This window comes from Gossypium raimondii, chromosome 10 (assembly GCF_025698545.1).
Source record: "Gossypium raimondii isolate GPD5lz chromosome 10, ASM2569854v1, whole genome shotgun sequence".
NCBI lineage: Eukaryota > Viridiplantae > Streptophyta > Magnoliopsida > Malvales > Malvaceae > Gossypium > Gossypium raimondii.
The window spans coordinates 6,949,479-7,021,567 of record NC_068574.1 but is presented as its reverse complement, the minus strand read 5'-3'; the positions used below and the strand labels follow the sequence as shown (position 1 = coordinate 7,021,567).

The window sequence follows — 72,089 nt, the reverse complement described above, 5'->3', positions numbered from 1 at the left end:
TTAACACTTTTAACATATAACTAATCAAAACATTTCTTAGCAATTTCAATCACTTACACATGCACAATCTTACCAATTCACTTACATATACATTTTCACACTTAACATTTATCACATATGCTCAATTCTTTCAATTGTACCTGCATACACACTTCATTTCATATTCACTTTAACCCATCATTAATCCCGTTGAACACTCGGAATATACACATATACGTAGAGATTTAGCACATAAGTGCAACACTGATATGTAGCCGAAGCTACCACGGTTATGTAGCCGAAGATACCACTGAAATGGAGCCAAAGCTACCACTGTTATGTAGCCGAAGCCACCACTGAAATGTAGCCAAAGCTACCACTGATCAATAAAACTGGAAATGTCCACGGGCCTGCTCCCACAAGCTGTCAGGTGTCTGCAACACATGCTAGATCACCCAGCACCCGGGACTCACTGTAACACTGATCTCTAGTGACATGTCACTTGTATCCACTTCTATTCCTAAGTTCAACGGGGAATTTACACTTAACACTTTATTTTCAACACTTTAACACTTGAATAATTCATGAATAATTTTCCTTCCACATTGAATATTAATTCACATATAAAATATAATTCCAATTTATAAAAATATAACTATTATTTACACGTAACTTACCTCGGATGCAAAACGACTATTTTTGTAATTTAGTCGATAACTTTCTCTTTTCCCCGATCACTTCCACTATTTCTTCTTTCTTGATCTATATTAACACAATTTAATACATTTTATCAATATTCTATTCAAATACATTTCATACACAACATTTTGGCAAATTTACATTTTTCCCCATAACTTTTCAAAAATTCCACTTTTGTCCCAAAGCTCGTAAAAATAAAATTCACTAAATTTTTAAATTTCAAACTTCACTAAATCATATTTCATGCACATAACAGCCCTCAATTTCACAAAATGACAACTTTATGCACACTTTACCATCTTTCACAATTTAGCCCATTTTCAACATTTTCATCAAAATTCATCTAGTAAAACTTGTAATTAACACTTCAAACCTTCATTATCTAACATCACTAATCAATTTACAATTATATCATGAATGATTCAATTTTTAAACTTTAATTTCATTTAAATTAAATAGTAGAAACATGAAATTCAAGCATCAATAAGCATAAAAATACGAAAATAATTAAAAACGGGGCAAGAAATCACTTACAATTGAGCTTAGGAAGATCAAGAACCCTAGCTATGGTGACATGATTTTTTTTGGCAGCAAACGTCTGATTTTGAAGAAGATGGACACTTATTTTCACTTTATTTTGTCTTTTATTCACTTTTGACAAAAATGCCCTTGACCCATTACTTAGATATTTTTCTAGAGTTACCCTTTTGAGTCCATAACACTAATTTATGGTCTAATTGCCACATAAACACTTCCAATTTCATACAATAATTCAATTAAGTCATTTAATCACTAATTAGACACACTTTGCAGTTTTCTCAATTTAGTCCAAAAAATTCAATTAGGCACTAAGTCATTAAAATTTCCTATCCATATCTTCACACAATATTTTAATCAATTAGTAATTAATAAAAATTTATAAAATTAAATTATTTCACTTCGGATTTGTGGTTACAAAACCACTATTCTGAATAGGCCCTATTTCGGGCTATCACACATCCAAAAGAGAACCTCTCTTCAACAAAATAGTCATACCTTTTTCCCTCCTATGACCAAGTTGCCTCCGCTCCAAACGAGTTGACTTCGACTCTGTAATGGATGAGGGACGTCTGATTTCACCGGTCACTGTAGAACCTTCCAGAATATAAAGATTGTTGGTTCTTTTACCTTTTAACCAAATGAGCTCCATGAGATACTTTAATGTCGCTCGAATCGATGTTGATTCTGTATCCTTTTAAGTCTAAAATACTCAAGGAGATGAGATTCTTTCATAAATTAGGTACATACCTGACATTTAAGAGTGTCCTAATCGTTCCATCGTGTATCCTAATTTTAACAGTACCAATACCAATTACCTTACTAAATGAATTGTTTCCCATGTGTACAACTCCACCTTCAACCAAACTGTATGTGAAGAACCATTCTCTATTGTGACACATGTGGAAAGAACATTCTGAATCTAGGATCCACTTGGATGTGAGCTTGGAATTATCGCTAGTTGACACTAACAAGAAATCATCACCGCTTTCATCGGCCAAATTAGCACTAGCTACATTTTCCTCGTTACTCTCAGCAGCTCTTTTATTTCGCAGTTTATAACAATCTGCTTTGACGTGACCTAACTTTTTACAATAGCGACACATTTTGTCTCGTTTCTCTGATTCTACCAAAACAGAAGCTTGCCTATCTGCCTTCCTATCCAAACCAAACTCATTGTTGAGTTTGTCTCTACTCAACAAATGACCATTTACATCTTCGAACGAGAGTTTTTCTCTGCCATAAATCAGGGTCTTCCTGAAAGACTTGTATGATTGGGGTAAAGAGCACAATAATAACATAGTTTAATCTTCAATGTCAATATGAACCTCAACGTTCTTTAAATCATTTAAAAGAGTAATGAATTGACTGATGAGATCTCTAAGAAGCTCATCTTCGTTCATGCGAAATGTAAATAGACGTTGTTTCAACACTAAACGGTTAGCCAAAGACTTAGTCGCATAAAGAGTTTCTAACCTTTTCCACAAGGCGGATGAGGTCTTCTCCATCAATACCTCCTGCAATACGGTATTTGCGAGGCACAACTGGATTGCAAACAAGGCCTTTTCATCAAGCTCTTCTTATTTTTTTGGTTTAGATTCTTAGGCTTTTTCCCGGTAACAACCTTTTTCAAGTCGGTTTGAACTAGAATTGCCATCATCCAAACTGCCATATCTGAATGGGCTGATATATGAAAATTGAACTAGCTCTGATATCACTTGTTAGGATCGACTCGGTTAAGCAACAAGTAAAAAAAATAGAGAAATAAATTGAGAAATTGAACACACAAATTTAACGTGGAAAAACTCCTCCAAAGAGGATAAAAAACCACGGGCAAAATAATTTTACTATAATGGCAAAAAAAAACAAAGATTACAAAATATAGAGATAAAAACTAAACCCCGAAAAATTGAAAATAAAGAACCCTCAAAACAACAGAAAATTCTCTAAATGTGTTATGAGTTCTAATCTCTAATAGGTGTATTTTCTAAGGTTGTAAAAGAACCTATTTATAGGCTAAATTAGTAAGTCAAATAAACTATGCTAATAAATGCTAAATATATTACACTAATAAATACTAAATCTTCTAGAAAGAAAATATATTTTGTTTAACTTGACTTGCAAACAATCTCTTAGAATTTGTGTCACACAACTCTCACAGTTTCAACAAAAGGGAAAAATAAAATAAGATTGCAAACTTATATTATGTAGGATCCAGATAGGAATTGGCATATTGGAGCAATGGCCACGTTGATTGACAACCTTGGATTTACTCAGTTGCTGACCATGTCAAATCCTCCATTGATTTCAATATCTCATTTCATTCAACAGCCAGGATTGAAGATAATCTTCGTATTTGATAAAATCTTAAAATCCCTTTCTTTTTCATTTTCTGGGTTTTGGTTTGAAGATAGGGTAAGTTTTAATGGTGCTTGCAGGAAAAAGTGGAGATAGAGGCAAAGGTGATAGCGGAGAAGGGAAAACTTTCACTGGTGGTGGTGGAAATTAGAAGAAAACGAAAGAGGGAGCTAGTTGCTTTGGGTAAACAATGGATGGCCACAACTAAAGATAGCATCAACGTAGCCTAACTAAGTAAGCTTTGAAACTTATGTTTATCTAAGCTGGATTTGAAATTTTTGTTCTTATGATCAAATGAAGGCATTCATATAGACAAATTGCTTGTCATTTGAAATGCTTTTTCTCGATTTTGAAGCTCTGATGAGACGTATTCTAATCGCTTCATTTTTAATTATAGGAGCAATTCAATAAGAAGCAATGCTATTTATCCATTCTAATATTAAAACTAACAAAAATAAACTTAAATATGCATGGTTAATCATGTTGAAAACTTAAGTTTCTTAGTCCAAAATTCGTATATCTTTCGACTCGATTATCCGTTTTCAATTTCGTCTTCACCAGAATGCTCACTACTTCACAAGCTACTATTTAACACTAATATTACACAAAGTGGCCAAGTTTCTCTACTTCCCCTTCACCATGGCCAAATGAACCAAGTAAACTTTTCATCCATTTTTATTTCTTTTTTTTTCACACTTCTAACAAGCTAGAATTCATCTCTTAATCATTTCCTATCTAAAAATATATCTACTTCACTTAAGTTTTCCAAGCTTCCATCAATGTCCTTTAATGACAACTTTCAAAATACTTAATAAAATAAAAAAACTATTGGTATATATATATGTAAAGCAAGCATTAAAAATTCAAAATCTAAAAATAATTTGAAGAAAAACCATACCTTATACTTGAACTTGAAGGAAAATAATTGAAGCAATTTTTCTCTTCCCCCTCCTTTTATGTGAAAAAGAGGAAAGATGAGTTCAATATTTCTCTCTTTCTCTTTTTATGTATTATAATATTAATTAATAAAATATTTTTGCTTATTAAAATATTTTTACTTAATAAAAATTATTTAAAAGCCATCATGGAACCATTTATTTTTTGTAATGGTAAAATTACCATTAAGTCCTTTCCATCAAAATGAAAATAGGATAATTGCACTTTAGTCTCTATACTTTTCTAACTTATTCAATTTAATCTCTAAACTCGATACAGATTTTTAACTTAATCACATGCTCCTACTAATAATCCTCTATGTTTTCATGTTTAACAGTTTCTTCTAAAAACGATCACAATTTCTTATACTACTATTTATTTATAGATCACTTATTCAAGGACTTCTACTATAAATATTCTTCTTCTCTCTGTCTCTCTTTTTTTTAAAAACGTGGGGATGTTACTGCTTGTGAGCTGCTCGAGTTAAGTATTACTAAGCTCAAATTTGACTTGACCGATAGCTCGAGCTCGACTCAATAATTACCAATTGAATTCAATTTTTTTTTGAGTTTAACTCAAGTAGTTTGTGAGCACCAGTGTCTCATTTCACCTCTACTTAGGGACGAAGCTAGAGGTGTATCTTTGGAAGGTGCAAAATTAAATTATAAAATTTTAAAGGGGTCAAAGTACAATTTTAGCTTTGTATATGCTTGCTATTTTAAAATTTTAAAGGTATTAAACTAAAAAAAGTTTCATCTTTGGGGAGTCAAAGTGTATTATTACTATTAACAGACTTATAATTTTAAAAGCTTCAAGAAACTAAAATGGTAGTTTTCAATGGGGGGCATAGGCCCTTGATTGCCCCCTTAATGCCATCCATGTAACTACTAGTTTGTACTATATGTATCAATTGTAGATTTAGTCTATACTCTCCAATTAGATCATTCTAAATCATTACTGTTCAATTTTTGAAATTTCAATCTTGACGCAAATGACAAGTGTTAATCCATTAATTGAAATTTTAATGAGTAATATGTCAAAATAACAAGTTGACATGATATTACACATATGATAATATGTTTGTCACATTAGAGTTTGGCAATAGCAAAACTTAACTTAATGAGTTTAGCAATTATCGTTTGATGGGGCTTGAAATTTTAAAATTTAAAAAGTACAAAGATTAAAAATGACTAAATTAAAGTATATAAATTAAATCAACAACTTCCACAAAATAAGGGACTAACAACATAGTTCAGGCTTTGTGAATTGATGAGACTAGTGTCACGGGCCGCAGTTTAAAGTTTGTGACCATCGCACACAATGCATCCCATGAAGGTCTATCATTGACATGGGGATCATTTGACCCACGAGAGCTGGCCCAATTCAAAGAGCTATTGGAGAAGCCTGTCAAATTGAAGCTTGTGTGGCCTAATGATATAGATATGGAAAGATAAACTACCTTGGTAACTAAGAAAACTAATCTTAGAAGATTGAGGGGAATTATATCTTATAAGAGTTGATTTGATTTGATTTGATTATGTAATCTTGTAAATCTCTTGATTTAAGGGATAGACTAATCTCGTCTGTCGATATAACTTGATCTAGATCTTCAATTTTGGGGGAGGGCAACTATAAATAGAGAGTTTCCCTTCACTTGTAACTCACTTAATTATTTCATTGTTTCTTGTATTCTTTGATAGAAAGTAATACAATATAGAGCATTTACTCAAACACCTCTCGTGCATAGTTTTTTGTGGCTTTTTGTTCCTTTGTGCCTTCTTTTGACTAGAGTTGCTTCCGTTATATAAATTGTACCTTGGAGGAATTTTTTGTGAATCCTCAATTATTTGGTAGTTAGGCTGACTTAGGCATGTTTGGAACGAAAGGATCGCCTAAGGCCGCACGGCTTACATGACTAAGTTCTAGCCTCATGACACTAGTAGCATGTCCACTTCTGCCTTCACTAAACTTCTTTTTATGAGAGAAAAAAAAAAACAAATGTAAATATTCTAATTGATTGGATTGGTAAAAGGCAGATAATATTGTATCTATCTTATAAATGATTGCATCTCTTGTGTTTTGTTTTGCTAATATCAATATGAGTTGTATGTTCCATTTTTCTAGAAAAAGAAAAGGTAAAAAGGTGTTATTAGGCCTTGTACTTCTATAAAGTTTGATATTTAGTCCATATACTTGTAAAAATTAAAAATTCAATCTGTTGCTTTTTCAATTTAAAAATCTTAGTTTAATCATTATCGTTATTGAAAGTTTCTATTAAAATTTTTAACTTAACATATTTATTTTCTATTACTCGTATGAGATGTCCTATGAGAGTAGCTTAATCAACATGCCAATTTGACAAATGTTAATAGAAAATACTTATAATTTTAATGATTGGACTTAATTTTAACTTTTTAAATATAGAGATTAAATTTTAAACTTTTTCGAAGTACAGGGACTAACATCATATTTTGACCAGAGAAAAACATTTTATTATAAAATTAAGTGGTGCCTGTGTCACCTGTTCTTTCAAGGGCCCAACCAAAGAGCGTTAATAATAGAAAGTCAACATATTTTGGATGCTGGGGGTCTGAAAATGGAAGAAGATGCTATCCTACAAAAATCCCTGAAATGGTTGCGAGATCTATCTAAAGGAAACATAAGCCACGAGCTGGAGGCACTCACTCTTGAAGGACTGCAGATTGTCCCTGCCCAAAAGGGTTCCATACACTGCAATTTCGTCGTTCCCACTCGTGCTTCAGTAACCAAAATCTCAATCTTCTTTTGACTTATGTATATTGCTGTTCTCTCATCATCTGTCTTAACGAGAGCTCAAAATCCGCAGGATCCAGATGGGAATTGGCATGTTGGAGCCATGGCCACGTTGATTGACGACGTTGCCGCGACGGCAATTTACTCCGTTGTCGACCATGTCAAACTCTCCCTTGATTTCAGCATTTCATTTTATTCAACGGCCAAGATTCAAGTTAGTCTTCTCATATCGTGAAATCTTAAGTTCCTTTTCCTGTGTTTTGGTTAGAAGATAAGGTTTAATGGGGGTATGATGCAGGAAGAAGTGGAGATAGAGGCAAAGGTGATAGGGGAGAAGGGAAGGCTTACACAGGTGGTAGTGGAGGTTACAAGGAAAGGAAACAGAGAGCTAATTGCTTTGGGTAAACAATGGATGGCCTCCGATAAAAAAGGAATGAAGCCATCCCAAGTGAGTAGTAAGCTTTGAAACTTTACTTTGCTCTGTTTTCCTGATGAACTGATGCCACTGCCCATTCTTCTATGAATACTGGTTTGGAAGGCTTTTTGCTCATTTCATCTCAGGGCATTCGAATACTACTCCCAATTGGGTTGCTTTTTCTGGGTCTTGGTTTAAATTGAAGAAAGCTTCGAATTAATAATTATGAAGAATTGAAAGAGACACATGGTTGCTGCTGGATTTCTCAGAAGTTGTCTTTTTATGTACATAATCTGTGTTTTATATTTCCATTGCATTCACACAACATTTAATCTCGGCTAATTTTTTCAATTCGGTTCCTTAATTTTTTTTCTTTTATACATTTGTTGACTTTTCTCAAGTTCACTATGATATTGTTTCATGTCTTCATTTAATTTTTTATTATAAAAAACTATAATTTTTTAGTTGATGAGTTCTTGTAATATCAGAGACTCACGTCATTGCATACACCAAAGTTACGAAAATTTCAAGTTTTAAAATTAAGATTAAGGTAAACAAGAGAAGTTCAAAAATTAAATTGAAAAAAATTATCAAGTTCCATTACATCCCATCAAAGTGCTTGAATCGTAGAATCTAACAAGAAGTTTGGTTTGTGACCGTGCCACGGCGTACGACCGTCGAGAAGAGAATTAGCAGAAAATATAATGATTTAAAAGCGGTTTTTATTGCAAGTGGGATATGTCAGTTGTAATATTTATAAGTGTTACAATGGAACACTTCGAGTATTCCAAGGATCGAACCCAAGGAATTGCCAAATTGATAAATGCATTTATCAAGTTAATTACAAGTTAAGCAATTATTAATCTATCGAGTCGGAAATTATTAGTGGAAATATAAATTTAAATTGTTAATAAACTAAATTTAAACTACCAATTAAACAAATTAAGCTAAACTTTCTTCCTATTGTTTTAAACAATGTAAATGATTAAAATAATGGCCGATTGATTCGTTAATCGTTAACTAAGCTAATAAACCTATACCGATTATATTATTTACCGCTCTTAGTTGGGAATCTCCTCTTGGTCTCATCTTAGACTAAAATATACTACCTAAGCTCTCCTCTCCGGTCTCACCTAGGCATGTAAATCTTCTCTCGATCTCACTATTCGGCACAATTATATCGAACTATCTAATGATAAACGATCTTTTCAATCTCTTTTATCTAGATTTTTCACTAGAGACGTCAATTCTAGCGTATGAAGTATTTTGATATAAAAGAATAACCAAGCAATGAAGCATAGACATTAACTTAATCTAACAATCAATTCATCAATTAACCAGCAAGCAATATCAACACATAAGAAAGCTTAACATCCAAATAGACATTCCATCGAATAGTTGATATGCATAATTTAAAGGTAAGGATAAAAAATGCCCATGAAGATGTGGAGTCATTTGCACCCAAAAGCTCGATCCATCTCCATCTAAAAAGTCTTTAACAAAAAATAGAATAAATCTATTCTAAAAAGAGAGAGTAAGTAATCAAAAATAAGAAGCGAAAAGAAAACAAAAGAAACCTAATCTAAATATGCTATTCTTTCAAGTACAATATGTTAATCTTATTTAACAATTTTGAAAGTAAATAAAAGACTAAAATTAATCATTAAACCAACCACTAGAGTGGGAGAAAATTGCAATTCAATAAATACAAACAATTATAGGAATCATAAGTAGAAAATAATAGTAGTATTTAAATTCTAAGAAATTATATCATATATATTACAAGATATATAAATAATTTCAAAATTAAACATATATTTTTTAAAATTTAATTGTTTTCATTTAGTTTTGAAATCAATCTTAATTTCCATAATAAATGAACTCCATTGGTTTCATAGATCTACAAAATTTTAAGGTTTTTATTTATTTATTAAAATTTGACCATAACCTGGCTAACATGCAATCATAAAAATGAATAATTGAGGTTTTACAGATTTCATAAGCTTTTGCAAACAAAACATATCGATTAAAATTACATTAATTGTCGATTGAGTTTTAACTCGATTGATATGGGCATTAATGTTAATATAGAAGGACGAGGATTTGAGTGCGCTAAAACGTATTATCCTCCTATTTATCGGTTGGGGAGAGGTTATGGGTAGTTTTAAGCATTGTATCAAAGAGGACAAATATGATCAAAACTTATAATGGGGTTGTTCAAAAAAAAAAAATCAAACGAATCACTTCATAAATGTTAATTAATTAGAATTATATAAACTTATAAGTGTTCATGGGCCGAGTCGGACCTAAGCATAATATGAACATACTTTATGTTTTTCTATGCTCAACTCGAAATATGGGCTTAAAATTTTGCCCAAACCTGCCCATATCTGCAAAAGACTAACCCAAGCTCATTTTAGGCTCGCCCATATTATATTTTAAAAAAATATTTATTTTATTTTAATATTTAATAATTTAATAATTTTTTATTTATTGAAAATTTTTATATAGTTATCTTAACATTATTTTAATGTTTACATTAGAGTAGTATTATATATTTAGTATAAGTTTATTTTTTTAATGTGTTCTAAATTACATAATATATAAAAATAGCATAATATAGAGTGTTATAAACTTAAAAATGGGTCGGGCTAGGTCAAGCTTGGGCCTTAAATGTTCAAGCCTAAGCCCGACCCATATTTTAAATAGGTCTAATTTTTTTTTACCCAAGCCCATTTTTCGGAATTAATATTTTTGCCCAAACTCTCTCAAATTTCAGATAAACCTTCGGACCTGAATGAATAACCCGACCCAAGAACAAATTTATTATAACTCAACTGCCCTTCTTTAGAATCATGACTATTCTAGAGTAATATTTTTAAATCCAACATGCTTATCGTATCTAACAATTTTAAATGCAAATCAAAGACTCAAATTAATCACTAGACCAACAATGATTTTACTGTAATATAAAATAGTGTGAAAATTTTAATTAGGAATGGCCTAAAAATCTAAAATCGTAAATTATTTAAATATTATTATTTAAATTGGATTTCAAATTAAATATTATTGTCCCTCAACTTTGCAAAAAAATGAAATTAAGATTTTAATTATCTGGTATCTAAATCCGCTAATTAAAAAAAACGTAGAATCAAAGAAATCATAATTAACGATATATAAGTGCAAAAATAATTTAACAAATATAGCTAAATAGAATTCCAAACAACTTAAACATATAATAATCCCAAACAACTTAAACAATTCAAAGATAGTTTCATAATATAAAAGCAAATCATATTACTTAATTCTACCAACTATGAAAAATCAATCTTCTTCCTATTATATAACAAAAGAAAATGGAAGAATGAAACTGATATTTGAAAGCAAACTTGAGTAGTATTAGAAGCCGTACTTAAGATTAGTGCCAATTACTTCAGGCACTGAGTATGAACAAGGCAGAAAAATAAAGAACACACGATATGTTTACCTAGTTCGATTTCCTTACATTTGGAGAGTCTTGCCCAGAGAGATAATTCACTATTTTAGCAACTCGTACAACAAATGATTTCAACCTCTAACACTCACTAGATTCAACTCATTTTTTTACCTAAGATCTAGACAACTCTCCTCTAAGTTTTCTCTCTGAGAAATACATCACTTTATTTTGCATTCATAAGAAACATTCCTTAATGAAGAAGAATAAGTGCTCTTAGATTAGTACATCACCTATACAAGTCTACTCAATTTATGAGAAATCAAACCTTGCTAACTTACTATATCAATTACAATCAATCTCCTCATAAAACTAGCAAAAAAAATAAGTATAACAAATATCTCCAATGAGCTTAGATAAGTCTTGAATCTTCAAGATATACTTTTTTTGTTTGTTTTACCTGATTTAATCCAATATAAAAAATTGAGCAGTTGATGTCTTTGAACCAAATCCAAACCAATTGATGCCTTTGATCCAAATCCAAACCAATCTCTAGGACATATTGTTATATGTAGTAGGTTTGCAATCATCCAAAGTATTAGTTAGAATCAAAGCCCAAAGATTTTTGTTTCCAAAATTTTCCAACATAAAAATAGCAATTTTCTGAGTTGAGCAATGCCAGATACTAATTGGCACTAGTCTTTAGCACTGCTCAAAAATTGCCTCAATAGGAAAAATAATAAGCATTACTTCAAATATTTATATATGAAATAATATATTTTACTTTTGAAAATAAATAAAAATATAATAAGAGCATTATTTACCTTATAATTCTTTCTTCAACCTATTTTATGAGCACATCGCCTCCAATGTGTCTAAATGGCACATATTTCAATGGTCACTCACCATGCTTTTACTTGTACTAAAGATTGACTTAGACACAATGGTTGAAATATGAATAGTTAGAAAGTTTTCATACTATATGGCTGAAGACAACACCTGGAGGGCTTGACTCACTTTGCGTTCATGCAAAATGTCGTTAGACTCACCTTGAGCTTCATCATTTGTGTGCACCCATAAATAGCATTGACTGTTGACAGTTGGTTAACTACCAAGAATTTCATCATTCCTATGAACATGTTTTTTCTTTCCTTAAGGGTAACTTGGAGTTTACTTGACCTTTTTACCTTGATAGGTTGATTATGAGGCTAGCTTTCCTCAATTGTTATTTCTTTAATCCCATATGTTGAAAGGCACCTCAATTGTTATCCATCAAAATCCTTTTCACCTTGTGGTTGGCAATAATGACCATTATCACCAAGGAATCATGATTACCATCATCATAAACCACTACCCCTCTCATCGCTCTCATATAAGCTTACTTTTGATCTATCTTCTTCCCTGGGCCTTTTGAGGGGAGCTTCTATAGACATTATGCTTCTAATATAGGTCTTCCTCCATGTGTTCAAGGTATCCCACTCTTTTTTAGCACTTGCTATCATAAATAGTTCCCTTCAATTACTCTCTATAACTTGTCTCTCTTCTCTTGGATATCTTTTCTTCTCGATATTCTTACTATCTAGGTTTCCTCTTTACAAGTTATCCTAGTAAGCCTTTTCTGATAAATCCTTCTACCCACTCTTTTTTAGCACTTACTATCATAAATAGTTCCCTTCAATTACTCTCTATAACTTGTCTCTCTTCTCTTGGATATCTTTTCTTCTCAATATTCTTACTATCTAGGTTTCCTCTTTACAAGTTATCCTAGTAAGCCTTTTCTGATAAATCCTTCTACCCACTCTTTTTTAGCACTTACTATCATAAATAGTTCCCTTCAATTACTCTTTATAACTTGTCTCTCTTCTCTTGGATATCTTTTCTTCTTGATATTCTTACTATCTAGGTTTCCTCTTTACAAGTTATCCTAGTAAGCCTTTTTTGATAAATCCTTCTATGGTGTCCATCAACATCATGAATTATTTTCATGTTATGCCCCACTTCCCTTAGATATTTGCATCTTTCCCCAATCACATCTAGGTAGGCTAGGGTTTCATTGGCTTGAAGGTTCCCAAGCTCCATTCTTGAGGTGACTTAGTTTAATATGTGTACACGAGAAGTATTTAGAGGAGTATATCCTTGAAGTATTTTGTATAATAGACCAATCTTTATGTGAACTTCATTGCTTCGCCCTAAAAATTGTTTTCTCACTTGAGATTTTCTTAAGAAGAGTTGCTCTAAGAAGGGTTATCCTCCAATATTAATTTTGAGGTAAGAGTTCCCTCTTTGATCTTCTGAGTGTACCCTAATAGATGCCTATGTTTTCGTATTATCAACTCCTGATTTTTTTTTCTTGTCTCAATTTTTGCAAATCCCTAGCTGAAGGAACTCAATTCTTTAGTTTTCACATAACGATACACCTTTTCATATAGGGTATGTAACACCCCATACATGACCCAATCGTCGAGTCAGAGCTACGACATGCTACAACTATTAATTTAGTAAATTTAAAACATTATACAACATTTAATCATTTAAATACGTAACTAAATAAAATTTGAGTACATAATGTATTACATAATCATTTTTGGGTCCTACATGAGCTTACAAAATCTCTTTTGTTAACCTGAGTTTGAATTAGGACCAATTTGTAAATTTTTAAAAATTTGAGGTCGATGTCTCAACCTAACAATCTCCACGTCGTGGCATCGCCAACTCAATCAGTCACATCACGACTTCAACCACACTGACGTTACGACATCACTCACTGTCGGCACTACGTTGCTATATTGGACGTTTGTGGTGGTGATGAGGTCCCTATTTTTGGCAAAAACACCATTTTTTTTCTCCATTTCAATATGTGCAATACTACCTATTTGATTTACACCACCTTATACCATCAAAACCAATTCAAATTCATATCATTTCATGTCAAACAAATCACCTAACTAATTCCAATCACAACCAACTCAAACATGAGCTCAACCTATTCAAAATTAATTAATTTTAATACATCCATCCTATGAATTTTCAATTTGCACAACGAGTCTATTTCAACACATTTCAAAATTTCAATTTCATTTATACCATTTCCCCCGGTGAACCCTAGTTAAACATACTTTGATACACGATTAAACTACACCACACCAGTTGCTCATCCGAGAAGAGTATAAATATATCAGGTTACCCGATAAATATATCAGGTTACCCGATAAATATATCAGGTTACCCGTCTGAGCTAAACATATATCTCGACACATCAAGTTACATGTTTGAGCTAAACTACACAATGATTTTAGCTTTTCCTCGATTAACTCCTCTTTAATCCAATTATTGATCTATATAATTATTTTATACAACCAATCAATATCAAACATTTTCATATTATGCCATGACATGAATAAACCTATATGAGCTCATTTTTCAATACCCCTAAAATTTTACATTTTATTCAATTTAGTCCCTAACTTCAAATTCCTAGCTTCAATTAAAATTTGATTTCATATATGTTCATTAGGGTCTTATACTTTCTCTTTATAACATAATTTTGTGATAGGTTTTACATTTATTCAATTTGGTCCCTAATGTACAAAGTTAACAATTAAGATAAATTAACTTTATAATCTAGTCCTTTTCATAATCTAAGCTTAAAATCTATAATTTCAAGCCTAATTCTTTAAGAAACCAACAATGACAACTTTCTAAAAATTTAATAGTTTTACAAATTGGTACATAGACTAGCTAAATCAAGCTCTCATGACTCTAAATTCATAAAAATTACAATAAAATGGCTTAAATTTACTTACTAATTGATGGTCACATATAGAAGCTAAAAAAGGTCTTTTTCCTTCCATGGACGGCATGAAAGAGCTAAAAGATGAAGATGGTATCTTTTTCTCTTTAATTTAACTTATATAGGTTGATGAAGACTTAGTTAACCTAATTTAGTTAACATAATTAAGGTTTAATTAACTTAATTTTAATCTAATCAACTTTAATGGATTCTACTATCACCGTCAACTTTCTCCTATTAAAAATCGTATAATTGTCATTTAAGACCTTTGGCTAATTGTTATTTTAATTTTAGACCTTTTGTCAATTAAAACTCTATAACAATTAGACTTTTACAATTTAGTCCCCGATCCTTAATTAACTATTAATTTAATATAATTAATCGACCAATTTTTAATATATTTTTATATTATCCTCATAAATATTCATATTTAATATTCACGGGCTCAGTTTACGAAAATGGGATTTTGAAATTGTATTTTTCAGCACCATTGAAAATAAAGTTGTTATAGGGTATATAGCTTTTTTAGGTTGATGCTCTACTAATGCTTACTTTAGATGCTCATAGGTTACTCCAGATATGAAAGCCTAGACCACCCAATGACCTGTTAATCCTTTAATTCCCTTCATGGCAATGCTAAATCATTGAATTTACTCTTGTAAACTTTCAGCTTCTTCTTGTTTTACATTGAACAAAGTTGTGGGGCTTTTTTACAGTGTATGTTAACCGAGTGTTGCCTTATAAATCGACGAGCTAGTTCATCAAAATTGCTTATAGACTTTGAAGAAAGTGTTAAATACCAAGTTTCGGCATGCACTTGTAGCGTTAAGGAAAACAACTTGTATTTGAGGGCATCGGAGGCACATATAAATCCCATATAACTTTTATACTAGTGTAGGTTCTCCCTCAGGTCTCTTGTTCCCTTATACATCCCTTTTAGTGGTATAAAAGGAAATGAGGCTAGCTCCAAGGTGTTTGGGAAGCCAACAAATCATTTGTATACTGGATTAATGAAGTCACTCTTGGTTTTGTCATTACGTTCAAAAGGTTCATTTCTCTCCTCAACGCATCTATTTTTCATTTAAGAATTAATGTAGTCGATGCCATACCCACCCCTTCTAGGTCGCGCCCTACTCACCTTTCTCTCATTCTGTTAGGGTAATCATTACAACTAGTTGTTGATGAGGCTGCATCCTTATGCCCTGGTGCTAAGTCCACAATTTCTAGATTGCTTGTTCCATCCTTAATTTATAAAAGATTTGATCATTCTATTGTATTCTTTTTCTTGTTATTGGTTTCATTTTTAATACAAGAGCTTAAGTTGCTCATGTAGTTTAATGTGTTGTTGTGAAAGTATTATTCTACACGATACGGTTCTTGACCTTTTAAAGCTATGCCTTCTATCTACTTTCGGATTATTTTAATAATATCTAGGTGATTGCTTTGCCTAAAGTTGTTGGTAGTATTCTCCTTGACCAAATGGTTGGGCATATTGATTATAAGCGGCATAAATTTAATATTTTGTCCCTAGTTGTTACTGATATTATTAACCTTGATCATAATTGTATTGTTAGTACTCCTCGTAAATATTTTTGGTTATCTCTGTATCCATACTAGTTATAATATTGGTTTTGGTATTGCTAGACACATTGCTTATAGTTGGGTCCATTTCCTTGCACTTCTTGATGTTTTGGGCTAATTGAACCACAACTTTTCATCTAGTTTCCCACAAGCGGTGTTAATTAAATAACAATTAAATTATACAAAGTGTTGATTGAGCCATAACTTTTCGTTTACTTATACACATTTTTAGAAAAACTTTTTGATGTGGAAGGTTTAATATTTTGACAAATGATGCATTCTATGATTGACAAATCGACACCCTACTACTATTGAAATTATGTTGGTCTCGTTTTTGTAATCATGATTTTTATCTGTTGATTTATAATTAGAGAATATTACATGATAAAATCATTTTTCACTTTTGAATTATATAATAATCTATTTTGTCATTTATTTTATTTTATTTTAAGTCATTACTATTTAATTTCATCTTTTGGCTCATTTTTAATTATCTTTTTTAATCCCATTTTAAAATATTACATAACTTATTTAAAATTTAAGTCTATTTACTATAAATTTTAAATTATTACTATTTTATTTCTCATATAATTTTTATTTTTAATATTTTACATGCTTACTCTTGTAAATTATTTACATACAACACATATCATAAGAATTATAATGTATCGATTCATTTATATAAAATTACAAAAAAGTGTGGAAATGTTGAAATAAATGATTTTGACAATGATAAATTAATTTTATGATTTAATTTTTAAATATATTATTTTTCAAATGTTACAATTTTTAAATATATGTTTAAAAATATTTCAATAGATAAATATAAAAAAAATTGTGCATCACACGAATATACAAATGAGTATAGTCAACCTTCTCTATAACAACCTCATTTGTCCGCCAAGATTTTGCATGCTGTAGAGAGGTGGTTGTTATACATCTATAACAACATGTTGCTATAAAGAGATAATTGTTTTAAACCTACAATAAATTCATATAATAAATTTCCATCAAATGAAGAAAGTGAGAATTATGTTAAAAAAAAAAGAAAGTATGAGTCAAATCAACAAATTTAAAAGGCATGTAGCAGGTGCATACATTATTGTTTTTATACATATTTTATTCTACATTCTTTCACATGACTAATCATGTAGTTCATAAATCTAACAAGTTCGACTAATTAGTCCGATTTATCAAATTAAATTAATTAGTTTATCATAAGTTATTAAATTCAAGCAATCAATTTATAAGTTTATGATGTTCCAAATTCATAGTAAAATATTTAATTAGGGAATTTAATAGTTTTTTTTGAATTGGTATATTTAATTACACTCATTAAGATTATTTCATTTAATAAAATACGATTAATTGATTTTTCATATGAAATTTTTAACATTTTATTGAAATAATATTTTAATTAAGATCATTTTATTTAATAAATTATAGTTAATGGGCTTGCTTATATGAAATAGGTATAATTTTACTTAAAATTTTGGACAATATGTTGTTATAGAGAACTAATTTAATTAAGAATGTACTTTACAACTATAAGCGATACTTTTATAAATGAAAAGTTGTTGTACGAATTAAATAAAATACATAAAAAGAAGATGATTCTACTAAAAATTTAACTATTATAAATAAAATATTATTTTAATAGATGACTGTATTATGACATTCTTTTCCAAACTTAAATTAATCATTTATCTTAAATCCAACATCAAACAAATAATCCAACCCTTAAATAAATCTAATTTGATTAGGGGTGAGCATTCGATCGAATCGAATCGAATCGAAAATTTTCGAGTTAATCAAGTTTTCGAATCTCATTTTGTCATCCTAACTTTATTTGAAGTTTTCTCGAATCGAGTCGAGTGAGATGGAATTCGAATCGAATCGAATCGAATATATTTGTTCGAGTTAAATTTTAAAAAATAATTTTGGGTCCCTGTAACCATTGTCACCCATCGTAATAAAAGTTGTCCACCTTAATCAATTTTTTTATTAACTTTCATCACTTCATAATTTATTTATTAATTTTTATATACTGGTTAGCTTCTTTGCTTGCTTAGTTGTTTCAATTATCTTGATTCTTGTCACTATGTATTTTAGAATTAAAAATATATTAAATGTAAAAATATGATTTTTTAATAAAAGTTATTTTAAAAATAAAATGTGAAATTGATACCAATATAAAATTTTAACACGAATATTTTATGGCATAATTAATAATTCAATTTTAATATAAATATTTAATATGAATAAACAATTGAATAATATAAATAATATAAAATGTGAAATTTAATTTAATAATATAAATAGTAGATATAAATAAAATTATTACTATTTATGTTTATTGATTTTTTTTGGATAATTTTGATTTTTTATTTGAGAGTAAAGGGTGAGGAGTAAAAGTTTAGGGGAAAAATAAAAAGTTTGGGGGAATAAAAGTTTGAGGGAAAGTAAATAGGGGGAGTAAAATTTTGGAGGGAAAATATTAAAAAAAAAATTGGAGGGGGTTTGGGATAGATGGGAGGTGGGATGGGAAGGGAATAAAAATTTTAGGGGAAAAGTGGGAGGGAGTAAAAACTTTGGGGGAGAAATAAAAGGTTTTGAGGGTTTTTGGGAGTAAAATTTTGAGAAAAAATAAATGGGAGAGTAAAATTTTGGTGGGAAATGAATTTTGGGTAGATTGGGGGGTTGGGAGGGGAGGGAAGGGGAGTAAAAGTTTTGGGGGGAAAGTGGGAAGGAGTAAAAGTTTTGAGGGAAAAGTAAAAAGGTTTGAGAGTTTGGGGTAAAAATGTAAAATATTATAGTTTGATATTCGAATTATTCGAATTCGAAAACTCAACTAGATTCGAACTTGAAATTCGAAAAAAAAATTCGAGTTGACTCGAATAACTCGATTAACTCGAATAACTCGATTCTTTTAACTCGAAATTTAAATTTTTTTCGATTTTTTCGAGTCGAATCAAATTTTGCTCACCCCTAAATTTGATTGCCATTGCAAGTTCCATAAGCTCATTTATAAAGTGTCAAAGATATAAATTAAATAAATCGAAGAACCCATTATAAAACTTGTTTAGGGCCTAGTGGCCCAGTTAAATTAGTTTCATTGTAATTCCTCCTCCCCTGATACTACTGACTGAAGTGGTTGAGCTGGACTGATGATGATGCAAGAAATAACGTCAGACTTACGAGGGCAGCAAAGGGGTGTCCCAGGGTCACAATTGAGTTGATTGAGTCAGTGTATGTAATCTAAAAAGGTAGTGTAGAAAGACCCGAAAGCCATGGGGTCCATTTTGGCATATTCTATCGGGTCAGGTGAGTGGTCTCTGCGTCTGCCACTCCCACTGTCATGAGCCATGAGCCTTTTCCCACCGCTTGCTCGTATTTCAAGTTACATTTGGCTAAGAAATATATAAGGATTTTGCCCCAAATAATAAATTTTTTTGTTAAAAATAATTAAAAAGTTAATCAATCAAAATTTGGGCTAAATTAGGTTTATATGTTGTTTTTTTTTCATTCACTTTTTAGGTTTTTTTAATTAAAAATTACTCATTTTTAAAGAGTGTGTGTAAAAGTGCGTCTAATTAGGTGCGCTTTCTGTACAGTTAGCTGAAAACATTTTCCTCCAATGATAATTTCCCCAACGATTTTTTGAACGTTGGTAATAGTAAGAATTTTTAAGGGCCAATGGTAAAATTTTTTCTTATAAATATCAAACTATTTTTCATTTTTTTCACTCAAATCCAACTATCTCTATTCTCTCAATTCTCTCAATTTTCTAAAATTTTGTTCTCCGTTTTCCGATACACTTGTTTAAAAATATTATAGTTTTATTTAATTATTTCGTATATTATTTGTTTCGATTAAATTTTCACGAATGATAAACTCTCTAATTCGTTTCGACGACAAACACATTTTCGTCGCTCAAGCGATAATGGTAAGACGAAATTTAAATTTTCGTTATTTTCAATTAAGTTAAATTTAAGGTTTTTTATTTTTAAAATATTTTAACTTAATTTATTTTGTCAATACAAATAGGTGGATAATCGTGTTTTGGAGGGATTCATATATAACTTGTCAAAGAGCCTAGACACCGAAATTCGTGGTTACTTGTAAGACACGGAATTCTTGCATGCAGCGAGTGTAAAATCACACTCGAGGACGTAGCTTTACAACTTGGTTTACAGGTGGATGTGTCAGTTGTCACGAGGTCAACGATCATTCCCAGTAAAGAGGATATTTGTGAGACATTTTTTGAGAAGGTGCCGAACAAGTTTCAAGGTGGCCGAATAGATATGAAGTGGTTGGAAACCAATTTCATATATCTTCCTTCAAATGTGCCTAACGTCGTCAAAGAACAATACTCCTGAACATTCATCCTGAGGTTAATCAATGGCATTTTAATACCCGATAAATCTTAAAATTTGGTACACATAAGGTGGCTACTATACCTACTCAACTTCAAAGAATGCAGACGACTAAGTTGGAGATTAGTCATCTTGGCCACGTTGTATCCCGAGTTTGACTTCTACTATGCTTGAACATCCACTCTCCATTTGAGAGCCATTTTGTGTCCACCTCGGTGTCAGCCTTCGAATGAGAATGAAAGGTTAAAGATATCAGTTGCCTGGAAATAGAGAAAAAAATTACGTTGATTACACCGGAAAAACCTTCATTTTCCCCTATGATTATGGCCTCAATCTTATGTATGGTGTATATAAGGCATTATTTGTGAGTATCCAAAAAGCTTGAACTCGTGATAGTATAACGACTATCAATTGGCCCCCAGTTATACTCGAACTGTGACTGCATCATGGCCGCCGACTAGGACCTCTACTTAGACTTCAACACGTGACCATATCAAACACTATCACCCCGAAACCTGACTTCCATAGTATGGGTTTCTAAGATAATTGTCCTATCCCAACATAACATATGAAATGTATGTGTTCTAAGACGCGTTATCGCATCTCGGCCCTTCAAATCTACCTATAAACTTTCGCGGTTTCACTCCTAAAATCCTAGTCCTAACAAAATTAAAAAAAAAAAGGCCGAAACCTACTTTCACACACTCTCCAAAATTGATTCCCCAATTGAAAAACGATCTAAAAATCCAATTAAAAAAACCCGACATATACAACTAATTTATCCCAAAATTTGTAGTATTTATATCTATATAAATAAAAGGTGATATACTGTAACGCTAATGTATAACTTTTTTTTTGTTTTTACTCTTTTCTCCCACAAAATCATTCATTCATGTTATAACATATAAATATAATTCAAACTATAAATGATGCATTACTCTAATTATATAATCATTACTACATCGTCTGTGAGATAAATTGATTTCATATCAGATAATGTCGATTGGTCAAAAAGTTTAATTTGGAAATCTTATAAGCAAAGGTTCACTCCTTTTATGAAATTATAGCAAAATTTATTCTTATCTTCATCAAGTGCTTTCTTTACTTTTCCTTTTAATGAAAACCCAAATCAAATCATAACCAATTTTTAAAAGCGAAAGAAATTAATTAAATGTGCCCCAATCATAATTTATTAAATTAAAAATATTCATGCACCATTTCTTTATAACAATTACTAGGATAATGTTTAACTGATTATAAAAACTGATATAGATAAAGATGCCTTATTTATTTTTAAATAAAAAGAAAAGACATAGCATGAATGGTACACATGGATTGTACTCTCATTGTCAAAGGCCTAATTATTGTGAATTATAAAGTTTGTTTTGAGTGTGTGGAATGGGTGATAGTTACTTAGCACCATCATTGCATTCTTAACATTACTTTCAAACTCTCAACATTATTGCTTTGGATATAGTTTTATGGGTGTAACTTATAAATCATTCCATATTTTAAAATTATATTATAAATACTAGAAATTCTGAATATATTTGAAAACTACGTCATGTTTAAAAACAACCTGCAATAAATAATAAAATGTCTTATTTAAAATTAATTAATAATACACATGCAATATATACAATATTAAAATGGAAAAATTAGATTGAATTGTGAGTACAATAAAATTTAAAGATATAAATACATCGAGTAAAAATATTAAATGCACTACAATTGTTTATCTTGGTATTGTCATCAATCTTGAGTTGATGTCGAGTTAATTCGTAACACCAACTCAAATAATAACATTATCAATATATATGACTGGAGGAGATAATAAAGTATGGATAGTAAAATTAAAATGTATAAAACATATTAGATTATTGAGAGGTAAGTTAAAATCTTGTTAACCTAAATATTGTGGTTTCAAATCTCATAATAAGTATTTTATTTTAAATACGAAAGGATATTTTCAAAGGTTTAATAATAGTATAAATAAATAATAATAAAATATTAATGATATGAAAAGATAAAAATAATAAAATAATATTGATATTTGACAAACTGAAAATGAAAAAGAAATGTATTGACAACATTCGCGAAAAGTGAAAAATATTTTTAAAAATTTGATGTGATGTGAGTAGTTTTTTTTTTAATTATATGCCAAGTGTATGGTTATTTTCATATATAGTAGTTTTAAAAACAAATGGTTAAGTTGTTTTTTTATTTAAAATATTATATAAAAATATTGAATGACATAATATTTTTTATATGATTAAGATATTTTTTATATTCATTTTATGATTTATAAAAATTAATCTTATCAAGACTCATGCTTGTCCCTCATAATAATATTGTTTCTAAAGTTCAAATCTGAATTCTCTTTGAGAGTTCAATGTACCTCACACGATAAAGGCTTCAACCTCAACAAGAAAAGAACAATATTACAATACATTGACAATCGATTTTATTACAACTCAAGCACGACATATCAGGGGTGATTGCAAGCACATATCGTGATAAAAGAACCAGTTACAGAGGGTCTAAAGTGGTGGGCAGAACCAACAAAAGAATCAAACATCAACTAAACTGGAGAGGACATTAACAAATCCATCCCTAAAAGCACTTGCAAAAACAAGACTAGAACTTGTACAAGACAAGACAAAAAAATTCCACACATTTCATAAGAAAAAATGAAAACTTATTAAACAATGAAAAACAACAAAAAAAACACATAAAACTTAAGACAACACGGGTCCAAATTGACTTATGAAGTCATTTATTATTCCTAAATACTCGCAAAATAGAAACATATCAAGAAGTCAACGACGGGCCATCATTCAAGTATCAACGACCAACCCACCTTACAAAAGAAACTACTGGTGGTCAGTGGAGGTTAAGTGACGGCGAGCACTGACTTTTATCCATCACAGCCCACGAAGACAATATAGATACTTACAAAATAAATTTACAAATTGAAAAGAAAGAATACATGTGGGATGAAAAAGGAGAAACAAAGAAGAGAGCATTGATAGGGAGAGAGGGGGAAAAGGGAAGACAAGACAGATGATAACACCATTAGACAAATCAAATGAGAAAAAGCAAACCACCCAAAGGAAAAAGGAAAAAATTTAGGTTAAGTATTGTTTGAAGAAAATGTACATTGACATCTAATGTTATACAAACCAAAAATAAAGCGGGTTTATTTATACTCCTAAACCGGTTAATATACTATTCAAAAGTGAGTAAAAATGAACAATAGCAATAAGCAATTAGGTCATGAGCAGCTTAGTCCCTTCCAGAATAAACAAGGCAATTGAACAAGTTATTTAAAAATAGTTGTAAAAATCATAGATGCTTCTCTTCCATTGGTTGAATTGTGGAAAATTTCAATAAAATTAAAAAATATTATATAAATATAAAAAGTTTGGAACATTTCTTTTCTAATTTTTAAAATTTTGTTATAATTTTTTGAAAATTTTAAAATATTTTGTTAATATTATATAATTTTTAAAATTTAATTTTTAATTTTTAATATATTTTTTGAATTTTATACTTTTAAAGAAATTAAATATATTTTTTTAAAATCGATTTTTGGAAATTTTTGAACTTTTATAAATATTATATTATATAATTTTGTTGATTTTTGTTGTTAAATTTTAAAAATTCAACCAATTTTTATTACATGTGACCATATTTTTCACAACCGCATTTGGTTAGATCAACTTTTATTAAATGAAAATGATTAATACGGCTTATTTTCTCAATTTATGCTTTGTTTATTTTGAGGGACTAAATTGCTCCTTATTAATAAAAATATTAACATGTCTTTAATTATCCTTATTTTCAAATTTTATTTTAAGGGACCATTTGAATATTTAATCCATATATATAAAAAAAAGAGAGATGGGATTCTTTCCTCAAGAAGAAAGAAAGGTGCTTCCCCAACAAGGTTTTCTTTTTTCTTTTCATTTTGAGAAGAACAAAAATAGAAACGAACTTCTTATATAGATGAAGCAATGTCATAGTTCAAAGGAAACTAAAGTACAAACTATCCTACATTAATAATAATAAGCAGAAGAAGAAGGAACAATTAATATAGGCACTTTTTGGAATGCAATAGCATCATGAGCAATCAGCCTTAAGATTCTCAGCAGAGTGACTGCTCATGATGTTATATCATTCAATTCCATCCCACTCAATGCATACTTTAAACCTTAGCTACCACATACATATAAAAATATATGTGTGTGCGCTTAATTAAAAGCCGCACCGAAAGCCGGCGACCAGTAGTCGGCACCATTGTCACTTCCGACTTGTTGGGTGCATGATACAGGAACCAAGCACAGCCCTCTACTCCTTAAGTCCTTTGACTTAGGCTCTTGCTTTTCCTGTTTTTATATATTATCAAATTAAAGTTATATAATAATAATAGCAGTGATGATGATGATGATCATGCAGGATTAATATGATAAATAATTACAGTATAAATGAACAATTAGTCAAATGAGAGAGAGGGGGGTATCATTATCATATCAAGAAAGGGCTCTTCTGGTTAAGGAGCCTTCCCTTTTGCTTTTCTCAACAGCTACCTTTAAAAACAATTAGATATGGAGAAGGCAAAGGAAAAAAGGCATTGGAACTGTGTCTATCTTCAACACTTTTTCTTGCTTTTTAAAAAAAAAAATTATTACATATACTTATGCAGTTCCAGAGATTATGCTTTTGATTAACTTTTATTCACTTAAATGTGTTGTTGTTAAAGCTGAGAACCTTGTTCTTTCAATGCCCTCCTTTATAGATAAAATAATAGTTAAAAAAAAAGTGCTTTCCCATCCATCCCATCCCATCCCATCCCCCTTTGCCTTTGTGAGTTGATTGATCCAATAAAGTTTACCTGTCCTTCATCTTCAGGAAATGCACAATTCCTTTCTCCTTGACCCTAATAAAGTTTACCCATCAATTAATTATATCATCATATACTATAATTGTATATATCTAATTGCATTGGGAAGTGGGTTTATGGATATGTATGGGTACTTACAGATTGTTGGTTTCTCATGTTTGGTGATGCAGTACCCAAGTAAGGGGAGCTAAGAGCCTGCATTTTAGATGGGGAAAAACAGAATAATGTATACATATATTGTTTTGATGACTTCCATAACTAATGGTCTAGAAAAAGAAAAAGCATGAATTATTGAAACTTTAAACGATACAAGTATAGATGCATGCTTGCTTTTCTCCTCACTGATTTCAATAAGCAGGCGTATAGGGCATGCAGAGAGTATAAAGATGAATGGGTAAGTGTTGAAGAAACATCACCTCAATTTGACTTTGAAGGAATCTGATATAACCAATAGCTTCTAACAACACAGATGCTGTGTCAGTCTGCAAAAAGAAAAACAAACCCAAATCATCTTTCTCAGATTTCCCTTTAATGTTAAAAGCCAACAAGCCAGAACGCAAAAAGAAATCTCTCTCTTTTTTTATATTAAATCATTTTATTTGTCTTTGAAGAAAATTTGTATTGATGAAAAAAATTATTAAAATTAGAAGTTTGGTTTCTACAGTGAACCACAATTTTTTAACGTTAAAAATTGTGCAAAAAAAATTTAAACAAACAAAGAAAATGGCATTGATCAGTGTACTGGACACAGTACATAAAAAAATAAAAGAAAGAAATCTACTTATGGGTTTTATCATAGAATAAAACTTGTTCTGTAAAATGTACTATATATTATTCTTTGTGTTGGTTTATTGAGTGTGGGTGTGTGTAGGTGATGAAGAAGGTTAAGGGGATTTTTGGATTACCTTTCCAAATGGGGAAACTAACTGGTGAAGTGCTGTTATTCTATCTCCAAGCTTCTCCTTTCTCACCTGGATTTATCATATACATAAGGGCATAAAATTCAGCGCACGCACACACACACTATTAATCAAAGTTGTTTTTTTTTTTTTTTGCTTTGTTTTGGACCCTCTTTTTAATTTATTATTTTTTATAAAATGGTAGCTGGTAATATTTTAAAAGAATAAGACATGCTTGAAAATGGACAATCAAGAACGACATATATATACAAGTAACATTCTAGGCAGACAAACACAAATGCACAAGCACCCAGAATTAAAAGAGAAAAAGAAAGAAAGATTCTTGTGTTTACTTTCAAAGGTGGTTGGCTTGAAGACGTCTGAACCCTAGCTTTCTTAAACACCCCACCACTGCCTTTGCTATTACACTGCCAAAACACAGATTAACCCAAATAAATGCAGGATTTTATCAAAACATTCTTTACGATTATTATTATATATAAGTAAAATCTTTGTTTACCTCAGAAGAATGGTCCACGGGTGGTTGAGTATTAGAGATAGACCCATCTGTGGCCTTGTTATAAGTGAAGTCTAACATATTACTGCTTGAAGTGGTGATACAGGACCTGGGGCTGGGGGATAAAACTGCAGTTCCCATGATTTGAGACCAAGCAGCTGGTGGAACTGGAAGCCTAGGTGCTTGAAATTCTTCACTGGCATGATGATGACCGTACAAGTTGCTATGTTGTTGAGTAACCTCTTGCTTTATAACTTCAACTACGGGAACCCTCAGAGATGGATTCAGGATTTGGTTTTCCCAATTTTCCAACTTTTTTGGCTGGAAATTACTTGGACATAACCTTTCTTCTTCACCGGAGAATCCACCCCTACCCACCACAACCACATAATTAACCTTTGTTAGAAAGATAAACCAAAACAACACATATAAAGATATAACAAGCATGAACAAAAAGTAGAGAAAAAAGAAAAGCTCACGAGAGTAGTTGGCTACATGACTGAGGAAGCTCTTGGTTATCAGGCAAAGAAGTAGCTGAATATTCAACAACATATTGAGGGAAGAGGGATGGGGATGGTGTGGTTAACAAAGTTGAAGGGTGTTGAGAAGGTGGATGCAAATGCATGCTCCACCAGCTAGGGTTTCCTGCCATCATTTGTTGCAAAAAAAAAAAAACCAACAAAAATTTAGTTCAATTTCATATGCCTCTGATCCTTCAAAAATAAGTTCCCCACACGCACAAGAAGAGAAAAAAAAAAGTTGCTTTCTCTCTTCTTTTCCTTTTGTTTTGAACCCTTTCACTTCGTTGAGTTTCCTTGTTTAAACACCCAACCAAAGAGGGGTTTGTCAAAAGCTTTACCAACAGTGCCTTGGTCCTTTTGTTTGCTTTCTCAGATGAGGGTGAAGAAACTTGGAAAGAATTTTTATATACAGGGTGGGGTTTGGGAGCTTTGCTTCCCTTTTCTTTCTTCTTTCATTTATTTAGTATTCTTTTTTATTCTTAGCTTTTGCTTTATTATAAAGTGGGGGGTGTAGTTAAAAAAAGAAGAAGCTAGTGGGCAGTATTTTCAGTCCTTAAACTATTAGGGCCTCTACCACCATAGTTCCTTGATTTGGGGTGTTTTCTACCTTGGGATTGTTTTAATTTTGTGTCTTTAATTAGCTGCTAGGGTTTAGGGTATATAATGTTGGGTTCCGTAATTTGTAAAAAAAATAATGTTTAAATCGGATTAAATTAATAAGTTTGATTAAAAATTAATTGGAGTATTGGTTTGGAGAGGGAAATTAGATTCGTTAATTCGCGAATCACTTTAAATAAATTGATGAATAAGGTTTTATTTTTTATTTTTATTTTTAATAATATATTTAATTAAATAAAGACTAATTTAACCATAATCTAATTCCGAAAAAGCTAATATGTAATAGATGGTATTTCTTAAAATATGTAAATTTGATTTCAGTTTCCATCCTAACATCATATTAAAATATAAAAATAAAATAATTTACTTCACCCTTAGTTCAGGGTTTCATACCTTGATATTAGTTACCATGATTTCTGAATTATTATGCAATCAATACATACGTACATATAGAGAGAGAAACTAAGTACCCCCAAACATTCTAAAACATTAATAATCTTATTAATGTATACATTGTCGGAACCGTCAAACATTATATGTTTTATCTTATTCTATATTTTGGGATTGCTAGCTACCACTTTATACACATGCTTCCAAATGATAGTGGGATTAATGGCATTTATAAAGTATCCATTTAATCAACAGATTTTCAACGTTTAACAATTTAGTCCTCACATGGTTAACTTTCCCATTTTTATTAAAAAATTGACCAAATACACTGAATTTTCACATACTAGATCTAGTTCGTTTAATCGATACATGAATTTGAAATTGAAAGTGTGCACACTGGAACATATAGCAAAAGCATGCAGAAAAGGAAGGGTCATCGATTTGATTGTTGATTTAATGTTCGAGACCATAAAAATCTTTAAAAGAGATGAAAGGAGACGAATTTCTTTGAATCAACTTATTTAATTTAAGATGGAAAGAAAGAAGTTATATATATATAGGCAACTGACAATCTTTTGAGTTTTGAGTAAAAGACAACATTTGCAATGCTTTAAACTGTACAAAAGAGATATTTCAGAACTGATCCAATATCAAGGAGGCCCGCCATTTCAAACCAAATTACTCAAAATAAAAGTATATACGTGTCGCCGATTGAGTCTTAACTCAATTAATGCAAGAGAATGTGGGCTTGAGTGCGTTGAAGCACATTATCCTCCTATTTATGGTTTGAAGAGAGACTCTAATTAATTCTTAGTATTATGTCAAAAAGAACATATATGAGCAGAACTTATAGTTAGATTATTCAAAAAATACATTTACACATGTGTATGTATATATATGATTGAGTTTAAAGTTTATAGGTCTCTTTGGTAAAAACAAAACAGGTATGTACTAACTGAATAGGTGTGGAATTTTGAAGAACCCCCCCCCCCCCCCAAACTTATAAAACCGTGAAAAATTGCGGGTGAGCAGGCTTGAATGATGAAGCAGCAGTGGCATGGGGTTTTTTTTTTCCTAGCAAAGAATTCTCAGTCATGTAATAATGTAAGTAAGCTAAAAACAGAAATAGTGCTTTTTCCCTTTACCCTTATGCTTCACTTTTCAATACTGTTTCCATAATTAAGGACGTGCAATCAGTTAGCAATTTTGAATATAAATAATTAATAATTGTAGTACTAGTACTAGTGCTAGATTCTTCATTATTTCTTGCTCTCACCTCGCTGAGCGCAACTCCCACGGGTGGCACCTTGCAACCATGATCTTTGTCAGCATACACATACTCGATACGTGGAGTGCTTTCAATTTATATTGTCAAAGATAAATGTTGAACCTCTTCTTTACATGAAGTAGATTCATTAATCCCATCATTGCTTTGCTAAGAAGGTTATCATGTTCCCTAGGAGATCGATCATGAGAAGACTAGCAAAGATATGTGTCAAGACTTAGTGCCAAGGAAGCAACCAACTTCACCTATAAATACTCTTTGGCCTAACCTCTCATCGTTATGCTTTTCCTTTCTCCAACCACCCTTCTCAACGACTATTGGCACACCTCAATTGTGTGAATAGCCATTCCCTTCCTTTGTTTTTTATCTAAAAGATTTGGTGCAATGAGCGTGGATGTCAAGGCCATCCTGAAGAGTGTATCCATAAAAATTCGATTTATTAGCTATCACCCAAGGATTATTGCCTTGATTTTTATCCTTCCTAAATTGTCTATGCGTTTTCCTAGCAACCACCATCCAAGGTCCAAATTTTTCCGTCACTACCATCTCATCTCCCTATTATTCCATTGACTCAATGACATCAATTGGGTTCTTTTCAGTATTAACACCACCAACCTTAGGACAAATTTCTCGTAGATAACCATAACATCCGCATTCAAAACAGATGTTAGGGATAGACTCATATTCCACACATTGAAATCGTCCATCAATTCTAACCGATACTATTAAGGGTTCGTTCAAATTAACGCTAACTGTCAAACGAGTAAAATAACCCCATGCACATTGATCAATATTATATTCAATCTTTATCGCTTTACCAATCATGTTACCAATAGCCGTTAGAATACTTTGTAGAAGATTGATTAATATTTGGAGAAATAAAACAAAGAAAATGATAAAGAATATAATGGAGAAGAGAAATAAATTTTGTATGGAAGAAATAAAATTCTTTCTAATAAACCTTTTTTCAAATCACACTAAAATCTTCATCACATACAACTCTTTATATAGGAGTTGTAAGTGACTATTCATCTATATCACTAAATGCTAGGAGTTGTGACTATTCATGCATGTGTGTAACCTTTCATATTCAAGTCTCTTCACTCTTCATAATGTGTGTAACTTTTCATCTTCAAGTCTCTTCACTCTTCATATTCAAGTCTCTTTACTCTTCTAACTTTTCATAATTTATTTGTGCAAGATTAATTTAATTATGTGCCAACAATGTCTCCCTTAAATTAAACTTGCTTTGAACTCCCAACCTTTCAACATTTTCTTGAAGACTTGTCCACTTAGCGGCTTTGTGAAGATATCAGCCATCTGATCTTCCGTCTTGCAATATTCAACTTGAACATCACCATTATTCACTAGTTCCCTCAAGAAGTGATATCGAATGCGAATGTGTTTTGTCCTTTTATGAAGAACTGGATCTTTTGTGACCGAAATAGTAGAACTATTGTCACAAAACAAAATTGTTGACTTGCTCTGCTTCTGCTTAAGACTCTCCAAAATTCCACGTAACCAAATCAATTGACATCCAGTATAAGATGCGTGATATATTCAAACACGTAGTCAAAAGCGCCACAACTGATTGTTTCTTTGAGCTCCATGAAACTGCACCACTACCAAGGTGAAAAACATAACCAGAAGTGCTTCTGTTATCATCAATGCTTCTTGCTAAATCACTATCCGTATAACCAATGAGATCAACTAATGTATTAGCTTTATAGAAAATTCCATAATCAATGGTTCCCTTCACATATCTCAATATTCTCTTGACAGCCTCCCAGTGATTGGAGTAAGGTTTCTCCATGAATCTACTCACCAAGTCGACAAAGATATACGATGTCAGGCCTTGTCGAAGTCAGATACATCAACTTTCCAACCAAACTTCTGAATATGGTGGAATTGGCTAGCTTTCCTTCACCCTCTTTAGATAACTTCAGACCTGTAATGCATGGAGTAGAGACTGGATTTGCATTTTCCATCTTGAACCTTTTTAGAACTTCCTTTGCGTAGCTCTCTTGTGAAATAAAAATTCCTTTCTCGGATTGATGAACTTCAATGCCAAGAAAATGATGAAGTTCTTCCAAATCTGTCATCTTAAATTCTGCCATCATTGAGTGCTGAAATTCTTTCAACATCTTCACATCATTTCCTGTGAAAATAAGATAATCAACGTTGAGACTTACAACCATGAATCTTCCTTGAGAATTGTCTTTGATGTAGAGAGTATGCTCATATGGACATTTCTGGAATCCACACTTCTGAAAATAAAAATCGATGCGGCTGTACCAAGCTCGGGGTGATTGCTTCAACCCGTACAAAGCTTTCTTCAACTTGTAAACTTTTTCTTCTTCTCCTTTTTTTGACAAACCCTGGTGGTTGATCAACATAGACTTCTTCTTTGAGAACACCATTCAAAAACGCAGATTTTACGTCCTTTTGGAACATTTTCCAATTGTTTTGGGCAGCAAGAGAAATAAGTAACTGAACTGTCTCAAGTCTTGAAACTGGAGCAAATACTTCTGTAAAATCTTCTCCTTCCTTTTGCTTGTATCCTTTTGCAACCAGTCTTGCCTTGTACTTGTTGATAGAGCCACTCGGATTCATCTTTGTCTTGTACACCCATTTGATTCCAATTGAATTCTTGTGCTGCGGCAAATCTGTGAGCTCCCATGTATCATTGTTTTCAATTGAGCAAATCTCTTCTTTCATGGCTTTCCTCCATATATCTTCTTGATATGCATCATCAAAAGAAATTGGATCTTCTCATGCAAAGAAGGAAAAGAATACAACATCATTTTGCACAACTTCCTCAGTTATATCATATAACTCTTAAATACTTCTCGTTTTTCGGATCGGGCTGGATGAAGAAGAATTTGGGGAAGAAAGAGGATTTCTTGCTTGAGCATCATCTTCAACATTCTCAATTACTACCTCTTCTTCTTTTTCTTCAAGTTCAAAAGGAAAAATTGGCAAATTTTCTTTTTCAACTTCCATATCTTCAAACATGGAATTTTCATCAAACCGAACATCTCGGCTTATCACAATCTTCTTTGTCACCAGATTGTACAACTTGTATGCCTTACTTCTTTCACTATAGCCAATGAAAATGCATTTCTCTGACTTATCATCCAACTTGCTTCTCATTGCATCTGGAGTATGAGAGTAAGCAACACTCCCAAATACTCTAAGATGACAAACACTAGGTTTTGTACCATACCACGCCTCATGTGGTGTGCAATTCTCCAAGCTTCTTATCGGCGATCTATTGATAAGATAAATTGCACAGGAAACAGCTTCAGCCCAAAATCTTCTTGATAACCTCTTCTTCTTAAGAAGACATCTAGCCATTTCCATAATTGTTCTATTCTTTCTTTCACACACACCATTTTTTGAGGTGTATGGCGGATTTGTCATTTCATCTTTGGATGCCACTATCTCAACAATATTTCTCAAATTCTTTTGAAAATATGCACCTCCACGATCTGTCCAGTAAGGTGTTAATTTTCACCAAGAAAGTTCTCCATACGCCTTGAAATCTTTGAATCTCTAAAAAGCCTCTGATTTTTATTTTACACAATACACCCATAACTTTCTTGAGTAATCATCAATGAAAGAGATAAAGTAACGATTACCTCCCAAAGATGAAACTGTCATTGGACCACAAAGATCCGAGTGAATAAGTTGCAATGGTCTTCTTGCTTTCCACGAGGATTGAGAAGGAAAAGTAATTTTGTGTTGCTTTCCAAGCTGACATGCTTCACAAACATCATCAAGCCAATCGATTTTTGGTAAACCTTTAACCATCATCTTCCTTGAAAGCATCTCCAAATTTCCATAGTTCAAATGTCCATATCTATCATGCCATAACTTTGAAACTCCTTTATGAGCACCAATAAAGGAAGACATATTCTGATTTTGAAGGGTGAGAGAGAAAAGATTATTTGATGCCACTCCAACTCTAGCAACAACCTGATTTTTTCTTGACAAATAGCAAGCCATGCCACAGATATGAATATCATACCCCTTCTTCAAGAGATGCCCAACGCTAAGCAGATTATTTTTAAGACCAGGAACAAAATAAACTTCAGACATTTTCTCTACACTTCCTTGCTTTGTTTTGAACTCCAACTCACCAACACCGCTAACTTTGTAAGCTTTGCCATCTCCTACTTTTACTTCTCCACAATCAGATTCAAAGAACTTCGAAAATAAATTTTTGTTAACTGTCATATGCTTGCTAGCACCACTGTCTATGTACCAGACATCATAAATCTCTCCACCATAAGATACGAGCAACAAAGTTTCTTGCTTTTGCTCTTGATTATTTTGTACTGTATTAGCTTCATTTTTCTCTTTTTTCTTATACCAGCATTCACTTGCCAAATGACCAGGTTTGCCACAATGATAACATTCAAAATAGCCACGACCTCTTTCTCTTTGATTTCCACGTCCACGTTCTCTTTGTGATCCTCTAAAATTCTGACTTTGGTTGGCTTCTTTCCATCCATTCTCCGTTCTTGCATCTTCACCTTTTTCACGAGTATTTGAGCCTCTTCCTCTAAAATTTCTTCCTCTTCCACGACCACGATCTCTCCCTCTTTGATTTTTAAAATCTCTCTTCTTCTCATTTAGAGACAACTTTGACTGGAGTGCTTGATCTAGATCTACTTCCTTCTTCTTGTTGTTTAATCTTTCTTCATGGGCTTGCAACGAACCTGTGAGTTCATCAATAGTCATGGTACTCAAGTCCTTTGATTCTTCAATGGCTACCACAATGTAGTCAAATATGGAATCCAAAGAACGGAGGATTTTTTCAACACCACGAATATCATCCATAGTTTCATCATTTCTTTTTAATTGGTTTACTATAGACAAAACCCGTAAACAGTAATCAGAAACTAATTTCGACTCTATTTTTTGCAATCTTTCAAACTCCCCTCGAAGAGTTTGCAATCGAACTCTTTTCACCTTTTCATCTCCTTTGAATGAATTTTGTAAAAACTCCCATGCTTGTTTTGCCGTGGTGGCACAAGCTATTTTTTCCCAAGCCGCTTCATATGATTGAACTCCTTGATATATCCAAAATAAGGCTTGTTGATTTTTCTTCCTTGATTTTCTTACTCTCTTTTTGAACTTGTGTTAATCATTCCTCCTCTTCAGCCTCAACTTCATTATAACCTTTTTCAACAATCTCCTAAACTTTTAAAGATCCAAGAAGAGCCTTCATTTGGATACTCCATTTGCCATAATTTTCTTTGGTTAATTGGGGAACGGAAGAAAGAGGAATAGAATTGTTCATTTCGATCGAACAAGGCTCTGATACCAATTTGTAGAAGATTGATTAATATTTGGAGAAATAAAACAAAGAAAATGATAAAGAATATAATGGAGAAGAGAAATAAATTTTGTATGGAAGAAATAAAATTCTTTCTAATAAACTTTTTTTTCAAATCACACTAAAAATCTTCATCACATACAATTCTTTATATAGGAGTTGTAAGTGACTATTCATCTATATCACTAAATGCTAGGAGTTGTGACTATTCATGCATGTGTGTAACCTTTCATATTCAAGTCTCTTCACTCTTCATAATGTGTGTAACTTTTCATCTTCAAGTCTCTTCACTCTTCATATTCAAGTCTCTTCACTCTTCTAACTTTTCATAATTTATTTGTGCAAGATTAATTTAATTATGTGCCAACATACTTCACTTATACATACCACCTAGTAGACTTGGAAGATGAATCCATGCGGTAACATTCCTAGGGAAAGCGATACTTAGACAAAATGAACTACTCCATGGTTGAACTGTAAGATAATATCCAAAAATCACCCAAGGACCTCTTGACAGAGCCTTCGCATAACCATTTCAATATCCACCAACTGAAAATTTTGAGACAGCTTCTAAAGCATAAGAAGTTTACTCATAAAAGCATTGAAACCAATTTTCCTTCCTAGAAGTTTCAAGATCATAATACTAGCCATACTCTTCTCAATGAATGAGCGTACTCGAACAAAAAAAGTTAATAGATGGGATTCTAACTCAATATCATCATCAAACCAAGAGGATCCTTTATCCCAGAGCCCTGACCACTGTTTAGAAGCGTATACTTGAAAGACGGCTAAGAAACACTTTGCGGACAATTCACCAATCATATCAAACTCCGCATCATCCTCCCTCATCCTACTCTTTTTAGCAACCTGACTAATCTCACCCGTCGTAGGCGGCTTCCCCATTTTGTCGGTACCTCCATCAGCAAAGGACATGAGAGAATCCATTTTTTATCACGTTATACTCTATGTTAGATCTCCTATAATTTAATATTATCAATTAAATTTGACAACTTGGTGTTGAAGATCTTGACCTGAGTGTGAAACCAAATAATCAAGTATATTGTACCGGAAGGGTAAAAAAGAGGGTGGGTGGGATGCTACACTTAATTTGACTTGAAGTACGTGATAGTTTACAAGGGAATAGAATAACAGAATTAGAGAAAAAAAATGCACATAAAACAAAGGATTAATGGACAAAATGTGAGTATATGAAGCTACCCAGCTAGCTGGCTGGGATGATTATTTTTGTCCATTTTGATAGATATATAGAAAGATAGGACCACCTATATCATTCTCTTCTTACCAACACTTTTTCTCTGTTCCTCCATTTTTCAAGTTTGTCTCAAAAACAGAACATGTTCACCTGTTTTTTTGCTATTTTGTAAGAATACATAATATCTCCATAATTCTGTTCCTTTCTGTTTTTCCGTAATTAAGCACTGTACATGTTTTGTTTTTGTTACTGATATTTCCTAATGAAATGATGGAAATGTCATCTTAAAGAACCGTGGTGGGTTTGAATTATGACTAGAAGACTAAAGTCGATACTTGTTGAATCAAACTTTATAATTGACCCATGAAGCAAAAGTCGGCCAAACTTTATTTTCATGGTATATAACTAAAAATAATAAAAAAATGGAAAATTAAGATTAAGAAAAGACCACCCTTCCAATTGGTTATGAATTTTTTTATTTAATTACTAGTAATTTAACTGGTTTACCAACAATGGGTGACATAAGAGAGGTCTCTGCCCCTTGAATGCAAATTTAGAGTAATAGGAAGAAGGGATCTAGGAGTGATTCAGATTGGTTCGTCTTTTTCTTATTTCTTTTTATTATTAAAAAGATTAATTATACTTTTTTAAAAATATTAAAATAAAAATTTGTCATTATATTAATTTATAAATTTTGTTATTTTTGGAAGAATCTAACTGCTGTTTTATTGTTTTGGTTGGGTCACTCAAAGCTTTTGCCTCTCCACAGACGAGAGAAAAGATAAAACTACTTAATTATACTTAAATCCTAGAAACTCGAAGTTCCAAGAAAAGCGGAAGACATTTCTGATCACAATACTAAAGAAAGAAAAATGAGCCAAGTGTTTAAACCAAAACCCAAAAGGAGTTAAATTTTATCAAATTTAAATCACTAAAAAAAAAAGAGATAATGACAAAAAATCTCCTCCACTTTAACAAAATTATATACTGCCACGTGGCGTTACTAAAAAGAACAATCAATCAACTCTAAGTACCTGAAAAGAGGATGAAAGAAAAATGAAATCAATAACTAGCTTTGTATTTAATTTAAATTTAAAAGGAAAGAACTTTTGGACTAATTGCTATGAGATCCTTCAGCTATAAGTCAAAAGCAGCTCATGATTTGACCTCGTATTAATAAACGAAATTAAAGTTCAGCTAAAGTACAGGATGTCATTATCCCTTAAAAAAAAGTTTTACCAGAACCACACAATTTGCCACTAAATATGGGCCCTGTTATGCTTGTGAGCCTTGACCTGTTATGTTCAACGGCAGCTACCACGCCCGCCTATGCCTTTTGCATGACAGTTCCTGGGCTACCTATATCCTCTACTACAACCTAACCTACTTTATATGTAAATAGATTTATCCATCTCAGCAACGACAATGGGGTTTTTACTCTCTTTAAATCTAATCAATTTTTAATGCAATTTGAATATGATATTCTTAACCAACATCAAAACGATGCTTTCAAAACACATTATGTATCATGAAAAAAGCCTCCCCCTTTTCCACTAGCTGCAAAAAATAACCTCCGTTATTAATGTCACAGTTGACAAAGAATCATTCATCCCCCCCCCCCCACTGAATTGGGGTACAATTTTTCTCTGGAAAAAACCTTCATTTCAAAAATGTTTTGTATGCCACATTGGGGCATTTTTGTTATACAGGTTTCTAAAAGGCACAGCGCTCTTATCCGCATTTTCCTATGTAAGTTACTGACTCTGAGTTTTATGTTCAACATCACTGCCATGCCGCTGCATCGCCACAACAGGCTTGCTGCATCTGGAACACTGGAATGAGGGAACCGCAGCACAGCGTGTTCTAAGGCAGTAATAGCAATACCTGTGAATATCATTTATAAGCAAGCCACGTACGAAAATCCAAATGTATTTCATGGAAACAGCTGTTACGAGTAGCATTCGATAAATTACCAAGATGCATCGTGACAGTATGCACATGGCATTCTTTTATGGAGCTCAAATTCATAAGACATATTTCAAGCCAGTTGTTCATAATTTAGGGCAATATGGAGCTTCATTTCTTTCAAAAATTAGGCCCCGTAAATAGACAGGATATGAAAAATCGGAACAAGGTTAAGTGTTGTTCACAGCATCACCCTGATATAACAACAAAAGAGCTAGAAGTGTATACGGGGATAGGAAAGAATTCAGTTAACTTACCGATGCTGACAAGGGAGAGCGAGATAAACAAGTGTTGGACTTGCCCAGCAAATGGGACAAATAGAGTCATCCTCTTTAGAACTCGAAGATTTGTCCTTTGAGAAAGGGTGAAGAAAACTTTTAACGGTTGATGAGTTAAGAAGAGGGAGAAGCAGCAACAACATCTCCTGTATAATGTAAGTATTATAGTTACATTCATTGCAGATGAGAAGAAATATTGTTGAGCAGACTCAAAATGGTAAACAATCGGGTTATGATCCTATAATATACAGGCATTGGAGCAAACAAACTCCATGAGCAAATTACAAGCCTTAGACATCTCCTTCACCGAATATGTTAATGACAGAGTGTTAACTTCTTTATTCGTAGTTAAACGGAGACATGATGGCAATACATGTGAAGTTTTTTAACCCCACTCTCAGAATAAAGCGTAGCCCTAAAAGATATTTTCCAATTTTCCTTATTTCTTTTGTTTCCAAGTCTGATGGAACTCAATATATATACTTATTTACCAGCAATAGAAACTCCCATCCCTTCCTAATCATTTTGTCGATTTCTCCACAATATACACCTCACTTGATGATATCTGTTACTCTGGTAAAGACTAGCCTATAGACAAATATTAATGTTCATCTTATAAATAAAGAGTACATATAAAAATCTAGAAACTGAACATTCAGATATACAAGAATTGAGATGCTGGCTTTAACAAGGATTACCGAGAACTCATTCCACACCAACTGACGATTCATGTACTCAAAACTAACAGCTCGATTCATATTAGGGCTTTCATAGACAAGCCTCGCTTGTAATGATCTTTCAATAAGGTTTCTATACCTGCATTAAAACCAGTGGAATTGGATCAACTCTGCTGAAGAGAATAACAAGGCTTCTCAAACCAGCTAAAAGTTCTCTAGCCATCAGGTTTCATGTTTGATAGAATAAGGTAATATTTACCAAACCAAGAACAAGACAACCAGATTAGTTTCACACAGTGATGATGGCAAATGGAAAACTTAAGATGAGTTTATTTTCCTACAGTATTAATGAAATTCGAATACGCATGTGCTTCAACATTTATAAGGCTACCTCTTATGAAAAACAACACTTTGAAACCTACCTTCCAGTATAAAGAAATATGAGTAGGTTGCCAAATGATGCAGCCTTGTAAAGCCCTTCAATACGTTGCATCAAACCCCAAGCTCGCCGTGCCAATGGCCTCTGAAGAAGAAAGGAAAAAACAGTGTTGAGTTTAAACAGTGTCCAAACTCTTCCTAGGGGAAGAACACAAAGAAGAAACCAGAACCTGCTCAGAATCACCCCATCTGCGAAAAGCAGATAATGACTGTAAACGAGCCCAGATGTACTGACCACCCACTGCAGCAACACAATACCACATCTTTTGAGCAAAAGTTAGCCCAGGTCCTTCCAAACCTGTTCTTACTGCAGAAAGATACGGAGAAAGACAAACTAAGGATGTAGGTAAGGCTGCATGAGAGAAAGGAGAGCTAAGAAAATTCTAACCAAGGTAAAGTGCTATGCAGATATTAGGATGAACTCTTCAAAACTGACAGTGTTAAATAAGGACAAATGCGGGATTATTTCAAAAAGGAATAGATGTAATTTTGATACAATAACTGATAATTCAGTCGCTGATAAAGCCAAGACCATAAATAAATAAAAAGGACGAGGTACAAGAGAATGATTTGTTTGGCCAACTAATGTGAGGCATATCATACATAAACCTCAATTGAAATAAAAGGAAAAGAAACAAATTCCTGCTATTACAAAAAACAATTAAATCCTCAATAGCAAACAAATCAGTTATCACAGCACATGAGTTATATGAAGACAAAGTGGTTAGTAACAATGCTTATACATGAGCAAGACACCTTTCTAGTGCCAAAATATAACATAAAAATTTCAAAGATATATCTATCTTCATCTATATGATAAACATAAGAGAAATCAAAGAATTGAAAGCCAATTCTTAAGTAGCAGAATAAGAAAGAGAAGTCCAGACCTTCTTACCTTTTCCTCTTAATGCCACGGCACGTTCATCTCTATACCTCAGATTCATAAGTGCAATTCCTGGAGTTGGCTTATCTACCCAAATTGAAAACCGCCAAATGAGAAACTCGAGGAATGCATCGAGTTCTGGTTCATATTGAAATAACATTCCTGGCTAACCCCCAAAAAAATAGAGAAACAAGATCAGAGAATTGCAAAGCGCAAGTTCATTTTCCATACACCACGAATGCCTTCAATAGCAAAAATACCTTCATCAAGGAGAAAACTTTAACCAGCTGTTCTTTTAACATGGCTGACAGCTCAATATCCAATCTAGCAGCATCAAATTGATTAACTCTAGATATTGATATCGGTATACTTGAATGCTGCAGTATAGCAGAAGTGTAAATAAAATAATCTACAAAGGTTCAAATAACAGCAGAATTAGATCAACAGGAAAAGAATTCCAGCTAGCAGTTGGATATTGATCTTTAACCTATTCACCATTAAGCATAAAGATCAAATCTTTTCTATTAAGCCTTCCATATGCATAAACAGAGAATTAAAAGTTCATATTAAAATTTTTACCATGACAATGCAATTCCATTCAGCTTTAGCAAATTTTATTCCTTGATACCCTTAAACTATTCCCCTTGCATAAAAAAGAAAATTCCCAGATACCATTTCAATAAAAACAAGTACACCCATGGATATTAAAGGGAAATTAGGGTACCCTAAAACATAATATTTTGAACTTTGAAGTTGTGCCAGGCAATTGTGTGATTAATCAAACAGATGAAAGGAAAATAAACAAAGGGTAATCAATTCTTCTGTTCAACTTCAATTAAAGTGTCACAAAAAGAAAATTACCTGATGAGAAAGAGAAACAGAGTGCCAGTGAGGAACTAGCCTTTGGTAAGAAGTAACCCAAGCATCTTCCTGTGGTGCTGGGGATGGATTGCTTCTTACACAAATCATTTGAAGAGATTACAAAATGGATTCTTTTTTGGGGGGGAATTTTATTTGATGAGATTTATGTGTTGCTGAGGTCTTGAAGATGTAATTTAATTCAATTTTTTTTTCTAGGCTGAAAATGCAGCTAAAAACCTTGAGACTTGAGAGGTGGATTAGTTTTGGCAAAATTCGATTGCATCCGAAAAAACTCGGAAAAAAATTGAATTTCTAAATGACTTAAAGTTTTTCGAGGTATTCAGGTCAATTCGAATAATTAATTTGGATTTGAGTTGAATTTTGTAATTTAAATATTTTGAATAATTCGAATAATAGATTGGTGTAAATATCTCTTTGTCATATCAATTTTGAACCTAACCAAAATTTTTAAAAATTAAAATAATTTTAAAATTTAAAATATTTATAAAAATTTTAAAATTTATATTTTAAAAGATTATGAAATTTTAAAAAAATTCAAAAGAATATTTTAAAAAGTTTATCATACTAAATTATTTTATTTATTATTATTTTCTCGACAAATTTTTAAATATATATGGTTTTAAATTTATATACTCTAATATGGAATTAGTTATACTATAGCAAAATTTTAATTTGATATATTTAATTTTTTAATTTAACTCAAACAATTTCACTCGATTTGACTCGGCTCAAATTTCATTTCACTCAATTTGATTCGAAAAAAAATTCAAATCCAATTAGAATAATAAAATAAAACTCATAAACTCGATTAATTCAAAAAAAAATTTACTCGATTCGATCGAACACTCACTGATAAATTGTGGACTTAGCTCACACATCCCCACCTTGATTTGTAAGATTTCTTTTGTTAGGTATAGAGGTTTTTTTTTTCAGTCAAATATTTTTAGATTATGTCACATTTCTTTTAATTTATTTGAAATGATTATAGGTGGAGTGATATAAAATTTATTGAATATATAAATATATGAAAAGATTAATTATCATTTAAAAGAAAAAGTAAATTATGTTTTATAATAATACGATAATACTCGTCTTATTCATGGATTTTATAATAAGTATGGATGACACATTTACAAATTAGAATGCACAAGTGGAAAAAATTATATAAGAAATATATTTATAAAAATTAATATAAAAGGGCAAATAAAGTTTTAGTTAAGATGCTAAATTTTAAAAAGTTTAAAAATGAGTTGGTTTAATTTTTAAATTTTATATAAAATTAGAAAAAGATGAAAATATTTATAGGATATATTTATTAAAAATTGTTTTTTAGTAATTTTGGAAGTTGAGCTTGAGACCCATCAGCCTGGAACTAATATTACGATTCAACAATTTTATTATTGAGATAATTTGTAAATGTTGAGAATTAATTTTTTATAATTATAATTAATTTGACAAAATATACAATCATTGAGGGCTAAATATGTTATTATTCCAATTTTAAAACTATCATATCTTTAATCTACCACAAAAGGACACTTGATTAAGAAGTACCAAAAGAAAACAAACCCGATTAATTAGTGTCCATTTTAAACTTTTTTGTTGGGTGACAAAAGAAATTTGACCATTGTTGGGTGATCATCAATGTAATTTCCTATAAATTATTAATATCTACTTCTTTACTAAAATTAAACCTGACCATTTCAGTTAGATAATAACAAAAATAACATTACTTTATAAAGTAAATTATATTATTTTAATGATTTTTTATCTTTTATATGGAAAAAATCATATAATAAAATTTGAACTTCTTTAAAATTTTTAACATTTGTGGAAGCCTATTAAACTCTTCAATCCTGGGTCAAGTTAGGGGCGAAGCTAGGAAAGAAATTTAGGAAGGCAAAATTAAATTGTCTATATCTTTATAGTTTTTAAATGATTAAATCAAAATTTTATCATTTTTAAGAGAGGTAAAGTACAATTTTACTTTCACTAATTTAATTTTTTTTAAATTTAAAAGGCCAAAATGATAAATTTTCCATTTTAGGGCACCTGTCGGCCCCTTAAATCCGCGGGTCAAGTATTTCTCACTCTCTTTACTGATGATCTTATGTTTTCTCACTGAAGCATTTATGGATCAAACGAGAGTTCCAAAACTGGTCCTTGAAGAGTTTTGTCACTATTCAAGCGATAACATTAGTGTGCAAAACATGAATACTTATTTTTCCAAGAACATTTCATCACAATTAAGGAGTACTATCAGCATGGAGTTGGGTTTTCTTTTGTTGATGATCTTGGGAAATATCTGGGCGTTTTGCTTCTTCACCGTAGGGTTACTAAGTCGACATTTCAATATACTATCTCCAATATGCGTCAAAAACTCGTTGGGTGGAAAGCTAAGACACTTTCGTTACCTAACAAATTAAACTTGCGAAAACGGTCCTGGTGGCCATCCCCATTTATACTATGCAATTTACTGTTGTTTCAAATGGTGTGTACTTGGAGATGGAAAATATTGTCCGTAACTTTGTTTGGGGGTATTCGGAGGATAAATGAAGTACTTCTCTTGTGAGATGGCAGGGTGCTTGCCAACCAGTTAGGGCTGGTGGTATTGGATTCAAAAACATGGGGAAACATAATGATGCTTTTCTAATGAAAGTAGGTTTCAATTAGATCTTTTGATCAAACCCGTTCTAGTTTCAGGTCCTCCAAGCAAAGTATTAATGGGAGGGTGTTTTTCCATGTTCCTTGTACACCACAAACTGTTCTCGGCTATGGAAGGGCATTAGCAAGATATGGGATAGAATACGTGTTAGATTTATTTGGAATATTGGTAATGGGTTCACACTAGACTTCTGACGAGATTGTTGGATTCTAGAATATGGCCCGCTCATTAAGTATTGTGTGAGCCTAGAGGTTATTCCCTTGAACTTTGTACCGGTTGCAACGATGACAAGTAGCAACGGAGATTGGGATTGGTGTCGTCTCCGAGGCTTGCTACCTGATGAGGCGGTTTGACGAATAGTAGGGACGAGTCCTTCGATTGGGTGGGAAATGGATGACTTCCATGGTTGGCGCTAGGAGAAGCATCATTAGTTTAGTATAAGGTCTGCTTATTATTACTTGGCTCCCCCCAACTCAAGTGGTTTGAGCAGTCAATTGATGCGAGTATGCCAGCTTGAGTGCCCCCAGCGTAGTATTCCTTTAGTTGGCAGCTCAAGACAAGTTGCTTATGAGTGAGGTTCATGTTCGCCGGTACATAGCAGTGGACTTTTGGTGCGTGGTGTGTGGTTTTCAGGTTGAGTCTCCGAATCACATCCTAAGGTTTTGTTTTCTGGCTATTATTATTTGGACACTTCTTATGCCAACGGGGCTAGGAATATGCAGTCTGAGGCCGCAGCTACTGGTAGTGTTGTGAAGGACCATACGGGTACTTGGTTAGCTGGTTTTTTGCGAAATATTGGGGATTGTTTGATCCTTGAGGATGAGATATGATGGGCGCATGATGGGCTATTATAGGCTCGAGAGTTGGGGGTTAGGAGAGTTATCCTAGAAATGGACAGTAAGGCAGCAGTTCAGTTGTTGCAAGGATCGCCAGCAAAAAAATTTGAGTATGGCTATTGTCTGAGAGATTCAACGCGTCTATAAGGAGGACAACAAGACAATGGATGCTTTAGCTGCACATACACCTCATCAACCACCCGGTTTTTGCAGTTTGATATAACTGCCAGTTAAGGTTTTATCATTTTTACATGAATTCTATTGTTTTTATTTATTATTAAAAAAACTCTTTCATTATTTATATCAATTTTTTATAAATATATTTATTACAAAATTTTGACTTTCACATACATGGTAGGGAATAATAAGTGAAAAATGTCAAATTTAAAAGTTAATTAGAGAATTAGACCGATTTTTCCAAAATTTAGGGAAATAAGCAAATTTTAGAGAGAGAAACAGAAAACGTCTCCTCCAAACGATTATTTTATCCAACGGTTAAAAAAATAAATTGGTCAATTTTTTTTCAACGATTAAAATTTCAAACTCTAATTACATATATGTCCCCGATGGCTATTTCATTTTTTATATAAACCCTACTTATTTTCTTTTTTGTTCATTCAATTTTATTCTCTCAATCATATTATCTATACTATCTTATTCTCAATTTTTTCATTCAATTTCTCTCAAATTCTTTGTACAGCCCAAATTTTCCCGGGCCCCATACCAGCAGAGCCAAAATTAAACAGACCCAACCCACTAACCCAATCAATACCCAAAATCAATTAACAATCTATAAGTCCAAAAAAAAACAAACCCATGACCCAGGGCCCAATAAGCCCAAAACCTTAACTAGTTTCAGCAAAAATTAGAAACCTAGAAACCCTAGTGCGCCGCATCTTGCTACCCATGTGCGCTTTCAGCGCGCACCACGCCCCATGTGCTGCCCCTTCTTTCGCCGACCTTGCACCAAAACGGAAAAAAGCCGTGAACTTCGCCATGTACCTGCAGACAGAGAAAGACGAAAACAACAACAACAAGCAAAAGAAATAGACAAAAAAAAACAAATGAAAAAAGAAGAAAAGAATTTTGTATTTCGGCTTTATAAGCCCAAGAATCGAACAATGTAAAGGGGGATTCGATGGAAGATAATAAAAAAAAAACATTGCTGAATCAATAAAAATCGAAAATCTTTGAAGAAAGGTTCCTATTTTTCTTTTTTCATTCGGTCTCCGAATTTATTTATTCCTTTTTTTTAAAGCATATATATATATAAGGTTATATACATAAAAGAAAAAAAGACGGAGTTCTTACCTCGGCGCCGTCGAAGCTCTTCTTCATTCCGTCCAAATCGGAGCTGAAGAAGAGAGGCTTCTAGGTTTTGAAGCGGCAGAGAGGAAAAGAGGGAGGCTAGGGTTTACAAAATATTGAAAAATGACCATTGCCTTTTTTTATTATTATTTTACAGACTTTAAAGCGGCACCGTTTGAGGCCCGTCCCAATGGCTCCAAAACGGTGTCGTATCGGACCGTATCCAATGACCCGATCCAACCGCGGCTAGATCCGGGCGTTTTGGTATGGGAAGGACTATTTGCGCGCCAGGTCCTCCCCTCTTGTGCCTTGGTTCAATCTAGTTTCTGTTGCTTCTTTAATTTTGACCGCACAATTTCCTGCTCGTTCCATTTTAGCCCATTGAAACGCAGCACAGGAGGTCAATGGGATATTTTTCTGATTAATCCCTGCTTTACTTTGCGCATTTGAAATTTGTCCCTTTATTTGTTTATTTTATTTCTAATTTATCCTGCTAATTTAATTTAGGTTGCAATTAAGCCCTTTCTCTTAATCATTTATTTGTTTATTTAGTTATTTGTTTGTTTATTTATATATTTATTTAAAATTTTGTTATACACGTACATACACATTTTTATAGTATACATACACACATATTTTATGTTATATGTTTATACATACACATGTGTTTCATATTTTATAATTCCTATATATATACACATATATTCTTTTTTCTTTTGTATATACTTTATAATCTTAAGATATAAGTATACCTATATACATTTTGTACGTATATACCTACCCCTTTTACATGTATTTCATTATTTTCATATTTCATAATTTTTATATACCTACGTATATGTACATATTTTTATATAAATATTTATATATTCTTTATATTTTAAAATATATTTTATATATTTTATATATATTTTATAATTCACATATACATACATATTTTAATTTATATCTATGTACATATATATATATATATATATATATATATATATATATATATATCTTTACATTTTAATTGTATTCATTATTTATTTATTTTATTTTCATTATTATTTTGAATGAATGTTTTAATTTTATTCGTTTATATACATTGTTATTTTGTATGTCGTAGATTTGACCTTTTATTTATTTTATATTGTGCTATTGCTTGTATCATTTTTATACATTCGTATTCATTATGGTTCTGCCATGCATAATAACAATGCAATTTGTTTTCACATTCTTTACTACGACTTCGTGTTTTGTTTTACTCGACATATCCAAACTTGTTTTAAATAAATGGCATTTCGTGTTTAGATGCGAGAAGATCGAGCCCTAACGTATTGGGTTCATACTTTCTTCGTTGAATTAAATAATCAAGATTATTCTCTTAAAAATGATAAAAAGCCCGTTATCGAGAATTCAATACGTTGTGTCCTAACGCATTGGATGTGACACGTTGTTTTCTCGAGACGAGGATTTTTCGAAATAAATGCAATATTCAATGTTTAATATTTTGAGAAATTGTGCCCTAATGTATTGGGTTGCGATTTCTTCATTTGATTTAAACAATTGAATATTCTTTTAAACTTTATTACACGAATCTTTTCAAACTCAAGTTTTAAACGATATCGAGAATTTAAAAGGGATCGTGTCCTAACTTACTGGTCGTGATCCCCTTTTTTTAATCCAAGATGGTTAAATATCTTTTAAATAAGCATTTTATATTCGCGTATTGGGAATTCGAGACATTGTGTCCTAACTTACTGGATATGACTCTTTCTCGAATAACGTGAAATACCCCCTTTTTCTTGAAAATTTTCAACTTTTTAATAAGAGGATTGTATGTTTAAAATTCTCCAAAGTTCTCAATTTTCGACATTAAGACATTAAGTAATCAACTAGGTACCAATTTTGGGCGTATCGAGGGTGCTAATCATTCCTCGTGCGTAACCGACTCCCGAACCCATTTTTCTGAATTTCGTAGACCAAATTCGCTGTTTTAATAAAATTAAATTGTTTATTAAAAACAACCACTTTTCGAGGTGTCCCGATCTCACCTCATTAAAAAGATCGGTGGCGACTCCTGTTTCGTTTTCATTTTTCAAAACCCAAGTCGACCCCGTTTTCATCCAAAAAATGGTGTCAACATTCTTCTTGTCCTAATTTTATATTTCGTAATCTCTTTGATTTTTATAATTTTAAAAATGTCGATGTCTCTTATTCGTTTGGATTACCAACACATTTCTAGCGTCCAATTACAAATGGAAAAAAATATTATTTTTTTATTTTAATTAATATAATTATTAAGTTGTTAGCATTATTAAATTTTTTAAAATTTTTATGTTTATAAAATCAAACCGAATATCGGATTATCGAGACGTATGTACACAATTTAAGTGCGAGGGCACCACGTGTTATTGAACAACACTTGCAAGAGCGAGATTCTCGCATGTGTCTAGTATGTTCAAGGGGACTAAATTGGAGCCTGGACTTATCAACGTTTTGGTGGAAAAATGGAAACTCGAGATACACACATTTCAACTTCCGTGCAGTGAGTGCACAATTACACTCGAAGATGTCGCATTACAACTCGATTTATCGATTGATGGGGCAATTGTTACGGGGTAGTGGGCGTTGGTGATTGGAGTGCAGCTTACAATCAACTATTAGACAAGGTACTGGACAAGTTTAGTGCTAGTCGGATAGAAATGAAATGGTTAGAAGACAAATTCTCATATATCGACAACTCCGCTAATGTCGTTGAAAGACAACAATATGCACGGGCATTCATACTGAGGTTAATTGAGGGTCTTCTAATACCAGATAAATCTCGAAATCTGATACATTTAAGGTGGCTCCTACAACTAGTCGACTTAAAAGAAGCAGGGCGACTCAATTAGAGATTAGTTATGTTGGCGACATTACATCGAGAGATGTGTCAAGCAACGGAAGCACAAAAAATTAAAATTAGTGGTTGCATACTCTTTCAGTCATGGGCATGGTATCACCTACCATTTTTAAATTCCCGAGTAAATGCCCCTTATGAATTCCCACTCGTAATAAAGTAAATTTCATTTAATAATATAATTATCATAATATTTTCATTATTATATTTTTGAAATAACATAATATTTGAATAGGTGGAACAATAACGCAAGTCATGTGGGTATACCGGGCAATCTCGAAGGTATTCAGCTATTTTTAGATCAATGATTAGAAGCCGATGTTAGCTTTTGAATTTTTCAATTATATCATATTTACATAAGGATTTGAAATTTAATATTAGGTATTTAATAAAATTTATAATTTCGTGTTGTAGCTTGAATGAATGTCATACTTCGATTCGAGAATTCAAGAATGCATCTCGGTCGAATTTTTGGCAAATCGCAATATCTAGCACGTCAAAGTGTCATTGATAGTTTTTGCAACAGTTGAGATGCATGAATCTGGTTAAGTGATGCGCTAGTTCGGGTTTATGTAAAATATTTCGCCATCACCCTAAGAGCTTAATGAACTTCACAAGATTAACTTGCGGGGGAGAATCGATCAAGATTGGCCTAAATTTCATACGAAATATATCTACATCTAGGAACATAGATACGGTTTCATATATATGTGCGAACCAATTGTCCAACCGGATTTAACGACCTCTTCGGATTAGATAACATGATTTACACTTCACGATAAGTCATATCTATTGTTGGAGGAGGAAAGGGGTAAGCAATGTCGTCGTAGGAGGCCAAGATGATCCCACATGAGGCCGTGATCTAAAGTACATATACATCGAGTTCATCATCATCACCTCCAACCCCAGATACTATATCGATGGGTGCACCACCTCCCGGTTAGTATGGTTTATATTTTTCTGGTCCTTTCATTAACTCATTTTTTTTAACAATCACCACATTATGTATCGTTGTCATTCCGACTCGCGTTTTAGCTTTTTCTCTATCGTCATTGTCACTCCCCCCTGAAAGTCTTCTTGCCCCTACCTTTGACATAGGTTTTGGACATTGATGTTAAGGATATTACTTTGATGGAGAAAAAGAATAAGTTGATTATATTGGTGATCCCCTTTTTCCCCTATCATTATGTTCTCAAATTCATGTATGAGGTTTATAAAGTATTCTCTTCTGGTGGTATAAAACTTGAATCCGTAACCGCATAATCACTATCAACTAGAAGCCTGAATTATACTTAAACTCGTGATCGTATAACCACTGTCAACTAGAAACCCTAGTTATACTTGAACATGTGATCGTATAACCACCATGAACTGGGAAATGAAATGTATGGGGAGTGCACAACCGCCGTGAACTCGAGTTGCAATGCGACATCTTCCAAGGTGATTGTGCACTCCCCACATAGGAAATGAAATGTATGGATCTCCGAACGCAATCGCATCATCGTGAACTCAACCATACCTTAAAACTATCACAATTTTTCTCTAAAACAAAAATATAAATAAGTCTTTCTCCCCAAATTTCTAACACTCAACGCAAAATAAAAAAAATAAAAACGTTCTGAATAGGTTTATCGTTTCTCTCTCCAAAATCAACCTATTTCCCTAAATTTAAAAAAATCGGCTTAATTTCGTAATTAACTTTTAATAGTAGTGCAAGAATCTAATATTAAATTATATAAATATAAAATAAGGTAAATATAATTCAACTAATATAATACAAACAAAAAAAATTGTATTGGAATAGAAAAAATATGATCAAATCTAGTAAATTGTTAATTTGTCGGAATTGACCCTAGACAATTCACCAAATTCCCTCTCAACTTCCAAAGCCAAATCCACTTCCCCGAATCTTCTCAATCCTTTGCTCAATACTTTGACCACATACTCCCCAACTCTTTTTCTCGATCCGACTCCATTTTCCTTCATCAACCCGCAAATCCTCACCGTTGATTCCTTCCTTCCGGCGCCAGTCACGCCCTTAATCAGCCTCACAAGCGCCTTCTCGTCATCGCACTCGATGCTTCCAATCTCCTCAATCAACCCATCAATCTCATCCTTAAGATGGTTCCTAGCGAGCGCGACGACGACGTCGGCGTACAAACTCAAGTCAGGAGGCGGATATTCTGATCGGACGGTGGAGAGTACGTGGACGGCGAGGGCGCATTGATCTTGCCGTAGGAGTTCGCGCAGGGCGGCGAGGAGGTCGGATTTGATGAGGCGGGAGAGGGAAGGGAGTGGGGTGACCGTCGCCGTCGATGAAGAGTTCCGCTGGGCGCGTTTGAGAGATTGGATGGCCTGGATGGCTTCGGTGCTTAAGATACGGCCTTTAACGAGAGGTCCGCGGTTGTCGCGTGGGCCGCAGCGTACCGGAGTGAAGCTCTTGTAGGTGGAGATTGGGTAGAGAGAAGGGATTGAAGTAGGATTGAACCGGAGTGAGGCAGCCATGAAAATAGGAAGCTTTTGCGAAAGCCAAAGAGAAAAGGATAAAAGGGTTTTAGACTTTGGTTTTTCCTTTTAACGGGACTATTGAGTAGTTTACGGTAAAGGAACAAAAAAATCGTCGACAGCAGGATTCGAACCTGCGCAGGCATAGCCCAACAGATTTCGAGTCTGTCTCCTTAACCACTCGGACATATCGACCACAGTTGTTGGGTAAGCTAATCAAAAAGTATATAATTTTGAAAACGTTATTGTAATTTAAGTGAAAGATTAAATAATGATTTAAAATAAAATAAGTAGGAACCAAATGGTGGGTCTTGGGTTGACACTTCTATTAAGGTAATGAAATGCTTGATTAAAAAATCATACCTATTTTATTTAAATATTTCAAATCTTAAAATTATGTTATTAACCTTGAAACAGAGTTACCCTTCTATACATGTTACTCTAATATTTTATCAATGGTCTAAGGGTGAGCGTTCGATCGAATCGATTGAAAAATTTTCAAGTTAATCGAGTTCATAAGTCCTATATTATCATCTTAACTCAATTTGAAATTTTTTCGAATCGAGTCAAATGAAATGAAATTTGAGTCGAGTCGAATCGAGTAAATTGTTTGAGTTAAATAAAAAAATTTAAACATGTCAAATAAAATTATTGTTACAGTTTCCATATTTGAGGACATAAAATTGAAGCCATATATTTAAAAAATTTCAAATCAAAATAATAATAATAATAAAGGATACTTGAGTATGATAATTTTGAATCATTAATTAGGTCCCAAAATTATTATTTTAGAAACTTTTAAAATTTTAAATTTTTTATATATATTTTAGAATTTTAATAATTTTTAAAAATATAAAATTTGAAATTTTTATAAATATTTTGATTTTTTTTGTAATTTTTGTTGAGAGAGAAAGACCAATTTGCTTATTTTTAAAGTTGACAGGGACCAAAAGGGTATTTACACCAAATTGTTATTCTAATTATTCGAGTTATTCGAATTGTGAAATTCAACTCGACTCAGATTCGAAACTTGAATAATTTGAATAACTCAATTCGATTAACTTAAAATTAGAAATCTTTTTTGATTTTTTTTAATCGAATCGAGTTTTACTCAACCTTACAATATCACATGGCAGATGTTTTCGGAGCACACAGTAACAAATCTTTTACCTTGCAACTAAGATTGGGGTCAAATTTGCACGGAAACAAGTATTACATCCATTATTGCTTGTTGTACTTGTAAATGGTAATGGTACTGTTTTGGCCAATAATTGAATTCTATACAGAGTGCAGCAGTGCAAATGAAATCAAAGAACATGGGATATAATAATCAACCTTGTTGGCTTATGGGTTGCATGTCTGCTGAGAAATCCAAAAGCTGAAAAATACCAGCAAAAATCTAAAGAGCCTGCCAAATTTTTGCTGTTCTTTGTTTGGTAAAAGATGGTAACCCTTTATGTCTTGATTCAGTTCTTTCTTTTTATCCCCGTGAATAATTATAATGAACCAAAATGTTTCGTTCTTTCACCGGGAAAACTAATAAGAGAGGGTTCTTTCAAACTTTAATGTGTACACCTTTGGAACATGAGTACTTACGCTTCGCAGAGACTTGTTCAATGCAAAGCTCTGAGAAGATATCTTCCTCTTCAGTTGAGTCCATTGAAGACAAAACCAGAAAAACAAGTCTCAATCTCAAACGAACTGAGCTGAGGCTTGGCTTACCAGGTTCTCACTCTCCTGACAGAAATGTCTTTTTGGCGAAGATTTAGAGAGTAACGATACAAGTAATGGTTTTGGTGTTACCCCTTTGAAGAAGTTGGGGTCTGGAGCTAAAAGGGATTTCTCATATGCCATTGATGGGCCTAATGAGAAATGGGTTTTCCCATGTGATGAGAAGAATCTTGCTCCTCCTGCAAATGACCATGTTAGTGCTCCATCTACAAAGTATGTTCATCTTCAAAACCCTGTTTCGTTTTCTTCTTTTTGGCCTTTTCAATGTACATTCTTTGGCTCATTCACTTGAAAACAGAGCTGGTTAGATTATATTTGTACATCAATTTTATTGAGCGAGATTAATGAAACAGGACTGAGTTGATAGGATGGCGACCAGTTGGATCACTCCAGAAGAATAAAAAGGCCTCCAATTTCGCAAAGAAGAGTGATGAGACTAGTGGTGATGGCGGTCGCCTGTATGTAAAAGTGAGCATGGATGGAGCACCATACTTGAGAAATGTCGATCTCAAAACCTACAATAACTACATGGAACTCTCTTCAGCTTTGGAGAGGATATTCAGCTGTTTTACAATCGGTAAACTTCCCCATTCATAAAATATTTTGGGTAACTAAGAGTGAGTGTGGTTTTCATTTCAGGAGAGTGCAGTGGGAAAGGGGTAGCAATAGGATGTGAATATGTGATGACATATGAAGACAAGGACGGAGATTGGATGCTTGTCGGCGATGTTCCATGGCGGTAACTGCTCTCCTATACCCTCCTATCCCTATGTACCATAGCATATCATTTTTTTGATAATCCCATTTAACATTAAATTTTGGCTAAACTCATTTTAAACAAATTAATTTAGCTCTTATATTATTCTTTAAAATAATTTTAAAACGTTACTTTTTATTATTATTATTATTTTATATAAATATATATGAAGAGAACAATAGGTTTATATCAACCACTTATATAATATATGTGATATAATTAGATAACAGGTTTATTTAAGGTTTGGGCTTTAAATATTAAAGTTAAGATACAACTCAAATTTCAAATTATATTATATATGTGATAATTAGATTGATGAAATTCTTAAGGTTTGGGTTTCTCATATAATATATTTGAATATAAGTATAGAATATAATTTTTTAAATATATAAAAAATAAAAATACAGATATTAAATAATAGATAACATTCATTCAATTTTGAGTTGATATAAATTAAATTTAGATTGATTTTTAATAAAAACCCAAATTAAAATATAACCCGGAAATGTTAGACTTACTAAATACAATGTGTTACTCAGGATGTTTATCGATTCATGTTTGAGACTAAGGATAATGAAAAGTTCGGAGACTCTTGGATTAGGTATCCCTCTTATCTCATTATATCCAAAATGCTCCCATATTTTCTCTCTCTTAAATTTAGTTAAAAATCAAAGGCAACATGTTAGATAGCTTGCTTTATATACCCTTGAGTGGGTTAAAGGGTGATGATGAATGATGATAAAGAGAGCTGGTTTGATGGTTGCAGCATCAAAGGGCCATGCTGAAGTGCACACAACATGAACAAGAATCTTCAAAGTCCCACACTCGCATAGATTTATGTTGTCTCTTATGTATTTAGTTGGAATTCATATAGCTCATACAATAATCAAACAAATGAAAAACACTTTAAATTCCCAAATAGACCCAACCTAAATGGATCCGTATTCATATTCATCTCATTGTCGCAACTTAAATAAAATCACATCAAATGAAGATTTTCATTTTTTTTTAAATACAATTGTGCATATTGAAGACGAGGAACACTTCAAAAATCAATAAAACCATTATCATTAAACTATTCCCCACTTTCCCAACTCATAATTTAAGTGAAAAACATTGATTCTCACGTCAGTAAATTACACAGGAAAGACATCTCAGGGCATAATCCAAAAAAATTGGACAACTTTTTTCCCTAAAAAAAATAAATTAACAAGAAAATAATCATAACTTGCTATGAGGTAATAAAAAATAGTGGCACAAGTTCCATCTACGTAAGTTAAACGAGATCTGATCCTGGATACTTTCAAGATTCTGGTTTGGAAATTTGCAGATATACCATCTGTGTATATCCATTGAATACGGATCTCTCAAGCCTATCTAAACCAAGCCGCTGAAACATTCGATATCGGCCATCTTCAACAACAGGAGGAGGTGCACGGCCAGGATCATATCGAGTTTGGTGGGTCAAAGATGGACCAGCTGTTGGTGGTAGCTCCCAATAAACATCAAGAATCGATTCGACAAACCTGCTATTCTGAAAATGTTCACCATAAGAGATTGTGGTCTTATTGTGGTTAAAATTATCTCGCATCTCCCCTCTAACACCCCACCATGCTTCATGTGGCCCACAAAGTTCATCTATATCAACAGCCTTCTCCCAGAACTTCTTTCTTTTTGATCGAATTCTGGCTTCATCACTGTCCTTAAAGCAGCTATGGCCACCCCCTGAATAAACAAAGCTCATTATCAGGTACAAGACAATAACAACTTCAGAACACAAAGATTCGAAGATATTGGAAAAACGAGGGAGCACATGAATAATAAGTCAGGGATATAAATTACAGACAAAACGAAGGAGCATCTACCTCTTATGTAGAACTGGTCACAAATCTGCCTCAATGAATAATGATCTCCTGTTCCAGTATCATAATTGTCTTCAAAAACAAGATGGTGAAAGCCAGCTTTCAATGCCTGCTTTAGCCTGCGCATGAAACCACATCACAAGAGAATAAGCACAACAACTCGAAAGTCAAAACTATAAAAGGTAAAAATCAAGACATTAAGTAACCTTCAATCATCTCAAGCAAAAACTTAAACTTGTTGAGAGAAGATCACCAATAATTAGCTGCATTAAGTACCTTTTCAGTTCATTTTGATGGTCATCAAAAAAGACAAGGACCCGGCTGAAATCAGAAATTCCATGAATCTTAAGTACCTTCTCCCAATCAACACTTCCAAAATCCACAAAATCTTTTCCAGCAAAGTATGTACAATTTCCATCAACATAAGCAGGGCCCTTTTTCAAGTACTTCTCAGGATGTCGGGGTGTGAGCGAGATAATTGGTGTGTCAGGCATTGCTTGCCGCAGAACCCAAGTGGAATGCCCCTTGAACGCACCACTCTCAATCATTATTTCTGGTTTTAGCCACCGGGTAATGAACCAAAGCCCAAAGCTGTGGTCAAAACCCATCCCATACAGATTGTTTTTGATAGGACGAGTTTCATATATTGGTACAAACTCCTCCAAGCCATTGATTAAATCTTTGGATGTCCATTCAACTGTTTTTCCATGTTTCGATCTGCCTTTTCAAGGATACAAATTAAATGGGCACAAACCATGAGAGTTAAGATTTAAGAATTCAACATGAAATCAGGTCTTTAGCATGAAATAAAATAGTTAAAAAAAACCCAATCCAGTTTGATATTCAACCAAAAAAACCCCTCACTTTTAACACCATAAACTTCAACAAAACTAGCAAAGGAGGAAAATGATGCAAATGGCCTCAGTTTTGAGATGAGCAATTAAAACGCTTACATATAACAATTTACCAGAAGGAAAATGAAGATTAGTTCCCGGCTTCTTGTTAATCAACAAAAGAAAGGTTGAATCTCCTAAGAACAAAATACAGATGTATGAAACAAGAAGGCATAATCAAATTGACTGTAAATGGGATTTTAATGCAACTTTATCGTTTTAGCCAAATTTTGTCAAAAGAGGATTCTGCTCCAAAACTAGTTGCTTAATGAATTCAAAATTATCAACCCACATTTTTTATACAGCCCGGTGAATGTTTCATCGAAGATATGAAATACATTAAAGAGTTGCATGAAAAATTATTCCAGAAGCTTAAGCTTTTAGTAAAAGACCTAAGCTTTATATCTAAGCTCCAATACATGCATTGATGATAGAACATCTAATAGTAGAACCAAAATGTTCAGCTAATTAAAAAGATCTAATCCTTATATTTAAGCTTTAATAAAATGCATAAAAATAAAAGTATTAATAATAGAATCAGAATGTTCAATTATCTACTTACAGTCGAGAATAATTTTGTAACACTTTAATAGAAACAAACAAGCATCTGATCTAGCAACCTACTAAGGAGCGTAAAAAAATGAAAAAGAAAGGCACAACAATGGAAAAATGAAGCAATGCAACAACGAAACGTCTACCTCATTCAGCTAATGCAAATGAAAATAGAAAATGAGAAAGTTTTCAGATCCGATCTAAAACCCAAAAAATATCAGAGTAAAGCAAAACTTACACCAAGGAACGCCAAGGGATCCGAAATCGGAGTCAACCCCGTCGAGACCGAAGAGACTGACCCGAGAGATCGGGTCATAAGACGAGACGCAAACGAAGGAGCGAGAGTTTAGCAGCAAAGAGAAAAGCGCGAAAACAATGAGAAGAAGGCAAAGGGAGAGGCAGAGACACGGCGATTTGACGAGACCGAAGCGAGAAATGTAATTGGTGGCCACGAGATAGAGGGGTGGCTTCTTGGTTTTGGACTCGTCGGCGAGTGAGGTGGAGGATTCGGGGACGGGAGACACGGCGGAAGATGCGGCGGTGGAGGGAAAGTCGAAATCGAGGTGGGGCTGAGAGCGGCGGGAAGAGAGGGTTCGGTCCAGCATAACGGGTGGGGCTTTTGGCGACGAGATCGAGTGAGATACGGTGTGGGAGTGACGGTTACTCATTTTTGGGAAGCTATAAACTGCTACTGTGGGGCTGCCTTCTTCATTAGCTTTATACTATTTAACAAACAATTTACATGGAAATTTTATCTTGTGTGAAAAAAAAAGTTAAATTAAAAATTTTTTTTATGCGAGGATATTAAGGAACTACCAATTATTATTATTGATTAATATTTTTAACAGACCATCGAAAATTCAAAATATAATCAAATAAAATTTATTTATAATTTAGAATCTCAACTTTTACTATTAATGCCAAATGCTCATTGACTTTCAATCCATATTTTTAATGTTTATATCTATCATAATATTATATTAATACATAACTATATTATTATACATAATATTTTAACTACCTTTAAAATATATATATATATATATATATATTTTTGTGATTTTCAACTAAACACACTCGGATGATAATTACACCCATGACAGATCCACTACATCACTAGAAGTCTACAATAATAATAATAATAATAATAATAATAATAATAATATATTATTATTATTATTATTATTATTCCAATTTTAGTAAAGGATGTAAATACAGAAAAAAATATGATATAAACTAGGAACTATTATGTTAGATTATTAAGAACAAAATTATATGTGGAAGCATACTTAAATTCGTCGTTAGAGATTATCCAAAAGATTTTGATTTATCTGAACCATTTTTTTAAATAACTTATTATTAAATACTAATTATGGTATCTACACATTATAATAGCATTATACATTATACATATATGCTCATAAGAGGAAGGATTGTATGAAACTGTGACCTGGAATCACAGTTTGATGCAATCCTTCCTCGTGCTCATAATTGAATATTTTAATCTAACAAGCGATAGGTGAATCTTTGAAATGATAAAACTCAAGTAATTTTAATAAAAATATAGATATATATTTTAACTCCTTAGTTTGATATGATATATAGAAGTTCTTTAACTTAAAATTATTAATTTTTATTTTAAAATTCATAATTTTATCTTAATTCATATTCGTTGACTAGATTGCCCAACTTCTTGGATCCATTGTTGCTTGCTCCTCACTCAAACCTGTCACTGCTATCTTTTACTGGTAAAGCGCTAAAACTTAAACAAAGCACAAATATTATTTCTTTCACAAATTCACCTTTATTGATTAATAAAAGAATTTCACTAAGAAACTGCAGGCCTAGTTTACCTTTTGGGCAGAAAATTCCTATCCACTGTTACAAAATAATTTACTCTCTTTTTTTCCTTTTTATATGTAAAATATTATACAATATTATAAAAAAATTCATAATACATGAGATCCATTTTGTATTTCATGTAATGTTTTTTTGGTTCATTAATTCTTCATGTAAATTCTCACACCTCTTGATTAAACATATAATTGTAAAAAGTGAGCATCATGGTAACAACACTTTATCATGATCTTAAGATGGCTACTTGAAAGAATTTTTTGTACAGTAAGTGCAAACAAAAAAGATGGTGTTTAGGGCTCCTCTGTAGGCAAAATTTTTTCGTAAGACCATTCATGTGCTTTCCATTCAGGCAGTTGTTGAATCACCAGCTGCATTGGACATGTTCATATCATTTTAACGACACATTTTTTATTGTTCTAATTTATTAAATTTAAAAAAAGAGGTTGAGAAAGATTACAAACCAGGCCCTTTGAATCTGGTTTACCAACAATTGTTTGGCAGGCCAATCTCCAGTTTTTTGGTTTCTGCAAATAACCAATGAGGAGCACTTATATATACACACAAAGTGTTGAATGATGAGTTAATCGTAAGCTATAAAATACCTTCTTTAGATGTTCTTTCTCTTTGTCTGTTCGAGGGGTTAGTAGCTCTTTCCCTTCTACAACCTGAAATTGATGTATTCTAGTTTGATCTTCGAAATGAAATTGGAATTACAACCATAATCCCATTTTCCCCTTACAATTTCAGCTATTATTCCCAAGTGAATGTTGGATACAAATATGTATCCAATACGGAAATACTTAATTGTTTTTTTTTTCTTGGCTTAGAAGAAATGAAAATCATATTTATGTTGTAAAACAAGATAGGATTAACCTCAACCATGCAAGTTCCACAGGTCCCTCCTCCTGCACAGTTCAGCAGAGGTCTACCCTGAAAATGAACGCCAACCCCAAATTCATATTTTCTCAAACAGTGGTATATACATGAACAGATATCGCGTGATTATATGAACTTACATATGGTCCATACAACTCCATGTTATTATCCAGCATAATATCTCTAAGTTTCTGCCCACCACAAGCCCTGCGAAAATGTACATCCGGGGTACCATCTGGCAGCAAAACAGACTGAAAGAAAACAGCAAAATTTCCCATCAAATTGTAAATCCATGTTGAGCTAGCATTGGCATATACTATCACTTTTAAACTACATGAACAAATGCAAAGTCAACAGCGGGAGGCTCGTCAGGCTCCTTGTCCTTGGCGGTGGATTCGCTGTCGGGGACGGTGCTAACAGCTCGGATTTTGGGTGTAGAGAAGCGGAGGTGGGTGGTACTGCTTCTGCTGCGGAAGTTGAATTTACAAGGCACTGAGGATGTAGTAGCTAAGCCATGGATGCTAAGCTGGAGAGTACCCATTGCAGATATTTGTAAAGATAATAAAAAAGTTCTTCTTCTATTGGTATAAGTATAGATATATGTGTAATGTAGCAATTAATTTGATATGTTTGCATGCCGTTTTGTTTGTGTTATGTGTAGCAATAAGTGTGTGGTGGTTCTTTTTTATCTTATCTAAGACTAAGATTTAATGTGGGGCGAAGATTGATCGTGGGCCTTATTTTGGGCTTAACAAATTGCCCAATTTATTAAATGGCCATCACGAATAACTCTTCCAATATTTTTGGGGTCAAAATTTGTTATTAACAAGTGATTGGCTGCAATTAAAGGTGCTCCTGGGCCAGGTAGGGTTTAATAAAAAAATTAGGCCTATTTATTAGGCTCGGATGAAAATAGGCTTAAAATTTTGTTTAAACCCAATGTAGATAAAAATACTAAAAGTCAAGCCTGGCCCGGCACTTTGTACTAATTTTTTTATATTATTTTTTATATAAATTTTAAATATATAATACATCAAAAAAACTAAAAATATTAAAATAAATATTTTTCAACAAATTAAAAATAAATTTTAAAAAATATGTATACTTAAATAATACTAAGATAGATGCAAACTTAATACGCAAATGTCTCTAAAATAAATAATAACAAAATTAACAATAAAACAAATGTTATACAATATCCATTTCGAAACCATTTTTTTTTGAAATAGACTTTTTATTTTCTTAAAACGAAAATGGAGTCGCCACCAATCACTTTTAGGAGGTGTGATCGGGTCACCTCGTAATTTAATCGTTTTAATAAGAGGTTTGATTTATTAAAACAATGTTTTTCGGTCTACAAAAATCTAGAAAATGAGTTCGGGAGTCGGTTACACATGAGGAAGGATTAGCACCCTCGTTACGCCCAAATTTGGTACCTAATTGATTACTTAATGTCTTTAGGGTCGAAAATTGAAAATTTGAAGAGATTTTAGAACGCGACCCCACTTTGCATAATGTTATTATTTAAACCGCTTGAATAAATCAAAACGTATGTAAAAGGCTCTCTTATCTCAAGGTAACAAAAGGTCACATCCTGTAAGTTAGGACAATCCTCAAAAATAAGCTTACTCTTTATTTAATTATTGTTTAAATCTCATGTGATTTAATTTTGAAAGGGATGCTCAGCTATCTAGGTTCAAAGAGAAAGTCGAACCCCGTAACTTAGGGCACGACTTCTCGAATCTCCAAATGCGGAACATTGCCTTGATTTTAAAATTTTCCTTTTTATGCATCGATTAAAAATTAATGTAACACTTAAAATGGTATATATTTAATTTATTCGGGCATCGTATGAAAAATGAACAAATATTTTTAACCGTAATGTATAGTACAATGATAATGAAATAATGTAAAATAGCTATACGGGTAGAATATTAAAATGATAAATTATAAATAATAGAATATTATAATAATAATGATGTAATTATAATAATGAAAACAATATTAATAATCATATCGCAATAATAAAATAAATAAGATAACTTAAAATAAAAATGAAAATGGAAAATGCATAACTTAAAAAGGATAAATAAACATAAAATGAAGATATTAAAAATAATAAAATAACGAGAATAATAATAATAATTAAAAATAAAATAATAATGATAATAACAATAATAATAATAATAATAATAATAATGCACAAATAAAATAGTATGAATAATCTATTTCTTTTAAGTGTAAAAGGATAAAGAAATAATAATAGATAAAATAAAAACAGTTTGTGGAAAGGTTGAAATTAAATAGACCAAGGATTAAATCGAAATCAGAATGAAATTAGGGGGATGAATTGTAAATAATAAATAATAATAATTAATAAAACAAAATAAAAGATTAAAATGAAACGTGTAAAAATAAATATAGACTAAACATGAAATAATCCTAAACTCCATAAGCACATCGTTTCATAGGGACCAAAATGAAACAAAAATAAAATTAGGTGGTAAAAATTAAAAAGAAAAAAACTACATTGTAAATCATCCAAAAAACGGAAGGGCCAAAAGCACAAATAGACCCTCTCGCTACAAAAATGCAGATCCTAGGTCGATCCGAGTCAGGTCGTCGGGTCGGCCCCAAAACGACGTCATTTTGGGGCATTTCAGACTAGCCTAAAACGGTGTCGTTTTGGCACCCTATTTAAGTAAAAAAAAAAAAAAGCTTCAAAAATTCATTCCTACACTATTAAAAAAACTAAAAACCTCCTTTGTTTTTTTTTCTCTGAAATCGCCTCAGGGTCCGGCCATCGGCGCCGTTGTGGATCGCCATGGCCACGGTCGTCAGTGATGTCAGCAGTTGTCCCTGGTGGCTGAAGTTCACGAAAAAGGCCCATTTTGGCGTTTTTATTTCCCTCAACCCCGATCTGAGGCCAAAATATCCAAAAACCCCACCAAAATTTGAAAAAGAGAAAAAAATAAAGAAAATCAAAGGAACATTTCGGTTCCTAGTCACCCCCGACGAGGCTTTCGGCAAACCACGACGGATTCAGCCACCTTCCAGGCCAGAGAAGTCTCTAACGACGGCAGTTGAGGTAGAACCTTTCGTATTTTTTGTTTATATATATGATATGTTTTAAAAGAAAATAAATATGCAAAAGCAAAACAAATACCTTTCTTAAAAAATATTGTGAGTTTTTTTTTAATTTCCTCTCTTTTTGTAAAAAACATTGGATTCGACTTTTATAGCCGTTCATACATATTTTATCTACTGTTTTTTACTACTATTCCTTGTTGTTTTTGTTTCTGCAATTTTTCATCCTTTTTGCAGGTTTGGAGCTCGATTAATAAAGAGATAAAGGCAGACCTTTTGCTACATTGGTGAAACAGCGACAGAAATGGTGCATCAAGCCTCGGGCAGCATGCATGCGAAAGGAGGAGCGGCAGAGAGGGGTTTAGGGATTTTTTTTTTGTTTTCGAAAATGTTTAAGTTGTTAGGCCAACGGGCCGTTAGGGTTTTCTCTTATTTTAGGCCATTGGGCCTCTTTTGTAATTGGACTTGTAATTATTTTATTTTTATTTGGTTTGGTTTAGGCCCGGGTAAAAAAGACCTATTGCAGCTGCCCCTCTTTGCTCATTATCGTGTAACGAGAATGGAGTAAAGACATCAAAAAGGCCAATTTTGCCTAGTCTTGTCAAATCTCGACTTATTTGGTGCTTCTCTTCTTCAGGAAGCCTCATTCCAACCCACTGCAATTTCAGGGATATAGGAATTGTAATTTTAATCTACTCCACTGCAACTTTAGGGAGATATTCGTATATTCAACCTATTCCACTGCAACTTCAAGGAGATAAGATTTGTAGCTTGTAACTTTAGTCTATTCCACTACAACTTCAGGGAAATAAGATTTGTTATGGTAGATTTAATCCGATCCACTGCAACCTCAGAGGTATAGGACTTGTCGCTTCAATCTGCTCCACTGCAACTTCAAGGAGATAAGATTTGTAACTTGTAGCTTTAATCTGTTCCACTACAACTTCAGGGAAATAAGATTTGCTATCTTCAATCTGCTCCACTACAACTTCAGGGAGATAAGATTTGTAGCTTTAACTCGCTCCACTGCAACTTCAAGGAGATAAGGTTCGCTTTAATCTGCTCCACTGCACGTTCAGGGAGATAAGATTTGTAACTTGTAGCTTTAATCTGTTCCACTGCAACTTTAGGAAAATAAGATTTGCTATCTTCAATTTGCTCCACTTCAACTTCAGGGAGATAAGATTTATACCTTGTAGCTTTAATCTGTTCCACTGTAACTTTAGGAAAATAAGATTCGCTATATTCAATCTACTCCACTACAAGCTCAGGGAGATAAGATTTGTAACTTGTAGCTTTAATCTGTTCCATTGCAACTTCAGGGAAATAAGATTCGTTATCTTTAATTTGCTTCACTGCAATTTCAAGAAAATAAGATTCGCTATCTTTAATCTGCTCCACTACAACCTCAGGGAGATAAGATTTGTAACTTGCAGCTTTAATCTGTTCCACTACAACTTCAGGGAAATAAGATTCGCATATTGAATCTGCTCCACTGCAACTTCAGGGAGATAAGACTTGTAACTTCAATATGCTTCACTGTAACTTCAGGGAAATGAGACTTGTGGCTTTAATCTACTCCACTGTAACTTCAGGGAGATAAGATTCGCCGCGATGACTTCAATTCGTCCCACTGTAATTTTAAGGGTATAGAATTTATGGTTTCATTGATCTGTTACACCGTTATTTGGGGAACATGACCTGTAAAATCCATTTCATGGGCCTATTTTTATGCCAAGCGATTAGGGTGTTATGATCAGAATGAATCAAATGCTCCTAACTAGATGTGTATGAATGATATTTGCATGAATGCAGAATGTCACTTTCGAGAATAATCCCCTTTTAATACTTAGGTTGACATTGCTCGTTGTTCATCAAGGTTCTATCACTGACGCATTACCCTACCTTCTTTTTCATCTGGTATCTTTGACAAAAAACCCGAAGATATAATCACTATTATTTTTCAAACATTTCCAACTCTTAAATTTGGTTAGTTCTGACTAGTGGTCTTGTTTCAGGTCCTTACACTATTTAGAAAACCTTTCAGAGCAATATGCAGAAATCCTTTTACTTGAATATTATTAGTTCTGACTAGTGGTCTTGTTTCAGGTCCTTGTACTATTTAGAAAACCTTTCAAAGCAATATGCAGAAATCCTTTTACTTGAATATTATTTTTCCATTAATTGTTATTTCAATAAAAAATGCTTGAAAAAGATCGTAACAATGGACAAGATTGAAATTTATTAGAAGCAGGGCTCGGAATGAATAAATTAATCAAAATAGAAAACATTGCTAAAATACAAAATGAGTAAGATGAAACTAGGTGCCCAGATATCATAGTATGAGCTTCTCCGTACTAACTTCTTGAAGACCCTTTTGAGCCTGATATGTGTTTAGGAGATCCAGAATACTTTATTGATGCCTCAAGATGTAACGTTCTTCCTTCTGAGAATACCCAACCATCACATGTTCAATCTTTACTCCAAATTTGAGCTTCCCTTTTTCGGGTTTTCAACTCAAGACTTATTTAGTCTCAAGACGCCCTTTGTGAGTTTTCGCCTTGTCCTCTCCCTTTTTTTTTAGGTGAAGTATTTCTTGACTGAATCTGAATTCACAGGGTTAGGTAGGTTTTTGCCATCCATCTCGGTCAGAATCAGCGCTTCTCCAGAAAAGGCCTTCTTTACCATATAAGGTCCTTCCCAATTTGGCATCCACTTTCCTCTAAAGTTTTTTTTCTATATGAATGATCTTTTTCAATACCAGATCCCCCTCATGGAATTCTCTAGGACGAATCTTTTTTTTATAAGCTCACATTATTCGTTTTTGGTACATTTGACCATAACGGATAGCTTTCAACCTCTTCTCTTCAATCACGTTCAACTGATCATATCGGGATTCGATCCATTCTGCTTCATTCAACTTCAATTCTGACAAACCTTGAAGAGAAGGAATCTCGACTTCAATGGGCAAGATTGCCTCCATTCCATAAACCAAAGAGAAATGCATTGCCCTGGTGGAGGTCCTGATAGACGTTCGATAAGCATAGAAGGCAAATGGTAACTTCTCATGACAATCTTTATAAGTCTCAATCATTTTTCCCGCAATCTTCTTAATATTCTTATTGGTTACCTCCATCGCACCAATCATTTTTGGGTGATATAGTGACGAATTGTGATGTTTGATCTTAAATTGTCTACAAACATCCGCTATCGTGCTATTGTTCAAGTTCAATGTATTGTCAGATATAATCCTTTCTGGCATCCCATATCGACATTGTAACAGCCAGATTTTGGGTCTAGATGGAACAGTGGTTTTTGGATGACAAATCCGACGAGGAAAAAAATGTAATGGCCTGAATTTTCAGAGGTGTCGGAACAGTGATTCGAGATCACTAAATTGGACAAATGAGTAGAAAATATTATTAATTTAGTGAGTATAAGTTAAATGTGAAGTTAGGAAAATTTTTGAAATAGTGAATAGTGCACTAGAAATAAATATTAAAATAATTAGAATAAAAAATAGGGTATCGAGACCTTGGAGATTTTAAATCGAGCCATAAATATTTTTATAAATATTTATGGAGTGTTAAAAAGTTAGTATTAAAGTTTCGTTAAGAATTTTTAAAGTTCCGATAATTAATTGAACAAAAAGGACTAAATTGTAACAAATGCAAAATTATGGGAAATGATTAAATAGCTTAAATGATAAAAGGAAGAGGGCTTCAAAGGCAAATAGACCCAAGGTCTATTTGGGTTGGACGGCAAAGGCATGAAATCAGCAACAAAGTAAGGAGAATTAAGGGCAAAATTGGAATATTGCAAAATTTACTTAATAAAGTTAGGACCAAAGTGGAATTATCTAGATTTCTCTTTATTTTTCTGCATTCTCATCAGCAAAAACACCATATAAGGGTTTCCTTAAGCTGGTTCTTCCTATTTTTACTGCAGGTAAGTTCAATTCTTGATTATTTCTTGAAATTTTGGTGTTTTTGTGACTTTTACAACTAGGTCCACTTGTTAAATTCATTAGTTTTTGATTCTATGAAAGACGTTGAAAGTTGATATGAATATGTGCTGGAATTATATGATGATTTAGCATGGAATTAGAGCTTTAAACTGTTCATATGCTGATTTTATTAAAAGAATTGAATAGAAAGTGAATGTTTGGGACCTAATAGTAAAAGAGTTTGAAGATAGAGTTATATGTGAAAATTCTGAATTTCAATAGTTGTGAAACAACTTATAATGTCTAGATAAAGTACTAATTGAGAAAATTAGATTAATTGAGGGGTTAATTGAGAAAGGACCGAATTGTATAAACTGCGAAATTTGGGGTAAAATGGAAATCAACATTTTGCACTAAAGCAGTTTTGGACAGCAGCAGTAGTATAACTTTGAAAAATCACCAAAAATTTTGGGAATTGAATTAGAGGGTGAATAAAATATTAAATTAAATCTTATTGAGTCTAGTTTCTCATAGAAGAAACGGTGTAAGCAATGGAATTGTAAATTATGAGATATAATAAATTTTGTGAGACAATGTCAGAATGATTTGGGGTTCCCCTGTTCTGACTTTGGAAAATCATCAAAAATTTAAGAAAAATAATTATGAGTTATAATTTATATGTTTAGAATTCTTAATGAGTATATTTTCGTAGGAAATAAACGGAAACATCATTCAAATTCTGTACAATTAGATAATTCATTTTTAGTGAAGAGTGGTCGGAACTGTCAGACAGCAAAATAGGGGAAACTTTAAAGAATAAACTGTACTATTTGGCTGAACCAAAAATTCTAAAAATTTTATGGTAAGAATGTATGTGAGTCTAGTTTCAGGTAAAATTAACGGATCTTAATTTGAATCTCTGTAGCTCTGGATAAAAATAATTTAGTGACTCTGACTCGGATAAACAACTTTGAATATACATGTGAGTGAATAGTGAAATTATAGCTAATGTTGTTTAAGTGTGTTATACACATTAAGGATGTGGAATGGAGAGAAGAAGGAAGAAAATTGGGAAATATATGAATGATTTGTGTATAATTGGTCATATGCTTGATTATAATTGATAAACGATGAAATAGAAATGATGCTTATATTTGTGCATTATTGGTCATGGTTTAAGCTCATGTGAGAAAATAAAGTTTCATAGTATGTGTGTATGGTATATTCGGTATATGATTTGGCATGAAATAATGTCATGAATGGTTTATGAATTAACACATGTTGGTAAGCCTGATACATGAATAAATGTTGTGCTCATCCATGCTTATAATGCTTATGCTATATGTGTATTTGGCTAACATATTTGGTGTATATGCTTAGGCTTTGGCCAAGTAGTGGCTAGATTATGCCACGTTAAATTTATAAGTTATGCATTGAAATGGTTTATCGTGTGGTTAGTTCCAAAAAGAGTTATGTTTAAATACACTAGCTTGCAACTATGGTTGAATGATATGCTTATATCTTATGTGATGTGCATAGAAACAAGTGTGGAAAGATAATGAAATAGTAAGTTTATATGGCTGAAATTTAATGGTTAAATGTTAATTTCATGAATTATATAATGTATGATAAAATGTATTTAGTGTTGAAATGAGAGTAAAATAAAAATGCGAAAATCGAACAAATGATCAAATTAAGCGGAACGCCGGATTTGAGTACTTCTGATCAAGAGATAAAATGATAAGTGGTAGCTTTAACTACACTTATCTGATCAAGTGACAAAGTGATAAGTGCTACACTTATCTGATCAAGAGACAAAGTGATAAGTGGTAGCTTTAGCTACACTTATCTGATCAAGTGACAAAGTGATAAGTACTACACTTATCTGATCAAGAGACAAAGTGATGAGTGGTAGCTTTAGCTACACTTATCTGATCAAGTGACAAAGTGATAAGTGTTAGCTTTAGCTACACTTATCTGATCAAGTGACAAAGTGATAAGTGTTAGCTTTAGCTACACTTATCTGATCAAGTGACAAAGTGATAAGTGGTAGCCTTAGCTACACTTATCTGATCAAGTGACAAAGTGATAAGTGGTAGCCTTAGCTACATTTATCTGATCAAGTGACAAAGTGATAAGTGGTAACCTTAGCTACACTTATCTGATCAGGGACAAGTGATAAGTGATCATACGTAAGACCATAGTTATACTATGGCAAAGTCAAAGTGAAGTACTCAATTTTCCGTAACCGTTCCCTAATTTGATTTAAGGATGGTAAGTGACAAATGGGCCCAAATGAATTAAAGTAAATGGATAAGTGGTAGTGTATTTATACCACGATGATGTTGTTATTTAAGCTAAAGTGATATTTTCATTGCAAAATTGAGAATTTCATAAATGTGTTATTGAATGGTATAATCGATAAATATTGAGTTAAATGGTAAATACGTATTAGTGTTGAACTTAATGTCATTGAATTGTACGTGAATTAAATGGAAATTGCTAGTGAATTGATTTAAATTGTGAGCATGAGAAGTTGCGAATTGAATGAAATGGAAATGAAACATTGAATTGCATGAGTATGTATCGGGTCTCGTAGGCCCTAATTATTATGATTATAATATTTTGAGGATATATTGTGAAAAGTTATAGAAGCATGTTAATTATTTTGAAAGTTTTAATTTAGATGAAATTTTATAACTCGGTTAAATACGTTTACAAGTGTATGTGTTTTGGTAATGCCTCGTACCCTATTCCGGTGTTGGATACGGGTAAGGGGTGTTACAAACATATTATCTCTTTCTTCAAGAATTTACTGATTGCCGACTTTGTGACATTGGCATATGAAGCAGCTTCCACTTACTTACTGAAGTAATCGATGACTATGAAGATGAATCATGCCCGTTGAAAAGTTTTGGCGAGATCGACTCAATGACATCCATTCCCCACATAGAGAAAGGTCATGGAGAAGTCATAACATGAAAAGGTGAAAGAGGCACATGAATTTTATCTCTATAAATTTGGCACTTATGACATCTCTTGGCATAACTAATACAGTCCCCTTTCAAGGTGGACCAATAATATCCAAATCTCATGATTTGCTTGGCCATTATAAAATCATTAACATGTGTTCCGCAGACACCCTTTTGGACTTCTTCCAAGATTTTCTTAGCCTCAACAGCTTCTCCACATCTTAGTAACACTTGATTTTTTTTCTTTTGTATAGGATCTCCTTATCTAAGATATAGTTATTGGCCAGTCTTCTCAACATTCTTTTATCATTCTCAATTGCTTGATCGGAGTATTCACGGTTCTTTACCTATCGTAGTATATCGTGGTACCAAGGATGATCATCTTTTTCCTCTTCCTCGATGTTATAACAATAAGCCAGAGCCTCATAAATACTCATCTGGATAGATTTTACATCCTCTTATTTGTTCATTTTGACCATGGAAGCTAAGGTAGCTAGGGTATCGACCATTTAATTTTCATCTCGTGAAAGGTAGTAGAAGGTGATGTCATCAAAATCCTCAATTAACTCAAGAACCAGTCTTCAATAATTGATCAATTTTGGGTCTTTCGTCTCCCATTCACCTTTGAGTTGATAGATCACTAGCGCAGAATCCCTATATACCTTCAATACCTTGATCTTACGTTCTATGGCTGCACGGATACCCATGATGCATGCTTCGTATTCTACCATATTGTCCGTGCAGTCAAAATCCAATTTACTAGTAAAGGGATAATGATCTCCGTTCGAGGATAAAAGGACTGCCCCGATTCTGTTACCCATAGCGTTGGAAGCCCCATCAAAATTTAGTTTCCAGGGATGTTCTTCTTGAGTACTTTCTTCAGTAGTCACAACATACATCAGATCTTCATTTAGGAAATTGAATTTTAAATGCTTGTAATCTTCTAGAGCTCTACTGGCTAGAAAATCTGTTATTGCACTCCATTTTATTGCCTTCTAGTTCACATAGACTATATCAATCTCGAAAGGTAAAATTTGCTATTGGGCCATCCTTCCATTCATAATAGTCAACTCCATCATGTACTTTAAAGGGCCTATTTTTTAGATGAACCAAGTTGTGTGGTACAACATGTACTGTCTTAATCTTCGGGTTGTCCAGATTAAAGCATAACACAACTTTTCAATCGGTGATTATCTTGTCTCACATTTAGTAAACTTTTTACTGAGGTAATATATCGCTCTTTCTTTTCTCCCTGACTCCTCATGTTGGTCAAGCATGTATCCCATCGAATCCTCAAATACTGTCAAATACAGTATCAATGGCTTATTTGGACTAGGTGGCATCAGCATTAGGGCATTGGAAAAGTAATGTTTGACCTTGTCGAAAGTCTTCTGGCATTCTTCATCTCATATGCCTGGATTATGTTTCTTAAGGAGACGGAATATGGGATCGCATTTCTCGATCAGTTGTGAAATGAACCGGGTGATATAATTTAGTCATCCTAGGAAACCTCGAACTTCTTTTTGAATGCGCGGTGGAGGTAGCTCCTATATAGCCTTAACTTTATCTGGGTCGATCTCGATTCCCTTTTCACTGACTACAAATCCTATCAATTTTCCCGACCTAGCCCCGAAAGCACATTTTGCTGGATTGAGCTTTGGCTGGAATT

At 32.7% G+C, this 72,089-nt stretch overlaps 7 protein-coding genes and 1 non-coding gene across 8 annotated transcripts; 2 read left to right on the top strand and 6 right to left on the bottom strand.

The window, feature by feature from the left end:
• Positions 1–7,054: 7,054 nt before the first annotated feature.
• On the top strand, positions 7,055–8,101 carry LOC105778638 (uncharacterized). Its single transcript, XM_012602377.2, has 3 exons — positions 7,055–7,270; positions 7,355–7,495; positions 7,580–8,101. The coding sequence occupies exons 1-3, from the start codon at positions 7,106–7,108 to the stop codon at positions 7,745–7,747; spliced, it is 474 nt and encodes a 157-aa protein (XP_012457831.1). The 5' UTR covers positions 7,055–7,105; the 3' UTR covers positions 7,748–8,101.
• Positions 8,102–24,862: 16,761 nt separating this feature from the next.
• Positions 24,863–28,183, bottom strand: LOC105778029 (transcription factor bHLH68). The gene is made up of 8 exons (XM_012601580.2): positions 27,675–28,183; positions 27,199–27,565; positions 27,032–27,106; positions 26,685–26,750; positions 26,196–26,261; positions 25,918–25,974; positions 25,771–25,815; positions 24,863–25,264 (listed from the first exon to the last, which is right to left on the bottom strand). The coding sequence occupies exons 1-8, from the start codon at positions 27,848–27,850 to the stop codon at positions 25,130–25,132; spliced, it is 987 nt and encodes a 328-aa protein (XP_012457034.1). The 5' UTR covers positions 27,851–28,183; the 3' UTR covers positions 24,863–25,129.
• A 9,267-nt stretch (positions 28,184–37,450) lies between these two features.
• On the bottom strand, positions 37,451–41,967 carry LOC105778050 (peroxisome biogenesis protein 2). The gene is made up of 8 exons (XM_012601622.2): positions 41,669–41,967; positions 41,068–41,184; positions 40,820–40,973; positions 40,095–40,231; positions 39,909–40,009; positions 39,508–39,625; positions 38,789–38,955; positions 37,451–38,450 (listed from the first exon to the last, which is right to left on the bottom strand). Exons 1-8 carry the CDS (start codon positions 41,774–41,776, stop codon positions 38,321–38,323), a joined length of 1,032 nt encoding a protein of 343 aa, XP_012457076.1. The 5' UTR covers positions 41,777–41,967; the 3' UTR covers positions 37,451–38,320.
• Positions 41,968–51,093: 9,126 nt separating this feature from the next.
• Positions 51,094–51,944, bottom strand: LOC105777368 (protein THYLAKOID ASSEMBLY 8, chloroplastic). The gene has a single exon (XM_012600614.2). It carries the CDS (start codon positions 51,885–51,887, stop codon positions 51,204–51,206), a length of 684 nt encoding a protein of 227 aa, XP_012456068.1. The 5' UTR covers positions 51,888–51,944; the 3' UTR covers positions 51,094–51,203.
• A 56-nt stretch (positions 51,945–52,000) lies between these two features.
• On the bottom strand, positions 52,001–52,082 carry TRNAS-CGA (transfer RNA serine (anticodon CGA)). The gene has a single exon. It is a non-coding gene; the product is annotated as a tRNA-Ser (tRNA).
• A 1,177-nt stretch (positions 52,083–53,259) lies between these two features.
• Positions 53,260–55,365, top strand: LOC105775169 (auxin-responsive protein IAA17-like). Its single transcript, XM_052622638.1, is given in 6 exon segments — positions 53,260–53,633; positions 53,636–53,831; positions 53,972–54,195; positions 54,258–54,357; positions 54,915–54,976; positions 55,142–55,365. Coding segments are annotated over 6 exon segments (852 nt in total). The 5' UTR covers positions 53,260–53,398; the 3' UTR covers positions 55,177–55,365.
• Positions 55,366–55,476: 111 nt separating this feature from the next.
• Positions 55,477–58,393, bottom strand: LOC105777367 (uncharacterized). Its single transcript, XM_012600613.2, has 4 exons — positions 57,921–58,393; positions 56,514–56,958; positions 56,241–56,356; positions 55,477–56,100 (listed from the first exon to the last, which is right to left on the bottom strand). The coding sequence occupies exons 1-4, from the start codon at positions 58,348–58,350 to the stop codon at positions 55,679–55,681; spliced, it is 1,413 nt and encodes a 470-aa protein (XP_012456067.1). The 5' UTR covers positions 58,351–58,393; the 3' UTR covers positions 55,477–55,678.
• Positions 58,394–59,686: 1,293 nt separating this feature from the next.
• Positions 59,687–61,045, bottom strand: LOC105777369 (photosynthetic NDH subunit of subcomplex B 3, chloroplastic). Its single transcript, XM_012600615.2, has 6 exons — positions 60,750–61,045; positions 60,556–60,666; positions 60,413–60,469; positions 60,142–60,204; positions 60,001–60,063; positions 59,687–59,907 (listed from the first exon to the last, which is right to left on the bottom strand). The coding sequence occupies exons 1-6, from the start codon at positions 60,954–60,956 to the stop codon at positions 59,830–59,832; spliced, it is 579 nt and encodes a 192-aa protein (XP_012456069.1). The 5' UTR covers positions 60,957–61,045; the 3' UTR covers positions 59,687–59,829.
• Positions 61,046–72,089: the final 11,044 nt, after the last annotated feature.

Excerpts from the sequence above, each read along its gene's own strand:
- LOC105778638 (XM_012602377.2), top strand. The coding sequence starts at position 7,106 with ATGGAAGAAGATGCTATCCTACAAAAATCCCTGAAATGGTTGCGAGAT. Across the intron at positions 7,271-7,354 it reads TCGTTCCCACTCGTGCTTCA|GATCCAGATGGGAATTGGCA; the intron begins GTAACCAAAATC and ends CAAAATCCGCAG. Across the intron at positions 7,496-7,579 it reads ATTCAACGGCCAAGATTCAA|GAAGAAGTGGAGATAGAGGC; the intron begins GTTAGTCTTCTC and ends GGTATGATGCAG.
- LOC105778029 (XM_012601580.2), bottom strand. The coding sequence starts at position 27,850 with ATGATGGCAGGAAACCCTAGCTGGTGGAGCATGCATTTGCATCCACCT. Across the intron at positions 27,107-27,198 it reads CCGTGGACCATTCTTCTGAG|TGTAATAGCAAAGGCAGTGG; the intron begins GTAAACAAAGAT and ends GTGTTTTGGCAG. Across the intron at positions 25,265-25,770 it reads TTCCTGAAGATGAAGGACAG|GAAAAGCAAGAGCCTAAGTC; the intron begins GTAAACTTTATT and ends ATATAAAAACAG.
- LOC105778050 (XM_012601622.2), bottom strand. The coding sequence starts at position 41,776 with ATGATTTGTGTAAGAAGCAATCCATCCCCAGCACCACAGGAAGATGCT. Across the intron at positions 41,185-41,668 it reads CTGTTTCTCTTTCTCATCAG|CATTCAAGTATACCGATATC; the intron begins GTAATTTTCTTT and ends GCTATACTGCAG. Across the intron at positions 38,451-38,788 it reads GCTCTCCCTTGTCAGCATCG|GTATTGCTATTACTGCCTTA; the intron begins GTAAGTTAACTG and ends TGATATTCACAG.
- LOC105777368 (XM_012600614.2), bottom strand. The coding sequence starts at position 51,887 with ATGGCTGCCTCACTCCGGTTCAATCCTACTTCAATCCCTTCTCTCTAC.
- LOC105777367 (XM_012600613.2), bottom strand. The coding sequence starts at position 58,350 with ATGAGTAACCGTCACTCCCACACCGTATCTCACTCGATCTCGTCGCCA. Across the intron at positions 56,357-56,513 it reads CATCAAAATGAACTGAAAAG|GCTAAAGCAGGCATTGAAAG; the intron begins GTACTTAATGCA and ends TTTCATGCGCAG. Across the intron at positions 56,101-56,240 it reads TGACCAGTTCTACATAAGAG|GGGGTGGCCATAGCTGCTTT; the intron begins GTAGATGCTCCT and ends TTGTTTATTCAG.
- LOC105777369 (XM_012600615.2), bottom strand. The coding sequence starts at position 60,956 with ATGGGTACTCTCCAGCTTAGCATCCATGGCTTAGCTACTACATCCTCA. Across the intron at positions 60,667-60,749 it reads TTGACTTTGCATTTGTTCAT|TCTGTTTTGCTGCCAGATGG; the intron begins GTAGTTTAAAAG and ends GTTTTCTTTCAG. Across the intron at positions 60,205-60,412 it reads GTGGAACTTGCATGGTTGAG|GTTGTAGAAGGGAAAGAGCT; the intron begins GTTAATCCTATC and ends CATCAATTTCAG.